This window comes from Mizuhopecten yessoensis, unplaced genomic scaffold (genome assembly GCF_002113885.1).
Source record: "Mizuhopecten yessoensis strain PY_sf001 unplaced genomic scaffold, ASM211388v2 scaffold716327, whole genome shotgun sequence".
NCBI lineage: Eukaryota > Metazoa > Mollusca > Bivalvia > Pectinida > Pectinidae > Mizuhopecten > Mizuhopecten yessoensis.
The window spans coordinates 742,562-814,650 of NW_018480061.1; the positions used below are offsets into that span (position 1 = coordinate 742,562).

At 35.6% G+C, this 72,089-nt stretch overlaps 4 protein-coding genes across 5 annotated transcripts in view; 2 read left to right on the forward strand and 2 right to left on the reverse strand.

Annotated features, from left to right (window-relative positions):
* The window catches only part of LOC110443128 (gamma-aminobutyric acid receptor subunit rho-3-like), a 21,237-nt gene extending 15,090 nt beyond the window's left edge, over positions 1 to 6,147 (forward strand). For both annotated transcript variants that reach the window (XM_021487131.1, XM_021487130.1), the window contains exons 7-11: positions 1,703 to 1,858; positions 2,473 to 2,652; positions 3,778 to 3,825; positions 5,292 to 5,360; positions 5,939 to 6,147. In XM_021487131.1, coding sequence (XP_021342806.1) covers positions 1,703 to 1,858; positions 2,473 to 2,652; positions 3,778 to 3,825; positions 5,292 to 5,360; positions 5,939 to 6,031 — 546 coding nt within the window. In that variant the 3' untranslated portion in view covers positions 6,032 to 6,147. The remainder of the gene's footprint in view (positions 1 to 1,702; positions 1,859 to 2,472; positions 2,653 to 3,777; positions 3,826 to 5,291; positions 5,361 to 5,938) is intronic.
* Positions 6,148 to 17,444: 11,297 nt separating this feature from the next.
* Positions 17,445 to 26,840, reverse strand: LOC110443125. The gene is made up of 4 exons (XM_021487128.1): positions 26,772 to 26,840; positions 21,176 to 21,384; positions 20,540 to 20,738; positions 17,445 to 18,993 (listed from the first exon to the last, which is right to left on the reverse strand). Exons 2-4 carry the CDS (start codon positions 21,324 to 21,326, stop codon positions 18,903 to 18,905), a joined length of 441 nt encoding a protein of 146 aa, XP_021342803.1. The 5' UTR covers positions 21,327 to 21,384; positions 26,772 to 26,840; the 3' UTR covers positions 17,445 to 18,902.
* A 9,270-nt stretch (positions 26,841 to 36,110) lies between these two features.
* Positions 36,111 to 39,398, forward strand: LOC110443130. The gene is made up of 3 exons (XM_021487137.1): positions 36,111 to 36,242; positions 36,898 to 37,313; positions 38,227 to 39,398. Exons 1-3 carry the CDS (start codon positions 36,121 to 36,123, stop codon positions 38,649 to 38,651), a joined length of 963 nt encoding a protein of 320 aa, XP_021342812.1. The 5' UTR covers positions 36,111 to 36,120; the 3' UTR covers positions 38,652 to 39,398.
* Positions 39,399 to 45,743: 6,345 nt separating this feature from the next.
* Positions 45,744 to 47,481, reverse strand: LOC110443121 (glycine-rich cell wall structural protein 1-like). The gene is made up of 2 exons (XM_021487123.1): positions 46,992 to 47,481; positions 45,744 to 46,813 (listed from the first exon to the last, which is right to left on the reverse strand). The coding sequence occupies exons 1-2, from the start codon at positions 47,479 to 47,481 to the stop codon at positions 45,744 to 45,746; spliced, it is 1,560 nt and encodes a 519-aa protein (XP_021342798.1).
* Positions 47,482 to 72,089: the final 24,608 nt, after the last annotated feature.

A 72,089-nucleotide genomic window follows, 5' to 3' on the forward strand; every position in this document is an offset into this window, starting at 1 on the left:
CCGGGCGGCCTCAAAAGCAAACGATTTATGTCCATACTTCACTGTGTTGACCCTGGGCACCTCTGCAGTATTTTCGTTCCTGAAGTCATAATTAGACATCTTAATATTTACAAGATTATGAATATATTCAGGAGAAATTTTGTTTATAATTTTAAAAACCTCACAAACCATTTCCTTCAGACGTCTTACATGAAGCCTGTCGCTGTTGGTAATACTGAGTAAGGATGAATTGTGATCATTATGTATAAACATTAAAGCTCTTCTTTGTATCTTTTCTAGCTTTCTGACACTCTTCGTGGAACAAGAGTGCCAGACTAAAGGACAGTAGTTAAAATCTGAAACAATAAAAGAATTATAAATTACAAGTGTACCTTGTTTGGTTAAAAAACTCCCAATTCGCATTAAAATGGACAATTGCCTTGAGGCTTTCCTACAAATTTCAGAGATATGAGCTTCAAATTTTAAAAATTAATCCAAGTGCACACCTAAAAGTTTGACCACACTGTCAGGAACAATATCGTTTTCGCCAATACTAAAAGACTGTATAGCATCTACCGAACGTTTCCCTATACAAATGGCCTGGAATTTATCAGGGTTTGTTTTCATCTGGTTTAACTAACACCAGTCTATTAAATTTTGACAGTCATTATTTAACATTTCGATGTAATGATAATGTTCTAGTCATCAGCTGCTGACATTATACATGTCGCCTTATCACGGTTCATAGACGGGTAACGCCAGTCAACTTTAGTCGGCTACATATGCAGCTTCTGGTATTTGACGTCGGATCATTAACTTATACATTTGACCATGAGTGTTGATCTCAACTTTCGTCCTTGTTAAAAAGTGTTTCAGATAAAATTTGGACTCGACTCATGTCGTTAAAACACAGACTGTAACATCTGCATACACGTACAAGTATATACATCTATCGCAACAGAGCAGCAACATCCTGGAAGTTCAAGGGGTTGCGCTAACCTACGTTTTCTGCACCTATGAAATATTACTTGACAAAATCGAAGGCAGGCAGCTAGCTATTTAATTGGTTGCAGGTTAAGACACTGACCAATTGCTAGGCTGATACATGTTATTTAAAGATATAAGGAAAGGACACACTGTTTCAAAGACAGTCAATTCTACCGTTACAACGCCGCACGATTCTTTTAATGTACATTATAATAAATAATACTATGATGTTCTTATATACCGCCTTATCAGAACATACGTCAAAGTTCGTCTCAAAGCGGTTCACAAATCATTATCCGTGGTTATAGGGCCTTTGCAACTAGCCATTATCTTCTCAACTCCATGGGGAGCATACAGCCGGTGCTGCCATTTCGGCGCACACAGCTAGCATTCAACAATTCTAGCACTGCACAACCACGTACTCATTTTCAGCCGAGTAGACTGGAACAAACGGAGTAAAGTATCTTGCTCAAATATACAACACAGTGCCGTGCCATGCCGTAACTCTAACTAGCAACCCTTCGGTCACGAGCCCGACGTCCTAAAACTAGACGACCGTGCCTCGTACATCAAACGATCAAACTAGTCTTCTTGTATCATCGAAAGGTGGCGCATACGGAGCATTAGTTTTGTCATATTTCATGGATGCAGAAAACGTAAGAAAACACACCTCTGTGGAATTGTGGAGATGGCGCAGCAGGTTTATAGACTATACACTTTCTTTCCTATCTTACAGACTTTGATCAGCTCGATTTCGCTGGCGACGTTCGCCGTGGACCGGTCACTGCCTCAGAATCGTCTCCAGCTGTCCATCACACTCATGTTGACCAGTGTGACTTTTAAGTCCGTAGCGAGTGCCAACATTCCCAAGATCTCTTACTACACACACCTGGTAGGTAATTCTCGTAAGCCCGTACGTACTATACACAAAGATATTACGTACTGCATATACAAAAACAAATGTGTACGTACAGATCACAAACCAGTTGCATACTGCGCAAATAAACGTTGTATATAACACAACCCACAAACTATTCGCATAGAAAGCGTATATCACGTATATACCTGTATATGAACTTTTCTACACACATTTACTTTTTTTAAAAACGAAATATACGTTTCTATAGTTCAGGTGATAGGTGATGTTTTGTAGTAGAAAAATTATATTTCTTGACTTCCTATAGCTAGAAGTCTTTACCACCATCAGTTGACCAAATTGACACACGAAATTGCTTTCTAAACTGCAAAGCCCTATTACTGTGTAATCAAATATTTTTGTGAGGCCTACATTTCCCGACAACGAGTTCCCACCTTAACAGAGAATTGCTTCATAACAAACTTGTAATTACTTCGTGGACCTATGAATTCTTTGATGAAGACTACCTATGAAATCAAGGAAACTAAAAACACAACAAAGTAGCTGTAATAAATTAGAGTTTAACATTTGACATAGCTTTCACACATGAGTAAATCTGTTTATAAGCAATGGTTGGATTTTACTTACAGGACAGATACGTTTTATTTGGATTGCTGTTTACATACGTAGTTTGTATATGGCACGCAGTCATCTCGAGATTTACCTATGACGTCACACTTGGTGCTTTATTGGACTTCTGGGCGTTCATGTCATTCGTCATCGTCTTCATCCTTTTCCACACCATGTACGGGGGATTCATAGCTGTACAGGTATGTATGTACATATATTTCCTCGCTGTACATGTATGTACGGGGGATTCCTCACTGTACAGGTATGTACAGGTATTTCCTCGCTGTATATGTATGTACGGGGGATTCCTCACTGTACATGTATGTACGGGGGATTCCTCACTGTACAGGTATGTACAGATATTTCCTCGCTGTACAGGTATGTGCGGGGGATTCCTCACTGTACAGGTATGTACAGATATTTCCTCGCTGTACAGGTATGTACGGGGGATTCCTCACTGTACATGTATGTACGGGGGATTCCTCACTGTACAGGTATGTACGGGGGATTCCTCACTGTACAGTTTTGTACAGATATTTCCTCGCTGTACATGTATGTACGGGGGATTCCTCACTGTACAGGTATGTACGGGAATTCCTCACTGTACAGGTATGTAGGGGAATTCCTCACTGTACAGGTATGTACAGCTATTTCCTCGCTGTATATGTATGTGCGGGGGATTCCTCACTGTACATGTATGTACGGGGGATTCCTCACTGTATAGGTATGTGCAGATATTTCCTCGCTGTAAATGTATGTACGGGGGATTCCTTACTGTACAGGTATGTACAGATATTTCCTCGCTGTACAGGTATGTACGGGGGATTCCTCACTGTACATGTATGTACGGGGGATTCCTCACTGTAAATGTATGTACGGGGGATTCATCACTGTACAGGTATGTGCGGGGATTCGTTGCTGTACATGTATGTACGGGAAAATCCTCACTGTACTGGTATGTACGGGGAATTCCTCACTGTCCATGTATGTTCGGGGATTCCTTGCTGTACAGGTATATACGGGGAATTCCACACTGTACAGGTATGTCCGGGGGTTCAAATAAAAAAAGATGCATACCACTATGAAAGGTATACGCTTTTGGTATCGCATTGATAAACTTTCAACTATAGTCTAAATGTTTACATTTGCTCTGCAGTAAAAGATAAGACAAGTTTGTTTTGGGAAGGATAAATAAACCGTTTGTCTGTATACTTAGAAAAAATAAAAGTAAGATTTTACTACTCTGACGTCGGTAATCGTGAAAACAGCGACATATGATGGATAGTATTTTACAAATTAATCAACAATTTTCTGCCTTTTTCCAGTATTTACTGAGACAAAAAGAAGTGAGAGCAAAGGAAGTGAAATACGAGGTACGTATCAAGGTAAACCATGATGATCGCCGGCTTAACGTCCTGTGCCGTTTTAATTACAGACGCCAGGTACTGGCCATAGGTCGGTGTTTTTCCTCCGGGAACACCTGCTTTCCTACACCACCAAAACCTGGCACGTCCTGAAATGACCATAGTTGCCAATAGGACGTAAAACACCAATACGACGAACAAGGAACGGATGCGGACATACCTAAATGTAAAAGTCCGATATGACTAGTCCACGTAAAGATCAACCCGACAGGCTATGTTGTTCTGAGTATACGTAATCTATATTTTAGAAAGAGCTGGTATTGTGTTGTTGGGATTTTTACGATCATACGGCAGTTATTTTTGTTTTTTAGGATTAAAAGTGATGTTTAGACAGGATGAATCTTTGCCAAAAAAACCCATATAAAACTGGTCTTAGATAATATAACCTAAAAAACAAGAGATGTTGGAAAACAGCATAGCTCGCCTATTGGTGATATATGTTGTAAGATATAGCAAAAATCAATAGAAACAAATGTACAGTAAAACCTTGATATAATGCCCGTCATTTCATTTACCACCTCGCTTACCGCCAACACATTTTCAGGTCCATTAATTATGTTTTTCTTAATAATGCCTTATACATTTGACTCAATTTATCGCCAAACCCATTTATAAGGCCAACATTTCTTTGAACAAATGATGGTAATATAACAAAGGTTTTGCTGTACCTCAACATGTAAGAAGAGATAACCCGCCAACGTGAAATAGTCAACAGCGTATTGATCATGGTGACCGATCCAACACTGCACAAAAAAAATTGCCCAAAAACTTTAACCAAGTCCAACTAACCAGTTTTGGCCGCTAGAATAATGAAATATAATTCAGTACATTGCTTACACTCCATATGAATTATCCAACCTTATTATAGACAACAGCCTATTGATAATGGTTATCCAACACTTCACAAAAATAAACTTGCCTCAAAACTTTAACAAAGTCCAATTAAGCTGCTTTTGTCCCCTCGAATATGAAAATATGGTCTGGCACATTGCTTACATTCGATAAGAATGCTTTAACCTCTTAATAGACAACTATGTATTGAATGTGATGATCCAACACTGTCTGAAAAAAAACTTTAACCTCGGAAGGTGGGAGCCGACGCCGGGCTGACTACACTAGGCTATCAAAAAACGTCACCTCTCTTCAAAACATCAAGGTTGGATACGTCAATATACGTCTCCTTTTCAGCTCGTTCAAATTAACACCGTGACCTCTATACAGAGTAATCGTTCCTTACAGTGAGTGAACTCTGTGTATACATTTGCGTAGATGGAGGCGGAGCCATGGTTGATATTTTTGTTTTCTTTAATTAATCTTTTTTAAACTTTGCATTCTGTTGGATTTTATTGTTATCAGTCTGAAACTGTCAGACGTCCCTTTGTTCTGTTGGTCACATCTGTATTGTTATTTTCTAGGAAAAGGCGCTGAAACTTCTTGGAAGCACGTGGAAGAGCAATCGGCAGCAAAACAAACGACACAAACGGGTAGGTCTGTTTTACAGTTTATACGATTTCAGACAAGTCATTCTAGTGTGCAATTAAACATATTTTACCTTTCGGCTTTAAACTTTATATATATTGTATAGTCAAGCACGTCGTTAAAATGCGAAATATATCTAACAAAATGGCAAGCATCTTTCGAAAGAGATGTACTCTCAATTTATGATGCTACAAACAGACATCATACAGAGGTAAACCCTCTAGTAGTTATTTACTGAATATATCTAATATCTCACAAAATCTTAATTTGAAATATATTTTCATGCCACAAACTATACATGCCATCATGTAAATATGTTATCATGTGTCTATACAAAACTGCATGCACAAAAGACAAAGCACTCTATGGGATATTTACAGTAAAAAATGTGTTTGTATAGCTATTTGAAACTGCCATGCAGCTTATATAATTAGTTCAATTCTGGTCATACAGAAACTGCAACATAGTGGGTTTTCAAACTATTTCGAAACTGATAAGCATAGTTCTTCGTTGCCTTATGTAGTATTAAAACTGCAGTGTATATATAAATATGTCGGTGACCTATAGCTACTGTCGTTCTCAGAGACCCATCCGGATGTCACGTGTTCGGGCAGTTATTGTACCAGAACCGGAACCCGACGTCACATTTCTCATGGTGGATAAAGACGACATGTAACGTGGAGGAAATCACTTCCGGTGACCGTGACCTTGACCTTCTTTTACCAGAGCAGTGAAAGACGGCTGCAGACAACGAACATATCAATTTTGTTTGTATCTATTCGTTTAATGGCAAACAAGAAAATCACTGTTATTATTGTGAACTGCTGATGGTGTAGGAGTGTGAAATACAGCACTAAATCGGCTAGAACTATGAAGAATCAAAACAAACGGTCTTTCTCACCTCATCAGTACCACAGGGACCTGAGATTTTAGCTATATCTGAACCTGAGCCGAGGTGTTCAGAGTAATATTACAGATTAAGATCAACTGTCGGCAAAAATGCCACCCCAATGATGTTAGGTAAAATACCAACATTGGAGTGGCATGTTTACCCAAAGTTGATATAAAATCTGTAATATTACTCTGAACACCTCGGGTTATATCCATATATATCCTCCGGTTCATGTGATCACAACCTCGAGCTGAAGGTTATCTGTAAACAACCCTGTGATATTCGATTCCACAGCTTGGTGTTAATCATAGCATGTCATGTATTATAAAGCTACATCTGTGATATTACCATTTACTATTTTTGTATACATTTGAATGTACAGAGTATCTGTTATTGAATTAAATAATGTCAATTAAAAATGTATCGTAGTGTTGGAGTTATTGCATTTATTAGAAAACAATAACATATTTGTATTATCTCGGTTTAGTCCCAGCCCTCTGTCTCCATGGGGTCTGGGATTAAGATTGTTCCTGGGATGATCTCGGTCAGCTGTAGTTAAAGTAACTAAACATAACATACAGAGAAAACTGTTCGTCAGTCTCTATACCATAGCGTTCAAATATCACACGTATACCTGTCACCAACAGCCCTTGTCCAATATGTAAGCGAAAAATTGGTTCTCAAAGAGAGGCATACCATTTTATTAGTTTAAATATCCCCACAATGTAAGCATGGTTTCTGCAAGGTTTACGTGCATACCACAGATTTGACGAGGGAGTGTTTGTTGGGGATATTGGAGAGCCGTTAAGGGCCGCATATCTCCCATAACAACACTGAGCAACAATCGTTGCGGATACCTCGATATTGTTGTATCAGATAGGGACTGTGTTTTTGAAATGTTTGTTATTGCATAAAGTTGGAAATTCTGGAAAATTATATCTCTAGATCTGCTGACAGTTAACTAAGTTCCTGACAAAGCATACTAAAATTAAACAAGAGGCTCAGAGGGCCTGTATCACTCACCTGGATAATAAAGCAACTATGAGAAAATATTCTGATCAGATATAATACTGCATTTATTTTCAAACATTGGCTCCGTCTCTCAGCAATACTCGCCCTCACCCTCACGTAGCTGTAAGCTAGTAAACAGGATTTTCATGCTCTCCTCTAGGTTAAATCGCATAGATTTGAATGTTTGCTTGTCCTGAAGTAAGGACCCAGGTAGGACAATAACCTACATGTAGACCTGTGAAATATGCATAATAGTAGAAACCTGTAACGTCTGTAAGACACGAATGATGTTTCCTCATACTTGACCTCTGACCTTAGCATAGACTTTTATGAATATAAGTTAAGTAATGAAGTCAGTCCAGCAGTCATGAGAATGGATTGGGACGAGGCGGGACATGACTATATAGCCCCCCCCCCCCCATCCCCGGAAATGTCCAGGTACACAACTAATAACAAACAAGAAAAGAACAGCTTTCTATCAAAATAGTTTATTCCTCAATGTGTTTGAGATTCACAGATGCATACAAATAAAGTTTGTAACTAAATTATACAGGTCTCGGTTTTTGGAATATTCCTCAACTGAAACTTGTTAAACGGGCCTGATAGTTTGGCAAGATTTTGAAGTGTACACAGAATATTACATATCATTAGAGACGTATATATTTCATACTGTATCATCAGAGACGTATATATTACATACTGTATCATCAGAGACGTATATATTACATACTGTATCATTAGAGACGTATATATTACATACTGTATCATTAGAGACGTATATATTACATACTGTATCACTAGAGACGTATATATTACATACTGTATCACTAGAGACGTATATATTACATACTGTATCACTAGAGACGTATATATTACATACTGTATCACTAGAGACGTATATATTACATACTGTATCACTAGAGACGTATATATTACATACTGTATCACTAGAGACGTATATATTACATACTGTATCACTAGAGACGTATATATTACATACTGTATCACTAGAGACGTATATATTACATACTGTATCACTAGAGACGTATATATTACATACTGTATCACTAGAGACGTATATATTACATACTGTATCACTAGAGACGTATATATTACATACTGTATCACTAGAGACGTATATATTACATACTGTATCACTAGAGACGTATATATTACATACTGTATCACTAGAGACGTATATATTACATACTGTATCACTAGAGACGTATATATTTCATACTGTATCATTAGAGACGTATATATTACATACTGTATCATTAGAGACGTATATATTACATACTGTATCATTAGAGACGTATATATTACATACTGTATCATTAGAGACGTATATATTACATACTGTATCATTAGAGACGTATATATTACATACTGTATCATTAGAGACGTATATATTACATACTGTATCATTAGAGACGTATATATTACATACTGTATCATTAGAGACGTATATATTACATACTGTATCATTAGAGACGTATATATTACATACTGTATCATTAGAGACGTATATATTACATACTGTATCATTAGAGACGTATATATTACATACTGTATCATTAGAGACGTATATATTACATACTGTATCATTAGAGACGTATATATTACATACTGTATCATTAGAGACGTATATATTACATACTGTATCATTAGAGACGTATATATTACATACTGTATCATTAGAGACGTATATATTACATACTGTATCATCAGAGACGTATATATTACATACTGTATCATTAGAGACGTATATATTACATACTGTATCATCAGAGACGTATATATTACATACTGTATCATTAGAGACGTATATATTTCATACTGTATCATTAGAGACGTATATATTACATACTGTATCATTAGAGACGTATATATTACATACTGTATCATTAGAGACGTATATATTACATACTGTATCATTAGAGACGTATATATTACATACTGTATCATTAGAGACGTATATATTACATACTGTATCATTAGAGACGTATATATTACATACTGTATCATTAGAGACGTATATATTACATACTGTATCATTAGAGACGTATATATTACATACTGTATCATTAGAGACGTATATATTACATACTGTATCATTAGAGACGTATATATTACATACTGTATCATTAGAGACGTATATATTACATACTGTATCATTAGAGACGTATATATTACATACTGTATCATTAGAGACGTATATATTACATACTGTATCATTAGAGACGTATATATTACATACTGTATCATTAGAGACGTATATATTACATACTGTATCATTAGAGACGTATATATTACATACTGTATCATCAGAGACGTATATATTACATACTGTATCATTAGAGACGTATATATTACATACTGTATCATTAGAGACGTATATATTACATACTGTATCATTAGAGACGTATATATTACATACTGTATCACTAGAGACGTATATATTACATACTGTATCACTAGAGACGTATATATTACATACTGTATCACTAGAGACGTATATATTACATACTGTATCACTAGAGACGTATATATTACATACTGTATCACTAGAGACGTATATATTACATACTGTATCACTAGAGACGTATATATTACATACTGTATCACTAGAGACGTATATATTACATACTGTATCACTAGAGACGTATATATTACATACTGTATCACTAGAGACGTATATATTACATACTGTATCACTAGAGACGTATATATTACATACTGTATCACTAGAGACGTATATATTACATACTGTATCACTAGAGACGTATATATTACATACTGTATCATCAGAGACGTATATATTACATACTGTATCATTAGAGACGTATATATTACATACTGTATCATCAGAGACGTATATATTACATACTGTATCATTAGAGACTTATATATTGCATACTGTATCATTAGAGACGTATATATTACCTCACTGATAACGACTTGCCTTATTTCAAGGACATTTGTCCATTACAAATTACAATCAGATATTAAGGATATATGCTACCTTACTATGATATGTACCTTCTATCCAGAAGAGTTTCACACTAAATAAAAGTGAATCACAGTAATTGATAATAGTCAGGTACATGTAATTCTTATAACTATTATATAATCAGAAACATTGCAGGGGAGGTAACTCTAACGTCAATGATAGGCATATATATAATGTCTGTTGGGTGTAGCATATACAACATGCAGCCTTAGACTGGGACATACAGTAGATCATATTATATACATAATATATAAGCAACTTTTCTTAGTGTAAATAGACTTAGATATACTCGTACAAAAATACATTTTCCAAATGTAAACTGGCAATGTTACATGTATGCACATAATACTTCTACATATAGTACACAGCACTAACTACTTTATGGTTTCCCTAACCCTTAAATAGACAACAAAGTAACCTTAAATAGTACACAGTACCCTTAAATAGTACAAAGTTCCCATTATTAGTACATGGTACCAATAAATAGTACAAAGTTCCCATTATTAGTACATGGTACCAATAAATAGAACACGGTACCTTTAATTAGTACATAGTGCCTTTAAATAGTATACAGTACCGTTAAATAGTACACAGTGCCTTTAAATAGTACACAGTACCCTTAAATAGTACACAGTGCCTTTAAATAGTACACAGTACCCTTAAATAGTACACAGTACCCTTAAATAGTACACAATACCTTTAAATAGTACACAGTTCCCTTAAATAGTACACAGTGCCTTTAAATAATACACAGTACCCTTAAATAGTAAAGTATGCCCTTAAATAGTACACTGTACCCTTAAATAGTACACGGTACCCTAAAATAGTACCAGATTCCCTTAAGTAGTACACATTACCTTTAATTGGTACACTGTACCCTTAATCAATACACAGAACCTTTAAATAGTACACAATACCCTTAAATAGTACCCAGTACCCTAAAATAGAACACAGTACCTTTAAATAGTACACAATAACCTTAAATAGTACCCAGTACCCTAAAATAGTACACAGTGCCCTTTAATAGTACCCAGTACCTTTAAATACTAAACAATACCCTTAAATAGTACCCAGTACCCTAAAATAATAAAATATGCCCTTAAATAGTACACTGTACCCTTAAATAGTACACTGTACCCTGAAATAGTACACAATACCCTTAAATAGTACCCAGTACCCTGAAATAGAACACAGTACCTTTAATTAGTAAACAATACCCTGAAATAGTACCCAGTACCCTAAAATAGTACAAAGTGCTCTAAAATAGTACACAGTACCCCAAAATAGTACAGTTCCCTTAAATAGTACACAGTAATCTTAAGTGATATCAGATACAACTGACAGTCATGTGAAAACTATTAATCTCTGTTATTATTTACAGTTCTTATCTTCTTTTTCCCCATATAATTTTGATTTTTTTTATCTTACACTTGCACATATTTAATATAAAATAAATTTATAAATGAACACACTCTCAAAGTATGTAAATTCACAATTTCTATCCAACAAATTTAAAAGGATATCTGTTGACCTTTTTAAGTACACTCTTCATAATAACGCATTTGAACTGTTAATGTTGACATAACATCATAGTGAAATCTCTTGATATTGTCAACAATAGTCTACACAGAGTGTGAGGATGGAAAATAAAGGGGTTCGACAATGTAGTTAGAGAGATGTATAACGGAATTGTAAAATAAAGGGGTTCGACAATGTAGTTAGAGAGATGTATGAGGGAATTGTAAAATAAGGGGGTTCCACACTATAGTTAGAGAGATGTATGAGGGAATTGTAAAATAAGGGGGTTCCACACTATAGTTAGAGAGGTGTATAAGGGAATTGTAAAATAAGGGGGTTCCACACTATAGTTAGAGAGGTGTATAAGGGAATTGTAAAACAAAGGGGTTCGACAATGTAGTTAGAGGGATGTATAAGGGAATTGTAAAATAAAGGGGTTCAACAATATAGTTAGAGAGATGTATAAGGGAATTGTTAAATAAAGGGGTTTGACGATTGTTAAATAAAGGGAAACTGAAATACCTTACAATTAACAAGTTGACAAACAAACTGATGACATGGAAGCGAGATTTACTGTACATCATTAACTCGACTATCCAAACACTTTGTTTACTTCGCGTCGCAAAATTTCTTTCGTTGTGTAGAAAATTATTCCCAGGATATACACATACACTCAAACCTCTATGTAATATCCCTCTTTTCATTTGGCACCTCATTTACCCCTAAAGTCACATTTGAACTTTACCAAATCAAAGACTGGGCAAGTCCAGTTTAAATATGTAGGGGTGAATGGGTTAACAATTCATTTATATGTCTCCCCAAGTGCATATTCACTAAACTGTTTATAATGCGAAAAATGTTGGTAGACAAATGATGACAATATAACAAGGTTTCAATTTACATATTACTGTTTATCATACATTTTGGCAACTACTGTTAATCTCTGTAACTGTGTCGTAGGACGAGGAAAAGTGATAAGTATAGAGCCGTCGCTGGGGCTCGAACCCACAACCCTTGGCTCTCCAGCCCGATGCTCTATTGCTGAGCTGAAGGGTAATTTCCCCACAGCTGACAGTTGTAAGTTCACCCTAATCAATGAACATCTTTTACAACTGTGCCTCAAACAACATAAACATCAGGATTTATAAAAGAAACAACACGACATATCCCTTTCACCCCTATGTAACTTTAGTAGACTACTTGATGCATTGATGTGGATGAGTCCATTATGGTCTACAGTGGTGAAAGGGTTTTAAATCCAGACTTCCGAAGTCTACTGGCCAATGGGATAGGAGTTGGACCCAGGATCAACGGTTTGGAATGAAGGAGTATTACTGTTTGTGGGTAAAACAAGAGTCTTCCAAATGATAACTTCCAGGTAAAAAATAATAAATTTTCAAAATATAAATTCATCAAATTTTGAATAATTTTAGAATTAAATGCCTCACTTCACATTTTCCTTCTGTTTTTAAACACAGACTCAGATTCCCTGCTTTACATCAAAATACTATTGTCAGAAAATACAAAAAAAACACTCAGATTCCCTGCTTTACATCAAAATACTACTGTCACAAAATACAAAAAAAACCGTTCCATCATATTGGAATGAGTTTGAAAATAATTCATATAATTAAGATTCTATGCATATGTTGTATTTATAAACTCTGGTACTGTGTTGGGTTCCATACAGAACGTTATAAAATGTTCCAAATGAATATCACTGTTACTGAGAAATATGTCAGAGTTGGTCTCTGACTCTTCTCAGCTGATCAACTGACTTCTAAACATGTTACTTTTTTGGTGCAACGATTATGACACAGGTTTGGTTATGTGTTTTAATTCCTATTAATAGCTATAGCCATTTAAGGACATATCAGGTTTTGGTGGTGGAGGAAAATTGCAGTGCTTGGGGTAAAAACCACTGATGTTAATGCCTAGTACCTGGCGACTGATCCATGTGTATGACCGGAACCCAGGACAGAGTGGCGAACAAGTGATCTTAGATGCTCATATACTTAACACTGATTTTTCCAACTTATATTAACTATTTTAAATTGTAAGCTTGGATTCAAGTTTACAGGGCTAATATGAAAGTACACCAGAGTACCTGAAGGAAACCCACATGGTCAGGCAGGTGATATAATAGCTGTTTATGTCTTATCATGTATCACATACTGACCGTCTCGGTGAAACGCGAGTGCACTATCAACTTGGCCACCCGACCAACCTATATAGCTACCATCCATTGATCTGTGGGACGCTGAAGACTTGAAAAATAATATCAGAAATATATACAGGTGATCAACAGTATAAACCCATAAACATGATATGTATTCTGAAATAGACATCACTGTACATAAACTTGTACAAAGTAAAACACTTTTGGATCATTTCAGTTTTTAAAAATTGAGTTATTTTTAGGAATGTACGTAGTCTTAAAGGGGTCAATATCAAAATTCCAAAATTCTGAAAACAATGTAACCGCATTGCTTATATCAAACTAATACTGTATACCCGGTACCTCAAATCCATGTACATACAACCTGCCAACTCTCCCTATTAAGAGGGAGACTCCTCAGTTTGGGCCCTTAAATTTAGCATTTCTAACCAGGAAATTTGCTTAACTATTCCTATATTCAAAGATCTGATGATTTCATCTGAAAGAACAACTTAAGATATGTCATACAAAAGGACTCTTTTGACCCTAGGGATTATCTATACACATTTTATTTAATGTTTTTGATTTTGAGCAGCAGAGTCTCTCCCATGAAAATTTGGCAAGTATATGTACGTAGCATCACAGCACGCTCTTTTTCAAAGAATTTGTGTTTTACTTTTGCCAATTTATAATCAGCAGAGTGACAAAATGCCAGCATACTATACTATATACTACTACTGTCAATCTCTGTGTCGTAGGACGAGGACAAGTGATAAGTATAGAGTCGTCGCTGGGGCTCGAACCCGCAACCCTTGGCTCTCCAGCCCGATGATCTACCGCTGAGCTAAATGGAAATTCACTACAGCTAATGCTTGTAAGGCAACCTAATCAATGCACATCATTTACACTATTTCCCCCTTTTTTCAATCACCAACCCAGGTTGTTTGACTCCCCGCCAAGGGTTCTCCTACATTGAGTGGGAGGTTCAACAGCACCAGTTTGTAGTTGGATGAGGAAAAGTGATAAAGATAATTTATAATCAGCAGAGTGACAAAATGCCATCACACTATACAATATACAATTACTAACATAACAGTTTCCATTTTTGTTGGTCTCCAACTTTTTGTCATTTTATAATCAGCAGAGCCAGGAAGGCAAAATGTTAAATTCTATAAATTAGACTTCACTTTAAATGAATCATTCTTAGAATAAAACATAGAATAAAACAAGGCAAGTGGACAGGAATGCTTAACGTATAGTCTCAGTGTAGCAGAGACAGCACACAACAAATGTAAATAAACAACAGGTAGGTTTTTAACATCAAAATACAGGTTATACTCCAGTATACTATTATAAATTATAATATTTCCTATCATGCATTGATTAACAGGTGAAATAGAAATTCTGTTTAATTTGACACATACATTGATTCTATAAAATAGCAGTAAACAAGCAAATTCTACAATTTCTATATTTACATTCACAAATAAATACAAAATTTCCGACCCAACCGTCACAAACAGAACTTAGGTCAAATTTCGCAACTAAATTTTATGTTCAATTAATTCCAAAATTATTAATTTTCTTCATCCAATGATTGTAAGGCTGATAATTTTTCTTTTTTCTTCTTCTTCTTCTTCTTCTTCTTCTTCTTCTTCTTCTTCCTCTTCTTCTTCTGTTTTGTTTAGCATGATTTTTTAAATATTGTTTTTGTCTTTAACAGGAATAAATTGTAATTTAATACTTGTATGCGCACACAAATAATATTACAATCAGCACATGAAATTTAGAGATATTGTTGTAAAGAAATTCAAGTTTATGATTAACCTTAAATTCAGTTTGTGACACCAGAGCCTGATGTATATGAACTTCACATACAAAAATTAAGGTAGCACCATTTACAAGGAGTGTCAAACACTAAATATAATTCAGGTATATAGTTAAGCTTTTACTGTAAATATGTTTAGGTCAACCTTGACCAAAGGCAAGAAAATAACTAACTAATAATATATCAAGCCATTTTAACACTTAATACTATTTCATCTTAAGGTAAATTAAACGTCAAATTTATTTCACTTAGGTGACATTCTTTTTATTTTAAGGTAGAAAAAGCATAATTTTTTGTGTAATCTGATATTTCACTAAGGGTAAAATGAATTTCACTAAAGTGAACAAATATTTACCACAAGATGAAATAGTATAAAATATTAAAATGACTTGCCATAAACTAATACATCAAGTAGTTATATATATAATACCTCTAGATAGTGATTTTTGTTTTGGTTTGTTGCTGGAGTTCCCGGAGAAAAACCACCAACCAACGATCAGTACCTGGCAACTGCCTCACGGAGGTCTCGAACCCGCGACCCAGTGGTGGAGGGCTAGTGGTAGCAGAATGTCAGACGCCTTAACCACTTCGCCACTGCATCCCCAGGTGATAGATAGTGATTGAGATTGTCACAAACCAACAGGACATTTATTAACTTTAGTGATTAAGTCAAACATCCTATTGATTTTTTTTTTTTTTATATCTTAATACTTTTACAAAATATCATATCACAACCTCAAAAAAAGTGAAAAATTCGTTTTTTTTTATGTAAAGCATTAATTTTTTACTGTCAGTGGAATGTTTCCATTCTGACAACCAATTCAGCTGACAAAGCTCATTATGTCATACCAAAACACAGCTGGAACAGCAACACTTTTCTACCAAGATTATCTCCCCTGATGCATTGTTGGTTTTGATATGTAGTATACATTCTATATGGAATTAGTCTTATTACAAGGGCTACAACGATACATATCACGATACAATATGTTTCATGATACTGTGGTCACAATACGATACGTATCACGATACGATACATATTACGATACTGTGGTCACGATACGATACACGATACTGTGGTCATGATACGATACGTATCACGATACTGTGGTCACGATACCATACGTATCACGATACTATGGTCACAATACGATACGTATCACGATACAGTGGTCACAATACGATACGTATCACGATACTGTGGTCACAATACGATACACGATAATATGGTCACAATACGATACATATCACGATACTGTGGTCACAATACGATACGTATCACGATACTGTGGTCACAATACGATACATATCACGATACGATACATATTACGATACTGTGGTCACGATACGATACACGATACTGTGGTCATGATACGATACGTATCATGATACTGTGGTCACGATACCATACGCATCACGATACTATGGTCACGATACCATACGTATCACGATACTATGGTCACAATACGATACATATCACGATACTATGGTCACAATACGATACGTATCACGATACTATGGTCACAATACGATACGTGTCACGATACAGTGGTCACAATACGATACGTATCACGATACTGTGGTCACAATACGATACATATCACGATACTGTGGTCACAATACGATACGTATTACGATACATAAAGTAACTGCAGAAGCAAAGAGAAAAGACATTTAAATTCTTAATTGCAATTTTACAAATGGAAATAGACTTCACTTAGAAACGACAAAATCCTGAAAACATCATAGGTGTATCGTGACTTAACAAACACAAATAGTGTATCGTACAGTATTAAAAATATCGCGACATTTTATGTGATGTTCTTTTTCAAAATGAAAAGGTTAAAGTAATGGTTTAGCAAGTGTCTGGTTCCCTGATGCAAAACTGGTTTCCTGAGGTAAATATATTTTCTCTGTACTGTTTTAGTTTACAGACTAACACACGGATGACAGAGGACTTACTCCCTGGATATATAGAGTAAATAAAGTAAAGGTCATACAATGTATATTACAGCAATGAACAAAATATGCACCAATTCTCAACATATATGATAAAGGGTTTCGGTAAAGGTATTCTCATATTTTCTAAGCATGGAATTTCAAAAGAATCCATTTTTCAATTCTGCAGTTCATGACTATACAGATGACTGTTTTTATTGACAGGTAAGCCATTTATGACATACACAGCGCTAACACTGAGATATATTTCGTTTTATGTCCGAACAACCATCTGACTTACTACAAACATTTCTATATTGACACTTTGATCACTTTATCAGACAATAATTAAGTTACCTTGATATACACAATACAAATATATATATAAACATTGGTGTTCCAAATATGTCTGAAGAAGGAACTTTGTTCCCATTTGAAGACGGCCAGGCTAAATATCTCATTCGAAAAAACAATCTACCCTGACAAATAAACATTGAATTATATTCTTTGTACATAAGAGTGGAATAGATGCTTTCACCATGAAGAGAGATTCCCAACCACATACTGGCCAACCTTCCCCCTTTGGACCCTAAAATTGAGCTATTTCAACCAGGGAATTTGCTAAACTATTCCTAGTCTCTAAGATCTGATGATTTCAATTTGACAGAACAGCTCAAAAGATGCCAATTACAAGTTTGAGTTTTCCCTAGGTTGTACATAGTGCCTAGTGACTCATCTCCTGTAGAATTCCTCTACCGTAACTACATGTATCCACAGTAGAAAAACTCGGAGTGGAGGAGAACCTAGGCTGGTTGTTGATGGTCGAAAGTTGGTGGTAATACGAATCAGAGATGGATACCTAACGGTATTTAGTAGAGTTCCATATCAGAAGATAAATTCAAAGGATATATAAGATGGAGTGTCAACATCTAGATTGTGTTTTATTTACGGTTTTCATATTTTGGCTAGCTATAGGCTAGCAGGCATCAGAAGATGAAGGTTGTGATGACAGCTAGCCTAGCTAGCCGAAATATGTAAACCTTAAATAAACATGGAATCTAGATGTTGGAGCTCCATCTTACATATGTTTTGAATATCCACAATAGATACACAATACGTTAGATGTCCATGCTTTGGTCAGAGGATGCCCGCCTCCAGCCGTGCCTGCATGTGATATGGCTTCCTTTGGTCAGAGGATGCCCGCCTCCAGCCGTGCCTGCAATTGATATGGTATTGTGTCCATGGGAACCTCCTGGGAGTTCTGTAACAACATCTGTTCCCTACAAAATCAAATCATATTGAGATAGTAAGGTTATGCTTGGGATCTTTAGCTTTTTCTTCCTTTTATAACTTGTTCTTAAGGCTGTCTCTCTCTCTAGACACCCGTCTCCATACCAGGATTGAACGACATAGCAGGCTTTATGGAACATATATATGTAACAGATGTTAATGATAAACAAGAGGCTCAGGGGCCTTAAGAGCTCACCTGGTATTTGTTTTTTCAATTTGAAACCTGCTTAACACCATACATGTACCAGTTTATCAAAAGGGTACAAGAAATACAAGTTGCAACAAGGACTACATGAAAATCTGTTTTGGTGGTAAGATACCAAGAACATGAGTGTTCTTCATGCCAAGCAATTTTGTAATTGGTTAAGGCATGGGAATTGCAACTGTTTCCATGTTATGACCTAGGGAGGTAGTCTCCTGGGGTTGGTCTGGACCTCTGGACCAATCCTGGTAGCATGAATGTTTTCTTCTCATCATGCCTAAGAATTATTACATTTTGTTATAGGGTGGGGATACAATCCCTCAATTTACCTCTATTTCACTATTGGGCCACACCCCTTTACCCCTTCCATTTATACACAAATTAACTGCCCCAGGCAACATGTTGTTTAAATCCTTTCATTTGTACAAAAAGAGATAGATTTCTTACTATTTCCTCTACTGGGCCCCACCCCTCTGCCCCCAGGGGGGCTATTCCCCCCCTCCATTTTATACAAAAGTGTCTCAGTATTTAATGCTGGAGGTATAGGAGGGTGTGGTGGTTTAGGTGTAGGCTGTAGGGTATTGAGAGATGGAGGGCAGAGGGATTCAGAAGTTAGTTGCTGATCGAGGAAGTAAAGAGATTTAAATCGGAGAATAGCGCGTAATATTTGTCCTATAGGTACGTGAAGATCATATTAGGGCGAGTAATTTGTACGATGTGGTATTGACCAATGAGGTTGGAGCATGTGTGTGGGGTAGGACAAGGGTGGTTGTTATTGTGTCATTCTAGCTTCGGATGTAGACGGAATGTACAAGTTTTAAATCTAAAATGAATTTAAATTTATTTCATATGGAATGTTATGTTCATGAATATATAGAGAATATATGGGAATCGTATTTATGTTTGATGTATAGAAACTCCAGCAAAAACAAAAAACAAAAACCTGAAGCATAGATGGGCTGGTACACCTAGGCCTCCTGCTTCCTTAAAGGAGTTCAGGTTGGGTGGCGCGCTTGTTTTTTTTAGATAAATATGATTCGCAATGAGAGGGAGAGATTGTGGGTTGTGGAGTGAATTTGTCAAAATTGTATGGAAACGTCTTTATCGCATCAAATGTAATTATGATAAATGCCTGTTCTGTTTGTTCAATCGGCCGAGTAGCTACCTGTATATATCATGGTTGTTGTTTGTTTAATACAAGATGGAGTATATAGAGGGAGATGGTTTAGGAGTGGGAGCGAGTGGAGGTGGCTAAGGTGGTAGGAATTAGGGGAGATAAGCCAGGACGGACAACAGACAATACAGGAAAAAAAAGAGAAAAAATAAAATCTAACCTTCTTTCTCGCTGCTGTTTGTAACGCCTCCAAAAAATCATGCAGAAGGAGAAAACGAAGATGGCCGGCACTACGACCCCCATGATGATGAGCGCCACAAACATTGTCGCGTCCTTAGGGCTCATGATCTTGGAGGAAGTCTCGTCGTCTGTCGGGTTAAAGTTCCACCATGTGGGGGTCGTGTTGTTGGCAATGATACCTGTGAAAACAAAAAATTAGAACAACATGATAAGTTCAAAGGTCTTTATTGAAATATGGTGAGAGGCCAACGGAACTGATTATATTGGAGTCTCCTGTATCCTGTCTATAAAACAAACATACTAGCATAAGATGTTTTCTTGAGTACTTATAAAATGTTAATGTATTTTAAATGTGTTTCATGATGAACATATAGGTGCGTGTCAATTAACCTCTGAAACCTCCAATGAAGGAGATCTCCCTCATTCCACATTTCCAATGAGGGAGAAAGCGTGTGAAATGCAACTGAAACTGTTTTGCTTGATTTATTTATTTGTCCCTTTTTATGTATCAAAATAACTCCATGTTGGACTTGAATGAAGGAGTCTCCCTCCTAATGAGGTGATAGCTATGGATGAAGAATGTATCTATTGTGTCCAACCTCCTATGTGGCCATACCTGTCTGGTTATTTGAGGTAAGTCCAGTTGGTTTGACAGAGTTGTCTGTTCCATTGTTGGTGACACTCCAGCGGGAGCTCTGTCCAATGGCTGTACTCGAGGTTACCCAGGAAACAACATCCGAAATGTTGCTGATTGCTGTAGTTGCCATAGTGACTCAACTATTTATAACACATCAAGGTTGGATCACATTTTGGTCAACCAGTTCTCTGAAAGATAATATTATAAGACATGTCATTATCTAGAACACTGACAGGTCTGCAAAGGCTGTGCCATTTATCTGACACAACCCCTACACCATGTCTATTTTGAGTTAGTGCCCTTGACCTTTGACCTTTTTAAACCAGCCTATTGCATAAGCAACATATCTAAATATCAATTTTAAAAATATTGGTGTTTTGGATTCCAAGATTTTAAAGGCCATAGCCCATTATATTACCCAACCTTGCCACAAGTCTTGTTTTAGTAAGAGTGACCATGTTCTTGACCTTTGACAGAAACCCCTACGTATCACAGTGTATCATAAAGTCAAATCTCAGAAAGATCAGTCTGTTGGATTACAAGGTTAGGATGGTATTCTTCCAATAGTCTATTTTTAGAATCAGTAACCTTGACCGTACATTTTTTTTTAATCACCTACTGCATATCTACATATCAAAGTTATTGTAATATTATGCCAAATTTCAGAAAGGTTAGTCATTCTGCGATAAGAACCGTAACTCACACAAGCTATTTTTAGTATCAATGACATTGACCTTAGAAATGTATTAAATGTAAAACTCCTATTGCATATCTACAATATTACAATGTATGATGTCAAATTTCAGAAAGATCAGTCTTTCAGATTCCAAGATAATCTCAGGAAATGAAAAAGTGTGGATGGACCCAGTGATTACTATAAAGGGCACCTGCATCTCCAATGCAGGACCTTTTTTCAAATTTTACATTAATATACAATACAGCTACAATATATACAAACATATATATATATAGACACACATAATCATTCATTATCATACAAATACCAATACAATTATCAGAAAGGAAAGGTAGGGTTGTTTAAAATTTGTATTATATTTTGAATTTCTCTGTAAGCTGTCAGTGTGAGCGTAATCAATATTTACATTTACCAAATATAACAATGCAGGACCTTTATAGTTACAAGTTATATAGAAACAAGCTGATGCTTCCCTTTCATTGTTTTGAATTTAAAAGGCAAAATAATGGAAATATCAAAGTCAATATAGATTTCATTCCAATTTCTATTTCTATTGAGGATAGTTTTATAATTTCGGAAGAACTAAATGAAAAAAAAAATATGTAAATACTAGACAGGAATCACAAACATTAATTGATATATAAATTTTTGAAAGGTCAAAGGTTAATCTATATTTAGTCTCCTGTCATGCTACTCAAACTTTACTTGACAAAGGAAGAAGGTTATCAGAAGGGGAAAAAAATAAGAACACATCTGTAAGAAAAAATTCAAATAAGCTACATTTATTTAGTTTAAACACCTATAGGACTGCTGCAAGTTTGGCACTAGTGCAAGTTTAGCTTGCTGTATGAGAGTTATTGCCCATTATGTATAAAAATTGAACAGTTCTGTACGTACTGTTAACAGTGATCTTGAATGCTAAAACCAGAGACGTATATTTGTAATATATACGTTTCTGCTACAACACACGTACTGACTTATAACAAACCCCATAGATTAAATCTGTACATCACTTTCAGAAATGGACTAGCAGAAATATTTGCATGTATACAACTGTCAAGCCATAGATGAGTTTAAGGTCACCATTCCACTTAAGACAAAAAACTTAAGACTTCTACTGTAGATTTTCATAAACACAGCGACCTCCCCTAAATTTCCTTTGTATATGACCGTTATAGGGTTCAGGGAAGGAACTACCACTGACCTCACACCTGTGTTGTTGATATACTTTTTATTTCGTCTTTCCTATTTATTTTTGGAAAATATCTGTGAGAAGTTTGTTTTCAGAGTTTTTTGTTTTATTATATATCACCAAGCTGGTAGAAGAGTCTGATTCATACAGTTAATATTTATTTTATAATTCTTTCATTACATTTGTTATGTTATTTGCTTCTTGTATTTTGAAATATTTACATAAACTTGACAGATTGAAGAATATTAATTATAAGACTGCAACTAATTTTTAACCTGTTACTACACTTACCCGCGGTAATTAAACTTAAAACAATACTAGGTGAAAACAATAACAATTCCATAGAAGAAAAGTTTTTTTGTAAAAAGAAAGTGTTATCAGTATCATCTGATGGCAAATAAATCCACCTCTCCTTATAGTACAAAGATAACGGATTAACACTCTTGTTTTACAATTCCCTGTGTTGTAAGGTGAGAACACATATTACGTTGCATGTCCCTTTGATTTTAAGGGAAATCATGTCCCTGTGTTGTCAGATGACAAACTTGATCAGTCAACTCACACTCACAGGCACTAGGTATATAGCAGGCACGGGGTAATGGTAATGTGTAATGGTAATTAATTACATTTTGTTAAGTAATTGGATATAATGTGTAATTGAGGATTTTTTCAATTACATGTAATGGTAATTTAATTAAAAACATTGAAAAATGTATGTAATGCCCAATTACTTTTAATTACTTTAATGTTGAAGTTTATGCACCTTTATACATTTTAATCAAATAGATAGTTTCCAAAGTAAATCTTTATTATGTATGAACACATGTTGTAAGTAAAATTTATTGCATGGTCTTCGAGTAACAAGGGATTTATTACACCCGAGCTAAGCGAGGGTGTAATAAGTCCCGAGTGACGAGAAATCATGCAATAATGGCTTACTGCATGCTTCCCAACTCGAACAACACAGAAAAGTTGAGTAAAAAATGTTCATCTTGACAATCTTTTTACCTACCCTACACTGCAGATAATTTACATGTACCTGTGTGAGTGAGTACTAATTATAACCAGGTAAGATTCTCAATACCCCAGTCTGATTGTATCCTTCATAATGGATACAAGTGTTTTTCGATTACTATCCAGGTCCAGTGTCAGGGAAGGTAAGGAGTGTCTGTTCAAAATACGGGAAACAATGTTGAATTTCTGACTACATTTTCAGTTTAATTTTCAAGATGTGGCAAAGGTACAGGATATTGAAAACATTTTCACATATACAATGTAAGGGTTTATCAATCCCTAAGGAATTCCAGTTCTTTCAATGAATGGTATATTTGAATGTGCAATTTTGTATAAAGGAACAGCTCCTTAAGATTATAAAATTTTCCGGGAAATACTTATCCTCTCGCGTGATAAGGAAATCTTTTTATGTTTTTCAATCATGAAATTACCATTTTTAACTTTCATTTTTTCCCCTTATTTTAAATGTGTCAACTGAGTTTATCCTTTCCACTGTATTGACTTCATCGTTACTCACTGATTGATTATCTCCCCTTTCTTACAGAATTTGTGGCCACAGTCCACTGGGCACACCCCCTTTCATGGTCATGTAATCATGATTGGTAGCAAGTGATTTATTGCCCACACTTTTCCACTGTGAGAGGTGGGAAGTATGCAGCAAGAGGTTATACCAGTATTGATCCTAACCCCTTATTCCTAGCTTATAGCTATTGTCCTCCTTCCCAGAGACCAGGTAACTTAATTGTGATTTTAATTACAAAAGATTGCTACACAGTGAGTACATGTATCACAACAGGGTAGTAGACTATTCAGAAATTACTGCATACTTCCCACCTCTCACAATGGAAAAGTGTGGGCAATAAATCACTTGCTACCAATCATGATTACATGACCATGAAAGGGGGTGTGCCCAGTGGACTGTGGCCACAAATGCTGTAAGAAAGGGGACAGATTTCCTTATCACGTTAGAGGATAAGCATTTCCCGGAAAAGTTTATAATCTTAAGGAGCTGTTCCACTATACAAAATTGCACATTCAAATATACCATTCATTGAAAGAACTGGAATTCCTTAGGGATTGATAAACCCTTACATTGTATATATGAAAATGGTTTCAATATCCTGTACCTTTGCCACATCTTGAAAATTAAACTGAAAATGTAGTCAGAAATTCAACATTGTTTCCCGTATTTTGAACAGACACTCCCTACCTCCCTGACACTGAACCTGGATAGTAATCCAAAAACACTTGTATCCATTATGAAGGATACACTCAGACTGGGGTATTGAGAATCTTACCTGGTTATAATTAGTACTCACTCACATAGGTACATGTAAATTATCTGCAGTGTAGGGTAGGTAAAAAGATTGTCCAGGTGAACATTTTTTAAACAACTTTTCTGTTTTGTTCGAGTTGGGAAGCATGCAGTAAGCCAGTTATTGCATGATTTCTCGTCACTCGGGACTTATTACACCCTCGCTTTGCTCGGGTGTAATAAATCCCTTGTTACTCGAAAACCATGCAATAACCTTTACATTCTATCTTTGTAAGGGTGAACTTATAGTGAACAGTCCTAACACTGAATTACACCTACACTTAAAAACTTGAACAACCATATTTGAGCCATTTTTAAATTCCCAAACACACAACAGGGTATTTCAAGGCAAGATGGATTTCTTCAGTTTTCTGCCAGTAACCCCAAGGAAAAGACACCAATCTGGGTTGGCACCAAAGGAAGTAGAGACATATCTCGAAAACCTTTGTATTGACATGGAGGATGACCCTTTGCCATTTTGGCAAACAAACTCTGTCCGATACCCTGTTCTGTTAAAACTCGCTATCAAGTATCTGAGACTATTATGTACCTCACATAGGACATCTTCAGTCGAGAGACTATTCAGTTTAGCCGGGAAGATATTCTGCCCAGACAGATGCCGTCTAAGTGACGAAACTTTTGAACATCTGATGATGATAAAATGCAATATGCATGTTTACATATGAAGTGTAAGCTGTCTAAGCAGAACATCTTCCTAGAGTTGAGTACATGTACATGTACATACCATGCGAGTGTATGCATACATTTTGTATATCTATAGTGATGTAAATTCCCTGTATGAAACACAAACAACAGGTTGATAACAAATAAAGGTAAACATGTCATTTAAACTTGAAATTTTATTGGCCTGGATTAAAAATAATATACCCAGTATATTAAATAAAAGTAATGTGTAATGGTAATTAATTACATTGGCAATGCAATTGTAATGGTATTTAATTACATTAAGAAAACCATGTAATGGTAAGGGTAATGCAACTGTTCCAATGTAATGTACATGTGTAATTTAATTAATTACATTACCATTGTAATTGCCCCATGCCTGGTATATAGACTATGTATATATAAGCTTTGCGTGTTTTTACAGACGGAGCTATCATGATAATATCACACGAACGAATCTTGCTCGAAAAAATATAACGTTATCTAAAATTGTGCTCTATCTTAAAATTCAAAAGTTATTTAGTTCGCTCAAACTATTCTACTAGTTCCTGGTTAAGCCTCAGATTGGTCTCTGATCTTGTGACGTAACATTGACACCGCTGTATAGTCTTGCATCGTATGTAGATAATACATTATATACAATTGCAATAAAGCAAGTAACGCATTGTTTTACCTTTCGCTTTCACACCGAGATGATATACCTGTGTTTACCTTTGTAATGAACACCTGTCTGAAAACTTCCAAAGTAAGGGAGGTAATCAATACCTATACGCACACATATATAGAGATTGCTTTGTGAGTTCACGGAATTAGATTAGATCAAAGTCCGAGGTCAGTTGTATGATCATCGCAAACTATTTCAAACAGAATAAATTGGAAATCATACCGTTAAATCTCTGGGGCATAATTTTTATTGATAGGTAATTAGTTATTCGATCAAACAGCAATCAACAGTAATAAAGCAATGACGTTTCTGGAGAGAATAATACTTATTATTGTATTATATATCTGAATTGTTCTCAATATTTCATAAAATATGGAAATAAATCTATGGTACTCAGCTTTAAAAAATGTATCCAAATACCTTTGTAACCAATTGTGATACATCTAATCTACTTATCAATTATCATACATTATTTTAGTATACATTTATAGATAGCTCATTGAAATCATCGTTATACAGCTGTGCAAGATAGCGCGTATATTTAGTATTATATATTTAATTGCTCTCAACATCCCATAATATACGAAAATAAGTCTATGATACTCACCTTTAACAAATGTATCCAAATATTTTGTAGTCAGCTGTGATATCTCTGATCTACTATGATCATATATGATTTTAGAAATAGTATCGATATATCGATCTCATTAACTTTATTCCGTCTTTGCGTATTGCAGAGTTATCTTCTCTTGTGAGCAGGTATTGATTGTTACGTCATTTGTTTGTGAGAGTAACGTCATCAATTTTTGAGAAAACGACGCAATTTTCTTGCACGAACCAATGACGTAACAATCAATACCTGCTCACAAGAGAAGATAACTCTGCAATACGCAAAGACGGAATTAACGGATATACAACATATTATGGAGTATCTAATTAAATTTTATTTAAGAATGCATCTATTGAGAAGACAACAAGCGGTCAAAGTGGCGAAGATGTTGAGTCCATGTGTGTCCATCTATTGATTTTTAACATGTAACTGCAGAACAAGTATACGGAAAAAAACACTGCTATAATTGTCTCCTAACTCATAACGGTATAAGGTCTACTTAAACACGAAAGCGATGCAAAAAAGGTAAATAAAAAGGAATATATGTCCCTTTACTATTTTCCGCAGATTATCAAATCGGGAAAAGCATGGTCGAACTAAGTTTGTGTGGGTTGAAAGGTATAACTTATCCTAATAAATATTATAAAATACATTATTATTTTCAAGAAAATCTTGAAACAGTATACATAGGGGTAAACTAAATCATGTCTATAAATTCACTGCTACATTAAACGTTCATTATTCACACATCTGGTGTCAACTGTCATGTCCGTCTTGACATACGTAGGTTATTTATACATATCAGACTAGTACACACTAACCTGAAATCAGGGTTAATTAGACATACAAACACCGTAAACTAGACACGATATATTGGTTGACAGCACAAGCTTAAATGATAAAGATTGCAGAATGGACAACACAAGGTCAGATGTTCACCTCCTGGCACTCAGAATGTCACAGAGTGATTTAGGTAGTAGCGTATAGTACAGTGTTACTATTTATTGGCACGTGCAATCATGTCATACGGGCAGAACTTCCTGATCTATCATATCCAGTGCGGCTTAAAAGAGTAAATTTACCTTCTTTGAGCTTCGGATGTGCAAGAGACAACGGAATTAAAACGTTTAAGAAAACGAGAGGCACCTATGATCGAAAATGGTGGGATTTCCTTACACTGTGGTAGAATATTTCCAAAAGACATGGTACAAGGGGGCATTCCAAAGAATAGTATCCACAATATTCAAACATTGAAATCAGGAAGCACTTTATTCCTACGAGTAGTAAAATTAAAAAACTTTTTTTTTCAGAGGAAAATATATCGGCACCATCAATAAATATATTCAAAAACAAACTCGATAAACATTGTTTTGATCAGACACTTAAATATAATTGCAGAGCTAGCATACTTTGTTAAAAATGTGATGTGCATAACCGAACTTTCATATAGGGGTACAGGTATGTATTTCTTTAAACATGTTAGAGTCCTATGTAGCGGATTAAACAGATCCTGTGTCGAAAAATCTTAACTAAGCGTTAAGGAAAATGCCAATTTTTAACATAACTTATGAAAATCGAAGGCCATATTTATAAAGAACATGAGTGTTCTGTTTTGGGTATGTGTATGTCTCTATAGGTGAAGAAGCTGGACGGAAATTTGTTATGATTAAACTGACCATTTAGCATAAATATTGATAACAAGGATCAAACGAACTGATACAACGACTTTGCGAGTATCAACAGCTTCAATGTCATCCAATGTCATTCGATTGTAAATAATTAAGCAATTTCACGGACTAACTATCCAGATTGTTGTAAATTTACGCTAGAAAGGGACATAACTTTGGCAGCCTTATTTGGAAACCAATCTCTACCCAGAAAGTGAGTGTTAGGAACGACAACTCTGGGTAGATATTGAGACAAGACGTGATCATATAAGTCATATAAATAAAACAGCGAATCAAAGTTCTTAGATTGAGCTAGATGGAGAATTGGCGATAATGCAAAAGACAATACTGCACACCTGGAATTAATGCTTCAGTTTTATTTTCACCAATTTGGGCGATGTTTTCATTAAGTAAACATTAGAAATAGAAAGCGACATAATTAACACAGTTACTAAAAGTGAATGGCAAAAATTAACAATACGAATATGGATGTCAGCGGTGCTAAACTTTCCCGGTATAGAGTATTTTGAAAACATATACACACAATAAACTGCTGACTGCCCTATGTGTGTATGCCCGCGTGTATGCTGGAGCTGTATTGTGACCAAAACTGTCTTTTTAAAAATGTACGTATTTATCGGTGCGAAGGAATAACACACGTCGCTTGCAGGGGCGTTTCTAGGATATTTGAAAGAGGGGGCGTAGAATCAAATCTGTCGGCGAGCGGAGCGAGGCTAAAATATTTTTGGACCTTTTTTTTGGTTAAAAAATTGTGAAATGCACTAATGTAACGGTTCCTGACTTGGAGTATGTATATATTATAGTTAAAGTGTCAGGGTGTTTATGTGTTTAATTAATGAATATGATAAATTGCCATATTCAATACAATATAAGCAGATAACGATATTTTTTTTATTTATTTTTTTGAAAAGGGGGTGGGGGGGGGGGGGCGCACGCCCATTACGCCCTCACCTGGACCCGCCCCTGGCTTGTTTGTTCTCAATAGATGCAACAGCTGTATGGTGCAGTGTCATTCATGTGTGGCGTTTTATATTAAATATCTACCATTTTAGATTATTTCAATGCTAGTTCTTTATAATTTAATCTTGCTTGTAACAAGCATTTTCATTGGCTTAAAAAAATATGTTATCAGCCCATAACGTAAAAAATGTCGTCGCCGTTTGTAACGTCGCTTTTGATTTGCTGATACAGCAGCGCAATAATTTCTAAATGAAAAGAGTCCATCAATAAAAGTGGATTTCCACAGGGATTGTGTATAGTAGATTAAATTATAAGGATTAACTTGAATATATTTTTCATGTTATGGAGGTATAACACAAACAAACGTAGTGTACTCTCATAAACCGCTTCGCGGTTTATTTAGAGTACACTCCGTTCTTTTGTGTTATACCTCCATAACATGAATAATATATTCAAGTTAATCCTTAAATAATGTGCTATATAAACATATAACTTAGTAAATTTTTACACTCTATTTACATGACTTTATGCATTTTGGGATAATTTGAATATGTATATGTGATAAAGGTATTTAAAAACCCCTGATGATTTTGTTAACTTACTTTTAACTCCTACCATGATTTACTAGGACGTTGCCGATTGTATGCGGAATAGATGTATTTAGTGTTAACAAAGCGTGTTATCATTAATCATAAAAAACTATGTTTATGACATGTTAATGACAGTAATGATATAAGGACAAAATACCATTGTTAAATAATATGACGATAATGACTAATAAATTAAATCCTCCTTAACGTCGTCCTCCTGACAAATACACTGACAATAGTGCTTGTCCTCGTACAGGTTACGACTTTTATGATGGAAGATTTTACATGATAATGCTACAGAAACACACTGCAATAACTAGCGTGTTATAATTGGTCATTCATCCGAAGCTATCCCAGCTTGTTACCTGTGCTATAAAATGTCACACAGACATTCATTATCATTTGTACCTAAAGCGATCCTTTGATAAAATGATTATACGTAGGTCACGGTTTATACCACAAATTGAACACAACAATACTCCGATATATATATAATATTTTTTAATATTTACATTTGTCCTGCATTGTCACTAAAAACTTAACAAAGCTCGCTGTCAGTTAAGAACCGTAGCTGATAACTTAGTACTTACAACATGGCCTCATGACCATAACTTCGGTTGTTGTATTTACCTCAAATTGAAACCAAAAGAGACGAAATAAGATTATTTATGAATTTATTTAAAATATGAAAAATATAAATGTAAAATTGTGTTCTGGTCAGTGCTATATATAGTACATCTATTCTGAACAAGATTGACAAATAATTATAGAGCGCCAATGCTGCAATCCCGTTTAACATAGAACGATAGTGCAGTTAGATGCCTTATATAATAAAGATAATTATATTTTCGCAAAAACTTACTTTTTTGAAATATCATTGAACAATTTTTTTTTGTCGACAAAACGAACAGTAACAATCCACCAAAAAAACATTTCTGCAGATGTGTTTTGCATAGACTAGCTTCTATCCTGATCATTATCCTGTATGTAGTAATTCAAAAACAATTCCGCATGGTTTCGGTTTATATACTGAGCAGTCTTGAACCCGCCATTGATATTCCTTAGTAGGGATGCGTTCGGTAAAGATCACCTACAAATACTACAGAATTTAATATATAGTCATATGATAACGTCTCCGTATCTTATATCCTTTCTTTAGATGTAGATTTAGCTAAATAATAAGGACAGCTATAATGACCTGACGTTGTTTTCTGGTGAGCCTCGGCAAAGACTTCCGAACCCTGCATTAACTTACGCAGATGCCTCCAGGTGTATCCCTAACATATTATATTGATGAATCATAGAAGAAACGATTTTTTAAAACTGTGTATTTACATGGTTTTGCTTAAAACCATTTTGCAATGTTTGTGAAAGATTTTTTTGAATAAAATGACATATGGTTAGTGTCACGAATATTTTATTTGATATTAAATATGCATAACGTTAATCGTTAACGTTAAATAACGTTTAAAGATGAATTTTCCTGACTTACTTTATTTAAAAACACATTGTTACGGCGGGAACAAAATTAGAAACAAAGTTGATATATGTTATCATGAAGCAGAGTATTGCGTTTTAAACATTTGAAAATCCCTTCCAGACCTGCCTACAGCAACCAAAGGCACGTGATTTCGTTGAGTGGAATGGAATTACCTGACTTTTAATTCCTAGTGCTGTAAGTTTTCACACGACAGGTAAAATTATAGGATACATCCTGACTTTTACTTCATACACTGATGGAATGATCCAGATTCATACATTAGGCCAGAATTCAGTCTTAAACGTTTGATATCATTATAGCATTTATTTTTCTCAAAAAAACTTTGGCAAGAAAAGAAGAAGCAGAGGTCTTTATATATTTTAAATCGTATTTACCAGCGGAAGCTAATTTCGTTGAAAAAAAAGCAAACATATTGCAAATAGCTAAATGACGAATGGTGATAAAGTGTAAAACAGTCCAAGAGTATGTGACAAATATAATTGTAGAAAGAAAGAGAAAACTAGGAAGTTTTCGTATTGGGGTCTAAAGCTGGCAGACCATAGTAAATGTCTGAGGAAATACATGTATATTATCAAAATGAAAAGTTTAAAATATCTTGTTTTGGCATAGAACCTTATCAGATCCGATAGTTCTCGATCCAGCTTAACCTAAAATGACCTTTAAGATAAACATTACAAAACATTATTACTTCAAGAGATACTCCTGACATTAAAAACAATCTAGATAACGTAATAACGACACATCTTAACTCGTCATAACGAGATAAATAAGTCGTAATAACGAGATAAATTAACTAAACGACATAACCTAACTCGGCATAACAGGATATCGTAACTCGTAGAAACGACAAAGCTCAACTCGCAATAACGAGATATAGTAACTCGTAGAAACGACAAAACTCAACTCGCAATAACGAGATATAGTAACTCGTAATGACTACAAAGGTCAACTCGTAATAACGAGATATAGTAACTCGTAATGACGACAAAGGTCAACTCGCAATAACGAGATATAGTAACTCGTAATGACGACAAAAGTCAACTTGTGATAACGAAATATAGTAACTCGTAATGAATACAAAAGTCAACTCGTAATAACGAGATATAGTACTTAGTAATGACGACAAAAGTCAACTCGTAATAACGAGATATAGTACTTAGTAATGACGACAAAAGTCAAATCGTAATAACGAGATATAGTAACTCGTAATGACTACAAAAGTCAACTCGTAATAACGAGATATAGTACTTAGTAATGACGACAAAAGTCAAATCGTAATAACGAGATATAGTAACTCGTAATGACGGCAAAGGTCAACTCGCAATAACGAGATATAGTAACTCGTAATGACTACAAAGGTCAGCTCGTAATAACGAGATATAGTAACTCGTAATGACTACAAAAGTCAACTCGTAATAACGAGATATAGTAACTCGTAATGAATACAATAGTCAACTCGTAATAACGAGATATAGTACTTAGTAATGACGACAAAAGTCAACTCGTAATAACGAGATATAGTAACGCGTAATGACGACAAAAGTCAACTCGTAATAACGAGATATAGTAACTCGTAATGAATACAAAAGTCAACTCGTAATAACGAGATATAGTAACTCGTTGAAACGACAAAGCTCAACTCGCAAAAACGAGATATAGTAACTCGTAATGACGACAAAAGTCAACTCGTAATAACGAGATATAGTACCTAGTAATGACGACAAAAGTCAACTCGTAATAACGAGATATAGTAAATCGTAATGAATACAAAAGTCAACTCGTAATAACGAGATATAGTAAATCGTAATGAATACAAAAGTCAACTCGTAATAACGAGATATAGTAACTCGTAATGAATACAAAAGTCAACTTGTGATAACGAGATATAGTAACTCGTAATGAATACAAAAGTCAACTCGTAATAACGAGATATAGTAACTCGTAATGACGACAAAAGTCAACTCGTAATAACGAGATATAATAACTCGTAATGACGACAAAAGTCAACTCGTAATAACGAGATAAAGTAACTCGTAATGACGAAAAAAGTCAACTTGTGATAACGGGATATAGTAACTCGTAATGACGACAAAAGTCAACTCGTAATAACGAGATATAATAACTCGTAATGACGACAAAAGTCAAATCGTAATAACGAGATAAAGTAACTCGTAATGACGAAAAAAGTCAACTTGTGATAACGGGATATAGTAACTCGTAATGACGACAAAAGTCAACCCGTAATAACGAGATATAGTACCTAGTAATGACGACAAAAGTCAACTCGTAATAACGAGATATAATAACTCGTAATGACGACAAAAGTCAACTCCTGATAACGAGATATAGTAAATCGTAATGAATACAGAAGTCAACTCGTAATAACGAGATATAGTACCTAGTAATGACGACAAAAGTCAACTCGTAATAACGAGATATAATAACTCGTAATGACGACAAAAGTCAACTCGTAATAACGAGATATAGTAACTCGTAATGACGACAAAAGTCAACTCCTGATAACGAGATATAGTAACTCGTAATGAATACAGAAGTCAACTCGTAATAACGAGATATAGTAACTCGTAATGACGACAAAAGTCAACTTGTAATAACGAGAAATAGTAACTCGCAATGACTACAAAGGTCAACTCGTAATAACGAGATATAGTAACTCGCTATGACGACAAAAGTCAACTTGTAATAACGAGAATAGTAACTCGCAATGACTACAAAGGTCAACTCGTAATAACGAGAAATAGTAACTCGCAATGACTACAAAGGTCAACTCGTAATAACGAGATATGTAATAACGAGATATAGTAACTCGTAGAAACGACAAAGCTCAACTCGCAATAACGAGATATAGTAACTCGTAACGACGACAAAAGTCAACTCGTAATAACGAGATAAAGTAACTCGTAATGACGAAAAAAGTCAACTTGTGATAACGGGATATAGTAACTCGTAATGACGACAAAGGTCAACTCGTAATAACGAGATATACTAACTCGTAATGATGACAAAGGTCAACTCGTAATAACGAGATATAGTACCTAGTAATGACGACAAAAGTCAACTCGTAATAAAAAGATATAGTAACTCGTAATGACGACAAAGGTCAACTCGTAATAAAGAGATATAGTAACTCGTAGCAACTAGAGTAATGGCTTCCCTTGATGTGCGAGGTCAGAAATGTGAATTGAGCAACTCATATAAAGAGGGTCACATGACCTGTCATTACAACTAAAGATCCCCAGCAAATACAAGTGAAAGTCATCGGTCCCTGTAAGAGTAGGTTCACTGGTAATAAAAGTGTAAGTCCCAACTCAATAATAAGTTCTGGTCTTCTGTCAGTACAAATGTTGGTCTCCTGTAAGTACGAGTGGAGACCTCTAGTAAACAGAAGTTTAGGTCCCAGTTAATAGAACAGTGAGCCTCAGCCAGTTGATGAGGACTGGCTTACATTAATTTGATTGCTGTTCCACAGGTAAAAGAGAAACATTTTACTGCTGTTATAGTAATTTAAATTCCAGCTGTGTAGATGCCATCCGACCACAAAATTTAAAGAAGATCCTGACAGTCCTCAAAATGTTTTGAAGGATATCATTGTATGAGGATGGTATACATTTAAATATAGATCCAGTCCGATTATGTCTTAACTCGTAATAACGAGATAACGTAACTGGAGTAATAACGAGATAAATTAAGTGGTAATAACGCAACTCGTAACAAAGAGATAAAACTATTTTCGTGTGGTACTAATCGGCTTTCATTGAACACGTCTGAAAAAACCCTGAGCTAAAAATACTGGTGTTGGTATAGACACTTATCAGAAAAGATAGCCGCCCTAACAAGACAACCTTACCTGGTAATTCAGATAAACACCAGACATTAACAAACATTGCAAAATACCTGCGTTGGTATAGAACTGTATCAGATCCTATCCTTGTATATAAAACACTGTAAGTCTCTTATATTGTCGCATTAGGCGTCAGATACAAAGAACATGGCGTGGTTATCTCTCCATCTGTTTGTCACCCTGTACCTGTGTCATTACTCCTGTTTATACTGTACGAACGCTGCCAAACATGAGACAGTTATGTCGCCGTTACTTCGAACAACAAAAAGGTAAATCAATATTCTCGGGGAAGTTTTCGTCAATTGTAATAAATGCTATTAACGAGAAAATTCCATAGTAGTAAAGAATCATTTATGTTGTGTTCGTATTTCGCAGTGAGGACATACTATGTTTTTAAGGGGGCTTACGTGTACTGCGTCAAACATGTTTATGCCACCTGAAACCCCTGGGCTTTTAACAAAAATAATCACATCTTTATTTGTATTACAATGTCGTTTTAAATTTCCTCATGAATTGTATTATTCGAAAAAAACAAATACAGCATGTCTAAATGTTGATACGAAGATCTCTTCACCGATGGACAACTTTAAATGAGACAGCTATTTGTTTTCAAAAAGGCGTTGTGTTCCTGGTAGTTTTTTCATGAATTATACTTTTTCGATTTGTAATATTATTAATGAGGTTAAGCAGGTTTTGATCACCTTTTCGGTAACAGGTAGATGTGTTGTTGGAGATGCGACTGTAGGCGCTTTAGACAAAGCCAACAAAACGTACCCAAATATTTCCTTTAATTTACCCGATTTATCTTGGTTACAATGGTTTTGATTTGTCGAATAGTAAAATAATGAAGAAAATAAGCAGTAAGCAAACCGGTAGGAATTTCACGTTTTGTTTTGTTTTGTTAATAATTGATATTCGTTTCAGTCTGTCAGTAACCGATGAGCTGTTGGAAAGTCTCATGAGGAGAGTTGACGAACAGGAAGGCAGACTGCAACATCTTGAAACAACGGTGTCAGAAAATGTCGAGGCATTGAGAACCAAGGATAGGCTGATTGAAGCTCTAATGAGGCGTGTCGGAAATATGGAATTCAAAACGAGGCTGGATAAATCTCGATCAATCCGGTCAGTACCAGATCCAACAGCAGACCAACGCAGACCAGCTAAAACTGCTGTCAACCAGCTGGGGGTAAATGGAACTGAGATCGATGAGATACAAAACGCAGGTGACCATTACCATAGGGCTAGAAATGGATCTTGGCTGAGTGAACGTGCGGTTAGACCACATACAGCTCAGCACCAACCGCCACAAGATGGAGCTGCCGAACCAAGGAAATGGTCAAGTATGTTGTATATTTATCTTCCGTAGGTTTTATCATGATGGTATTGTTATACTATTGGCGCACGTTTGTAACGTTATTTTACTCACAGAACACACGATTTTCACATCTTTAAAGTTTTGAAATCTGAATCTGTTATAGTTTATATATTTATGAAACCGAACCTACATGCACTGCGCTTATCTATCGACCAATTCGGTTTGGAAACCTTTACATATACACCGATTTCATTTTTTACATTCATTAATGTGACTTAAACAGAAAGAGTTTATGTTATTTTACTGGGTCATTGAGTCTGGAATCCCGTGCATGTATGGGATGATCTGTCATATTTCAATACCCGAAAGAGGTGTCAAGTATTGGTTTCTGGCGGAAGTGGTTTGTCTGTTCCTATTGCATTGTGGACACTGAAAAAACACCCTTATTCTGTCTCCCTCATCCGTACATAACAATATTTAATGTCCTTTATGCTCTTTGTGAATAATCGCCTTCATAATAACACACATAATCCTCAACTACATTCGGTATGCCTATGTGCGGCAGAATGTTGATAAATTGCTAACATTTAATACGATGTAGTTTGTTATATGAATTGAAACGTGAAAAGGTAGCTGTGTCATAGAAAAGGTGACGGACACGACAGAATGCAAATAATATACAGGGAACAATGATACGTATCAGACAAAGACAATTCATCACAAGAAATGTTAACACTGCAATTTATGGGAAAGGATACACTATAGGCTTGTAATATTCCACTACATGTTTTTTCATTTTTTTAGACAGGCCTGAATTTAATTTCGACTTATTTGAAGCCTACACATGTTCAACATTCTCTCTAGGTTTTAATTGGTTTTTGCTCTTTATGCCATAAAGTATTTTATACAGTTTAACGTTCTTTCATTATAATTTGCAGATCGTGTCGGACCTGCAGTGTCACATACCAATGTGGCTTTCAGTGTAACATTAAGTAGTGATATGACTCTAAACGCACACGAAACGATCGTTTACAACCACGTCATCCTTGACAACACTAACATGTTTAATTCAAGGACCGGGGTCTTCTCTGTCCCTGTCAGCGGTGTGTACGTGTTCACATGGTCTTGTACTAGCGGGCGTAATGGAGGTGGAACCGTGAGAACATCTTTAAGGATCGATGGTGTATCGAGATGTGTTACCTATGCAGATTCGCCTAACGACGGTGACTTCGAGAGCAGCACAGGTCTCATAGTGACCTCCGTTAACGAAGGTGTCACGGTTTACATCAGGGCAGAAGAGTCCGGAAAAATTATGAACAATCACTACGCGGTCGCAACTTTTTCTGGCTGGCGATTGTTCTAAATGTTTTGACAAATTCCAACATTCCATATTAAATCAATTAATTATCACAGTTTTGAAGCTTTGTGATATTAGGTCAGTTATTGGAATAATTTATAGTTTAAGTCAATACTAGGTGTTTTGCTAAAATTACTCATATATATATGTCATTATAAACGCCATCTCAGTATCCATGTCACTTATTTCTATAACTTATGATACGGAATCAAAATTTCATTCAAAGTAAAAACGTATTTTGCTAACTTATATATGCCATGCTTTGTTAGACGGCAATCCATGGTTTGTTATACGACAAGCCATGCTTTGTTAGACGGCAAGCCACGCTTTGTTATACGACAAGCCATGCTTTGTTAGACGGCAAGCCACGCTTTGTTAGACGGCAAGCCATGCTTTGTTAGACGGCAAGCCATGGTTTGTTATACGGCAAGCCATGCTTTGTTATACGGCAAGCCATGCTTCGTTATACGGCAAGCCATGGTTTGTTATACGGCAAGCCATGGTTTGTTATACGGCAAGCCATGGTTTGTTATACGGCAAGCCATGGTTTGTTATACGGCAAGCCATGCTTTGTTATACGGCAAGCCATGGTTTGTAAGACGGCAAGCCATGGTCTGTTAGACGGCAAGCCACGCTTTATAAGACGGCAAGCCATGCTTTGTAAGACGGCAAGCCATGCTTTTCAGTAACTGTTTTCACTACAACATATGCAACATTTTCCGACTAATGTTCATCCTAAATAAAAAATAAAATACCAAATACCACATGTTAGTTTTTTTCTATTAATTCTCTTATTTCAAGAGAATTTTTTTCCGGGAAAAACTAATATCGTGTAAATGCATGTACAGTATAACTTGTCTTATCAGGATCCCAGTCTAAACCGGCTGTGGTTTGTGGTCCCGGCATATTCCATATATAATCATAGTAGTTAAACCCTGTATAAACCGGACACTGTCAATTCTGTAAACCGGCGTTGTTTCACAAAAGTTGGCATAGTAATCTATGTAAAAACAACCTGTTCATTCCGGTCCTGAAATTTCTCGCGGCTGGCTACAATCTACTGCAAACTCATTCTAAACAAATTTGCGCTATCCAATGTCGGGTCGAAGACCCGGCTGTGGACCACGAGGACGACCCGTATGATGACATCCCATATATAATCATAGTAGTTTAACCCTGTATAAACCGGACACTGTCAATTCCGTAAACCGGCGTTGTTTCACAAAAGTTGGCATAGTAATCTATGTAAAAACAACCTGTTCATTCCGGTCCTGAAATTTCTCGCGGCCGGCTACAATCTACAGCAAACACATCTAAACAAATTTGCGCTATCCAATGTCGGGTCGAGGACCCGGGTGTGGACCACGAGGACGACCCGTATGATGACATCCCACTCGCTCACCTGCTACTATTCACTACCGTTGATATAGATCACGCGAGTGAAATTGAAGAGAGCATAGAAACCGAGGAGGCTTATTCAGGAGACTGGGAATCTACACTTGTTCATGATTTCTTAAATGAAAAGGAGGACGAGGAGATATTCGATGACGACGACACGGACGGGGATGACACGGTAACCCAGCCCCTGGATCAGATATGACACACCGGAAAGTATACTCGCGTTTGACTGAGATGTTCGCTTTTGCGGTAAAAAAAGATGACCGCTATTTATAACCTATTGCGTATTTTAAAACAATGACGGAAGACATAATTGTCAAAGAAAAAGCGGGTCACAAACACAAATCAATGACAGACAAAAAAAAAATTGATTGAACGTGAACTACTTAATTTGTATTATATACTGTATATTTTGTAAATAATTTAACGTTGCAATTTATTAATTTCTCTGTTGTTTATGTTGACACACTTGTATAAAGATCCTTTGCAAAACACTACACTTTTGCATTTTCAAAAAATGACATGCCGACCCTGTATAAACCGGACACCTGTGTAAACCGGCCAAATAGTTTAGTCCCGATGACATCCGGTTTAGACACATTATACTATATATGGTTTCGGTAATGTTTGAGCATAACATGTGAAAAGTACGACAAAGGCCTAAATTCAATATACAACAGTTTTGTAAATTTCGGTAACCAGAGTTTTCAGTAGACTCTAGGCATTCACATGAGGCTGATTAATACAGTGTTTATTTTTACACTACCAAGTCATCCCTGGAAGTCGGAATTGAGAAAAGAATGCACCTGCTGTTACCCACTGCATGATCGTAAAATGCGTCTAAAGTGGGGATTTGCGCTTATGCCCTCTACATCTGGACACAAAAACGAACAAAAGAAATCTGCTGCACCCATTGCGATATTTTGAATCTTCATATTTCTCTTTACTTCTTACTAAGTTTCCTAGTGCCTCGCTAGACAAAACCGCACTTTTGGCTTTAATCATGAATGTTCGCCTGGGGAGAGAACCCATTGCCTTCCTCACTCAGGCGAATGTCCTGTAATATATCGAAAATTTAGATGGTGCCAACGATTAAGTGTTTAATTGTTTTATTATTTCATTATGCATTTTATCGTCTGAACTATTCCAAACAGTCGGACATAAAACAATCACGGTAACTCGAAAATGCCTATCCCGTCACAATATTAGAAGGCACGATAGTCTAGTGGTAGAACGCCGGGCTCGTGACCGAAGGGTTACGGGTTCGAGTCCTGGCACGGCAGTGTGTTGCATCTTTGAGCAAGATTCTTTACACCGCTTGTTCCAGTCTACTCAGCTGTAAATGAGTACGTGGTTGGGCAGTGCTAGAATTGTTGAATGCTAGCTGTAAGCGCCAAAATGGCAACTCTGGCCTTATGGTGCCCAGGGAGTTAAGAAAGGTATCGGCTGGTTGCAAAGGCTCTATAACCACGGATAATAATGTGTGAAGCGCTTTGAGACGACCTACGAACTAGGTTGTGATAAAGCGGTATATACGAACCTCGAATTATTATTAACTATATTATTATTATCCCTTTTTCAGGCATTCAGGATAACGGTGAAATACGAAGTATTTTACATTGGACAATAATCGCAATTATTTATTTGCCAGGGATGGCATGACGATTAACCGATATACTACTTTAATGGGTCAGCAACCCTTTTAGAGGCGAGTCCTTAGACGCCACAATAAAATGACAGTAACCTCATGCAGTTTTAGCTGTGGTGCATGTTCTGGCTTAAGGTTGATAGTTTAGATTATTACATACTTACTAATAAATACGTTTGTTTGTATATGGGATACGACACAATTGCTCTAACCCGTATCAGCCCCCGCCGTATCACACCCCAAAACCCGTATCAGCCCGCAAAACCCGTATCACACTTCCTTTGGAAATATTTCGTTTTTCAATATTTCAAAAGAAATATAGATCATAAGATAGTAGCTTTTATTAGTAAGTATGTACTAAACAGAATAAAACACGCCTTTTTCCATATCACACCTAGTATCAACCCTCGACCAATATCAGCCCTCGGGCTGATATTGCAGTCTCGGGTTGATACTGTTATGGAAAAAGGCATGTATTATTCTCTATATATTTTAACGGATTTAATATACATATCAAGGATCCTCCATATAATGCACGTGTTATGCAGTCGGGTACTAACCAGCTTATTAACATAGGGTTGTTGCAGACTCGATATATATTAAATACAAGCCAGCGATTCCAGCATTTTGCAGAACCCCTATATATACGTCTCAGACGTCTACGGTGTGTCAGTAACTCCAACCTCGCCCTTTAATTTCCTACTGACCGCTATATTTCTATAGATGGCCTGTGATTCCGCCCTCGCAATTTTTACTAACCCATATATATCAATAGTATGCCAGTGACTCCTGATTGGGCCCTGTGTTTCTATATTTCAGTGACTATGTAACCATTACTTTTGTAAACTTTGAATGTTTTAAATTAAATAATTGATTCCTCTAAACCAGTCATTAACCTTACGACGGTGGATGTCATGCAATTATGGTGAGAGTTCGGTAGGTCTTGTCCGAATAAGCTTAACGAATGGTGAAATATCAGCAATATGCTACAGTGTAAGTACATGGACCAGACACACGCTCTTATTTGCAAGTTAGGGATGTAGACCTTTGTCAGTAGGAGGTTTGTAACGCATACATTAATAATAACAACATAAGAGTCATTTATCTTATATAAAAGCATGTGAATTTATTCAGTTGCATTACAGTAAATACTGTACAGCCATATACTCCCATAATAAAGTACGTTCACATTTTCGCACTCCCCAAAGTATACAAAACATATATGAGAAGCGGGCGTGTCCATCGTTTTGTTTGGACATGTAATTCTGCTCTATGTAAATGCAATACAAATATGCTGACGTTTAAAAAGTTAAATATTGCTGAGACATCAGCTTTATACAGTTTATACAATTTAAATACGCATTCTGTCCACAACAAACTGTTTCCGATTCATATGTACACTTACAGAAACAAACTTATCCTCGGTTTTTCATCATTACTGATTTCTTGGGATAACTTTATTTCACGTTTTTTTTTCGGAAACTACTTAAAAAGGATGGTAACCGTTTTTGGCAGTGGTACGTGGATCCTTAAATCATACAGATTATGAATAAAAAGCGATTTTGATATAAGGTCTATCTAACGAGGTATAACAACATTGTTCATTACCATGTTAAATATAAATGTATATAACACCTAAAACACGTGAAAGTGATATTATCTTAATAAATATGCAGACCATGTGATACATAGTATTTACGAACAAATAACATGTTAACGGTTTAACGAAATACAATATGTATATAAGTATATTTATATCGTGTCCTATATTATTTCATTTGAATTAAAACCTTTCTATATACCATAAAGTCTCTTCATGTATGGTACCTCTTCCAATTTCTTATTAATACGACTTATTTTATAGTAAATAAATGTTTAATAAATTCAAGTCAAATTGTTTTGAAAATACGACTGAATATAGTGATTGGTTTACGTGTTATCAATAATGGCATAAAACAATTTACACAGGTTAACACACACATATATACGTTTTGTTGTTCATTATTTTACAAATATATACCTAATATGTTATGTTCTATCTTCGATCATTTAGGACAACTTACATTGCCTGTAGTCATATACGGCTTTTCGAAGCATTGTATTGCTCTTGTATATTAATGATAGGTAATAAACTATCTCTGATAACAAAGGTATGTATTACTGAAAACCACCCGCCAACGCTGGGATTCCATGTCCTCTGATGTCATAACAGTTCATTGACAAGACGAGTCTGATATTGGTGAACAAGGTATTTTATGTACGAATATTGAAATGAAACGGGAGATGATATGACAACTGAACCTTTACCCAAAGAGTTTGGAAGCAAAGATTAACTTTGGCATTTATTATGAAACGTAAGATGTATTCCATTATCATGCGTTGTATTGTTGATTTGTCAGATTTTGTTTAATGTTTCGTGGCGAATAATAAACTGGACAAGTTGACATTCTCACACAGTTGCTTCCTTAAATTGTGTTTCTAAAGACTTTTTTAAGACTTGAAACTATTTGATGAAGTTGAGTGCATTGTTTAATTGTCCATTTATTATTGCATTTCCTTTCAAACTTTTGAGAGAGAAAAATATGCAGAAACCATTAATCTTTCTTAATAAAACATTTACAGCAGATTTTGTTACTAAAAGACAATACATTTGTTGTTTGATATTTCATTCATGACACAATTTCTTTTACTATTACACTTTTATTGAAAACCAAATTGCTGAAAGCTTAAATCAAAATGAAGACATGAACAATGAATTAATTTTGACAACAAACGATAGCACGTTGTTTTTAATGTAGGTAGGTGTTATATTTTTTATTATTGTTTACAGTAAACCAATTACATGAGCATTGTGACATAATATATACAATTGAACTGTTGAACCTAACTGTACTGGAAGTTTCGGGTTCGACTCCCGGCAATGGTCAGATCTCTTGACAGCATGTTAGATTTTAGATTAATTTTAAGAGTAACGTATTGGGGTGGAGCTCTTGAAGGCATCAATTTTCTTTTTTTACAAATCAGTGTTGTATGCGTGTATGTGAAACAAAATAGATTTAAAAGCAGGTGAACTGATGAATGTCTACTTTTTATGAGAAATATATCTATATATGATCTATATGGGGCAAAGAAGTAATTCCAACAGTGTGGACAAGTTTAGGTTGTCAAATTTTCGGAGCGATCCGCTCCTTTTTCAAGACCTACATATATACTGCCTTACAATATTATCATATACCTATCTACACATACAAAGTAGTACACAAAACCGGTGTTGCAACGAACAATAATACAGATGTGATATATAATTTATGTACATGTTATTCACAGGAATAATCAGCATCACATGTATCATGGTATTTTTAACACAATATTCAACACTTACAATCCTACAACTATGATAATCTACACGTGAATATCTTGTTTCGGAAATTGTGAACGAAAAATCCTCAATTTTTCCGAATCCAACATTATCTCACTACATGTTTGTGACTATTCAGAATCGAGTTTGTAGAGATTCCTCGAAATACCCATTGAGTTGAATTATATGACATAGGAATTGTAACACCTCCGGTGAAGAGTTCGTTCATAACCGCAAACATTCAGAACCAAAGACATTTTCTACATGACACGTTTGTACATTGAAAGACACGGGACAATACATTTATTTATACTGCAAGAAGTTAAATTATAAACCTGTTTTGTTAATCGAACAAAAATAGTTTCATCTTACTGAGAACTAAAGGTTGAATTTCCATATCTCCTTAAAAAGTTGCATTCATAAAAAAGTAACAGTCATCTTCTGAAATATATGTTTACCAGAAGGTAAGGGCTGCAAAACAGCGGTTTAAAACAAGTTCAAACCGAGCAGTAAACAATTAGGGGCTGTTTCCCTTTTGCAAGGGAGTTAACTCAATATTCTGTATACAATGAGTGCCCACCGGACATATTTGTTCCCTGCCGTCATTTTTCTCACCATTTGAAGGGAGAATAAAAATGCATCCTTTTGGGAAAAGGACAAAATATAATAGCCAACTGTTAATTTTCTATTATGTTCAAGGTAATTCCTCGCCCAATTCCATGGCCATAGCGGGTAACATCATGTCTGTTGCTGAGGCGAGAAACGTGGCTGGAGTTGTTGTCGTTGGTACAGACTTGATCACAATACTTGGGGAACCATTACCATGCCGAAACCCGACCTGTATGTTACTGCCCGCCTCGATGATGATTGGTCCATGATTGACGCCTGTGCTTATAGTATTGCTTCCGTGTGCTGCACTACCCGTATGTGGCCCACTTCCACTACCCCCGTGTCCACTACTCTTGCCTACGGAAGGCCTGGCTACAACAGAGGGCGCTGTGACACCCATTCCACCACTACTAGTTCCCATAACATTCTGCACTAGACTGTTGAGTAGCCTAGCGCCATCTGGTCCTCTAAATAAACCAGTCAAATCTGGGGGTCCTGCTCCTGCAGAGGCAGGTGCACTGTTCATTCCACCCCCTCCACGATTAAGTGCTCCAGATGACATCAAGGCTAGAAGGTTAGGGGAACTCGATGCCACTCCGAGACCCGATAAGAGCATATCAGCAATATTAAAGTTCGGATTACCACCATTGTTTTGCGTATGTCTGAAGTTACTGTTTGGTCCACTGTGAATCCCTATCCCATTACTTGATCCCACACCTTGGCCTCCTGTATTCCTGCCGTGGCTTCCAAAAGAGCTGCCATGGGCGCTACTAGGACCTACATGTCCACCCGTTGAACCTCCGTTGCCACTCATCGATCCTCCATGTCCACCCATTGAACCTCCATTGCCACCGAATGAACCTCCATGTCCACCCATGGAACCTCCGTGACCACCTGTTGAACCTCCGTTGCCACCCATCGATCCTCCATTGCCACCCAATGAGCCTCCGAGACCACCCATCGAACCTACATTGCCACCCAATGAACCTCCATGTCCACCCATGGAACCTCCGTGACCACCCATTGGACCTCCATTGCCTCCAGATGAACCTCCGTGACCACCAATTTGACCTCCATGTCCACCCATCGATCCTCCATGTCCACCCATTTGACCTACTTGTCCTCCCATAGTATTCCTTTGTCTACCCAGGTTTCCTGTAATTAATAATAAAAATACGGAGTACTATATATGTATAATACTATTAAATGTTCCATTAATGTTGTTTTTAGTTAACTGTTGCAAATAAGATGGAGTTTGAATCACTTGGCGGTTGATAAATTATTATTTCTACTACATTATTTATTTACCTAGTATTATAGGGAAAAGGTTTACCTGAAAGTCCACTTCTTCCTGAATGTCTGTTTCCTAAACCAAAATTAGTAGATGGTCTGTGACCTGAACTTGCTAATCCAGATATACCATTTCTGTTGTTTCCACGACCATTTCCAGATGTAGAGGGCAACCCCTGACCATTGTTTGGACGATTTGGTCTGCGGTTTCTTGCAAGGTGTGCACGTTGCCTGGTAGACGAAATTTCAAGATTTCTCGCGGGAGACGAATTTTGTACGCCACCACTCCCGCGACTCGATATGGCAGTTTTGTCATTATTCTGAGTTCCAATAGGTGACATGATATTTGCTGTTTTTGCAATGATGATCGTCTGTTTGATGTGCCGTGTATCTATGTTGCTGGTGTTCTTGATAGAAGTAGCGGTGTTAACCCCTCCACGTCGTTTCGATGTGACCCTGACCTGAGATCTTCTTCGACTTCCGCTTGTTGGACGTCTAGCCCTCAAAGCAGAACGTGCAAGAGACGTCCTCATCGCCTGGAGCCTACTCCGGCGTGGGTCATACCTCGTAGTTCTCTGAATTTAAGATAATTAGAATTTGATTAATATACAGCATTTGATATGTGATATAGCGCCCTATCTAGGTAACATAAGACACTCTAAAGCGCTTTACAGTACATATATGTACGATTAATACTATTAGCATAACATAAATCGATATTTATACATTAATCGATATGATTTTTTTCAGGAAGTCGCAGGAGCTGCCTTATCAGACGTTAACTTATTAGTCCTATGCCACTTGGCTAATATATATCTGTTTGTGTATGACTGCGTGTGTGCTGGATATGTAATGTGTTCTGTTTGTAGAGGGAATGTGCTTCCAACTCCATCATTTATAGCGCCACCTCACTTAAATGCTACAACACAGATACCGTAACATCTACCCAAGAACTTTTTTGTGCAACACCTGGGTTGTTTGAGTTGTGTGGGCAGGAGAAAAACACTTTCTCTGAATATCCATGCTTACGACGACATCGGGGATCGAAACCCGGCCGCCTTCGTGGAAGGCCGGAGTGTTAACCACTCGACCAATCCGCCCATATTTTTTATTAACATTTTTTATTATTCAGTTAATCCAACCACATTCATTACATTGCATCGATGATGATGTAAATGATCAAATGAAAATATTAATAAGTAATAAGTTTCCTTTAGTACATGATTAAAGAACTATTAATTGAATAATTACGTGGTAATCAAATAGGCAAGACATGTCGCCAAATTAAATGAGCATTTCAGATATTATGACGTCACAATGCACATATGGAATTAACAGAATAAGATTGCAAACATTTAGATTTGAATAATAGACACGTCGTTAAAATTGATTATGTGTGTTCTCACTTTAGATAATTATTACACGGCGAATTATTTTAATTGTATTATTTATGAATATGTTTAAATATATATGCATGATATACACACGTAACGTCGTAAACTAATAATAAAAGAGAGGCTCAGACGCGTGCTTTTCTATAACATATGTCTGACGTATGTACAACCTACGAAATAAATTTATGTAAACTATCATTTCTCGTTAAAATTCAGAGAATTGTCGAGAAATATTTTTTAAAAATTATCACAATATCATTTATTTACTTTATTAATATTACCAAACAAACTACGGCCAGTTATACAAGAATATAGATCCATGTAGAAGTATCAACATCTGTTCTGTAAATCATTTTTGTTTTATCAAAATCACATGTATCCAGTTTTTACTAGTATACATTTTGTACAAAATTTTGCTAATTTGTAACTTCATCAAGGGTTTGATACACACCTACCATGTTGCTGTATGCTTCTGCACACTCGTATTTTTATATTTTGTATATTATGTTATTTATATTATTATTTAATATATCATATTTTATATTTTGTATTTTATATTTTGAAATTTATATCATTATTTTGTATTATATATCTCTAGTATCACTGATGCGTCCTAGTTGGACATCGCTGTATGTTTTAAGTAAACATTTATTTTTCAACGTAAGCTCCTTTAAGTTTTAAATGACTGTTTTATTACGCGTTTATAGAACAGTTTAGGTAACCAAAAAGATATCAAAACAAAACAAAATCCAACGTGCACCATACAAGTACTCACTCGTCCATTGCTATTCTATATAAGGTAGAATATATAATTATATATATAATTTCATGCTAAAAGTAAAATGCATGCACAAAGTTTTTCAAGGTAGATTAGAATATTGTTTCAAAACATGACCTGAAATAATGACAACTCAAAAAATATTACAATATGTGCAGGATTTAAGTGGTGAAGTGTATTCTGACTAGCTTTGTTGACAGGCTAACATTTTTTTTTAAATGAGTGTTAAAAAGTACCATCATATTTTGTTCAAGAACTGCTGAATTTTTCGCTTGATTCTTTTTAATAATGATTGAACCGTTACCAAATAAAATATAATAACTATAAAAGAAATATGTAATATATTCACAGCAAATACAGATCATCTGTAGCAACCAATACGGTCCCTGTTTCTAAAGGTTAATACAATAAAATAATAATGATACGTATCATCAGAAATCGATAAAATGTGTACTCCTACTATAACACCAATGCTCATTATATGTCCAGACCCCCCACGCATAGTACAACGCAGTTAATTTGGCATTTGCATTTTATAGCGCGTATAGGTGACCCACAAATCATTTGGTACCTAGGTGCAATTTATAAGACGAGAACCGTTACCAGGTACTGAATGGCTACGACCTCAAGGTCCACCAGGACTCACCTACATTAATCGCGAAACGTGTTATCTGATCATTATTTCTAATGATTAGTTAGTTTGAGGAAAATCGTACATTGTATTTATAACTGGCAAAAACGCTGATGTCTTGTGCTTCTTTAATCATTTTATCAAACTGGCTATGTAATATTTTTATTTTTTAATTATCTGTATCTGTATAATACTAAAATAAGCAAAAATTATACCAAAGTTCTGATGAAATATTGCTTTGATAAGTTGACTATGCTTCAGTGAGGGATGTCGTTGATGTGTTTCGTCTAGAATTGATGAGTGACACCTACTCACAGCCAGCCGTCACACATCAGTCAGACGAGTCAGATTTATAGTAAACGGACTGGACACAGCACAAGGTTAATGCAACCATGTAATGCCTACAATATGTCAAATTGTCAGTTTGGTCAATCCCATTGATAGGCTAGAAGTACTTAATATTCTATATTCCCTTATTCTATATACATGAAGAGTGACCACAAATGTGCTGAGATCTGCGCTTTGGATTTCTATCAATGAGTCATCGGTCATATATAACTACCATTATTATTCCAATTAACAAAAACAGTTGTGAGTTATGTCCATATGTTTTGAATTTGTGTAGTAACGTTAACTCACACATAGAGAAGGCTTGCCTTTTAAGGTAGGAAAGTGAGATTACTTAAAACTGGAAAAACTGTTTTTCCTCTTTCCGATGAAAAGACTGAAGTATTATTTGACCAAATGGATATCAATTGTGGTTTGTTAAAATGAAAAAAATAGATTACATTATCTTCAACACGTTTGTTGTAATAAAAAGATGATTTAGGAAACTGGAGACGATTGATTATATCTAGCAAATCGTATACATTATGTCTCGAGTAATACATATTTTAAGAAAAGAATCCAAATATAAATATCAATTATTAAAGGGAACCACGAGATTAATAATTCATACCGTTACTAAAGATATTGTCATGACAATCCATAGTTCTTCAAACTTTTAGATAATCTGATTATAAGTTACATGTCAGTAGTACTCAAAATACAAATTGACTATATATTCTGTACTTATGTTCTACCACTTATGTTTCAATTTCAGTTACCTCTTTATACCTCAGCTTACTTAATATCTTTTCCAATTTGTAACATTTGTTGACGGACCATTAAGATTTTTTCATGCAAATTATCATCTCATTTATAATACCAACGATTCTGCTTGTGTTAGCTTCAATTTGTGTTATGTTTTATATTCACAATGAAAATGAATGAATAAGTGTTGACTGAATTTTTTGTTTAAAACATGATATTATTGTTTTAACTGAATCTGCGAAATTGCCGTGCGAGAAAAGATGTTCTAACATTTATTTTAACTATGGTAATCATATTATAAAATGTTAATACATGAACTAACTTGCTGACTATCTGTGTGTCCATGTGTGGTGTCCATTTCAACGAATACCAAAGAGCCGAGCTTAAAAACAGTTTGTTATTCTAAACACTTTGCTTCTTTGTCCTACATTGGTTTTATACTTGAACATTGACTTAAGGAGGCATATTTAAGTACCATTTGGATTCATCGTCTCTCTGCATACAATAATCTCGTTAAATAAATAAATAAATGTATTCGTTTCAATAGGGACTGTTATATTATTCATTTTGACTGATTGACAATTAGCTGATTATTTTTTAGTTGATTTGTAAGATGGTGAGACTTCTACTAAAGTCGCGCAATCAGTAAAAAGAGTTTGAGGTACTTTTTTGAAAAACATTATCCAAATTTATTTTACATTCTAACATTCACCAACATGTTACCTAAAATACAACTATAGAGGGTCGGGGATAGAAAACACCGGATGCATTACTGCATTATGGGAAGAGACGACTAATGTGAGGCAAAACAGATTCAGAGGTGTCCTCGTATGGCCTCCGGAAAGGATATTAAAACTAGTTATATTTCTATATTTTCTCTAACTTGTTTACTTCTATGTCTATCTTAGCTAAGAAACATTTACATATTATATACTTTAATTGTAAAACCCAAAAATTATAACGAGAGTTTGAATCGAGGGAATTGTAATCAGAGCTGTAAGTCGAACTCAAGATAAATGAAAATGTTATGAAATATAGATGCTGGAAATACTGCCTTTTTGAAAACGCAAAGAATGATAAGACCGGATTTTCCGTAGGGTTAAGCGTTATCAATTCTTTAATACCATAAAATAACACCGAGCAGAAAGGGATAGAGAGGCGTATATCTGTTTGATAAGTATGGTTGTGATTATGAGTACAAATGGACGTGCCAGGTTTTATAGGCAGAACAAATAGTGGGCTGGCGGTGTCAGCACCTACAGAATTACCTCGAACAGTGACCGACCAATCGTGAAAAACGCTTTGGCCATAACTCACGCACTCTTCTGCCTTTGTGGTCTGGTGCAGGAAGTGACTAACCCTACATATCCTTGATCGTGTTCTACTAACTGGGACAGTTTTATTATAACGCCTTCTTCACACTAGATGTATGTTGCCTTACTGCGATATTACCGTAATATATTTACATTTGCATGCGGCATTGTCACTATATAGCCTCTTTGAAAGCTGTGTCGTTGATGGGACTTAAATTACCAAGCATCACGAGACACAATTCTTAGCGTATTAATACAACACTGACCGGAACTACAATATCCAGTATACATAAACATGCTGGCTGCTGAAATATCGCTGGGCATTGTGAGATTTGACAATGTCATTATAAATTTATGTGCAAAATAAAAAAATAAAATAAAAAACACTTTTATTACAACGAAAACAAGACCAAGGTCTGCAATATCGTACAAACTGCACATCGGTTGAAATCACCAATGCCGGCAATGGAAACAATTTTAACGCTCATGCAATTTATCAGAAATATCGTCTGTTACACTGCACTGATCAACAGGGGTTCGTTAAAAATGTCTGAAATACACATATTCTATAGACCTACTGACACATATGTTAAAGACCTACTGATATGAGTCGCAGCATACATACACATTTCAGACATTTGTAACGAACCTGTGCTCTGTCGCAAGATAACTCACTTCAAACGCTATCAGTTTCACGCGTCTCACATCCACGGTTCCTCAGTTTCTGAAGACATGTCAAATAACGAGACTGTTATAGAATTTACCGACTGTTGTCAGGTTCCAATACAATCAACACATACATTCACGCCTGGATTCTTCACAAATGAGCAAAGAGAAAAGTTCGAATTAACTTCCAAAAATTTCAGAGTTCTATTGATAAACTTAAATCACCATATAGACATATAATACGCAATTGTATTGATACTGAATTGTGGAATAAAATTGAAGTGTTTGTTAAAATTTCAAAATACTACTTTGTTTGCCAATCAGCACGCGACAATAGTCAATACGCTGTTCAAACTATTGAACGAAATTGTGTGGACCGTCGATAAGGCGGGGATTTTAAATTTTAGATATAAATTATAAGTTAAAAAAGAACATAAGAAGCAGAGAAAACGTAAATATAAGTATTGAACTGTTTTTGCTAGCGCATTGTGATTTGTTTGCTTGCATAGCTGTGTCATTCAAATAGATCATAAATATCATACAAAAACAGTTCAATGCTTAAATAAACCACGTGTCTTTATACAGTATGGAAATTAATAATACAATAGGCAGTAATTTCTTTGGTCTACAACGCATACAGTATAGAAGAGTAGTGTTGATTCTGCCAAAATTAGAACACAATCCTTTTAAGCAGATTACGTCTAATACTTTACAATTGTGGCATGTTGATGAGGTCGACACATAGCTAAATCAACATAAGAAAACAATATCTACCGAGTACGAAATTATACCAAGATATTTTATAGAAACATCAGGTTTACAATAATTTTTGTAGCATGCTTAAAGACGTTTTGTAGTTTGTCACGCGTGCTGTTTATACCATAGACGAGAGTAAATTAAAATGAAAAATAATAAAACAAGTATCGGGGAAATAGGAAATAGGAATACAGAATGCATTTTAATACAAATACATATTTTAAACGTCGGTAAAGAAAAACTTGACAGGATGCTAACGTAACAGTACAATTATTAAATATATTAAAAACTAGCTCAATTATCACAATTATGATAAAGACATAACAAACCCTGAAACTGAGGTGCAATATTTCGAAACCTAAATCATATACATGTATTGAAAGGCTATTTGGTTTTGTTTGTGCGAAACGTTGAGGGCTTGACATGAGATATTTTAATAATTACAGCTCAATAAAACAATACTTGTATCGTTGGGTCAGTGACCAAACCATGACGACCATGATATTTTTTTTACGAAAACTACAATAAAAGATATGAAAATGAGTTGACATGTTTTGTTAGATGTCTCCTCAGTTCTTTAAAGTACATACCTGGCTCTAAGAAAGAACGAATCAATTGACTTAATGTATTAGAGCGACTAATAATGTATCATTGCTATTTGACCTAAGGTTATTAATGTTATCGAAAGTCACTGACCGAAGGGTTGTTAGATCGGGTTAACGTGACCATACCAATGTGACATCAACAATACCCCTATTCATTAAATTAATCATGTCAAATGGACATTAACCTACACTGGCTTTTATTTAGTGGCGTTTCTCATTAAAGTGATAAACATCTACGTCACATTGAAGATACATGAAACAAAGCCATTCATTAACCTTTTTAAATGACGAATTCAGATGGACAACCTCATTAAACCACCTATTTGACTGATGATGATTGTCTAGGAAGAGTACAGACTGTATTGACTCATCTTTTGTCTACCTCATAACCATAAAACCAATTAGCAGTTTCTATTGTTTTCGTTAATGATGACAAGTTGTTTTACATTTTGTTTACTGTCCCTGATGAATGATAGATTAAAGGTCCAGCATATATGCTGTTGTTGACTTGTTGACAGACTGTTCACAGATAACAACTGGCAATAGTGTAGTCAATGACCGGCTGTATTTCTCACACATCTCAGATTGATAATGCTGATGGCTACGATAGTCAAATGTGTGTTGTTTTGCTTCACAATACGAAAAATACATGTTCGTAGCGCATTTTACAGACTTGCTCAGGTCAAATTTGATTTTTTTTGCTTCACAATACGAACAAACGGGATTGAGTGGAAACCCTCATTTTCATTTTTCCTCCCTTAACGAAACACATTTGTGGTCAGGTCATTTAATAGACTTGCTAAAGTCAAATATATTTTGTATTGCTTCACAATACGAACAAACTTGATTTAGTGGAAACTCTACTTTTCATATTTTCTCTCTTGGCGATTATTCAATACAGATGCGATATAAATTTCAGCATTTTAGAAAAAAATAAACCACATGGAAAATACGACTCTCAGTCTTTGAGCAATCAAGGCTACTGATGATCGAGTGAGATATTTTCTGACTAACGGGAGCAAAATATTTCAATTTCTTCAAAACATCGCCACTGCACATTTACAAAAAATAATTAATGAAAAGTCCATATACCAATTGAAATTATTTGAATTGGCATATACCTTCCCTATATAACTATTGATAGTTTATTATTTATTATAAATTATGTTATTCAATAACCGAGCGTTTCTGAATGTAAGATAATTCAATTAACGATGAAAGGATTTACTATTTAACTTATAAAACATCGTCAAGCAAATGGCTGTTGGAATTACAGAGTTCGACGTTGGGACAGTTTAACTTATGGAACAGCGCATAACATGCACATATGTTGGGATAAAATAGACGGACGTCTTCACTGTTTAACAAATGAAACAGCGTAAACAACGTCTGGACTGCTTTACTGATGGAACAGCAAACCGCACGAGATTATTGATTATAAGAGATTCTGACATGTTTACTGTTAAACTGGGACAGCGCAAAGCACAACGGAAACGAAATATGATTGTCGGGTGTCTTGCCTGTTAATAACTTTTACTTATTTTCTTTTCATGCTGCTATGGTCTGTGAAAAATATATTTAGATGACCAACACAATCTACAACCAAGCTATGAGATAAGTGAACATTGACGAAAGACCACGCCAAATGTATTATACGGTATAAGCTAGCCATAGGATGCATACACTTCGACAGAAACCCACGCTTGAATTTTAACCATCTACAGGCTAGCCATGAGAGGGATAAACATCGACGGAAGGCCACGCCAGATGTGTTATACGGCACTAGATATATATGAGACAGATAAACATTGACATAAAGCTACGCAAGATATATGCTAGGGTACAATCTCGCTATAAGACGGGTACACATCGACGGAATGCCACGCCAGATTTATGATACGGTAGAAGCTCGATATGAGACGGTACACATCGGCAGAATGCCACGCCAGAATTATGATACAGTAGAAGCTCGATATGAGACGGGTACACATTGACAGAATGCCACGCCAGAATATGACACGCTACTAGCTCGCTATAAGACGGGAACACATCGACGGAATGCCATGCCAGAATTATGATACGGTAGAAGCTCGATATGAGACGGTACACATCGGCAGAATGCCACGCCAGAATTATGATACGGGAGAAGCTCGATATGAGACGGGTACACATCGACAGAATGCCACGCCAGAATTATGATACGGTACAAGCTCGCTGTGAGACGGTTACACATGGACGGAAGGCAATGCTAGATGTATATCACGGTTCATTAGGTGCCTAAAAGTGCATGTGTTGTTAATAGGAAAAACGTGATACACATGACATTGGGCGGCTCGTAGTACGATAAAATCAGTCAGGAACTAGGTATCAAACCTTTTTTTATCATTATCTTTTTATATTTGTTAGAATATGGAAACAAACTAGCAATGTGTTACCAAAACGTATGCATTATTTTTTTTTATATCGCATTGGTTTCGTATAATTATGTTTATATGACAACTTCTAATTGATTATAATAGGAAAACCGTTAACCATAGCGTATACATGCAAGGAAAAAAGAGACCCCCTGCTAAATAAAAAACCCAATTAACCGTCAAAAACGAGAAAAATCATATCGCATTATCAATAGAAAGGGCAAAATATATCATAGCATAGACACATCAAGACAAAAAACAGTAGAGCGTCATATCACAAGGAAAAAATACCACAGAATCGTCTTAAAGGGCAAAACATATCATAGCGTCAACACATAATAACAAAACACATCATACCACCAATACGCAAGGACAAAATACAGCACAGCCACAGGGAATAATACAAAGTGTAAGTCAACGTTATCATACAAGGACAAAATACAGCACCGCCAAAGGGAATATTACAATGTGTAGGATAGCGTTAACACACAAGGACAAAATACAGCACAGGCAAAGGGAATAATACAATGTGTAGGATAGCGTAAACACACAAGGACAAAATACAGCACAGCCAAAGGGAATAACACAATGTGTAGGATAGCGATAACATACAAGGACAAAATACAGCACAGCCAAAGGGAATAATACCAGGTGTAGGTCAGCGTTAACATACAAGGACAGAATACAGCACAGCCAAAGGGAATATTACAAGGTGTAGGATAGCATTAACACACAAGGACAAAATACAGCACAGCCAAAGGGAATATTACAAGGTGTAGGATAGCGTTAACACACAAGGACAGAAGACAGCACAGCCAAAGGGAATAATACAATGTGTAGGATAGCGTTAACACACAAGGACAAAATACAGCACAGCCAAAGGGAATAATACAATGTGTAGGATAGCATTAACACACAAGGACAAAATACAGCACAGCCAAAGGGAATATTACAATGTGTAGGATAGCGTTTACATACAAGGACAGAATACAGCACAGCCAAAGGGAATAATACAAGGTGTAGATCAGCGTTAACATACAAGGACAATATGCACAGTCGCGTTACACCATAACAAAAAAATTCCAAAGCGTTACCACAAAAGCAAAAAACATACTACAGCGTGACCGCGTGGGGACCACAATTCACCACAATACACCTTAATGTCAACACATTAGGAGGCAATATACCACAAAACTAACACATGAGCGGGCATTGGGAACCTACCAGCAATAGAGTCAGAAAGTATCTACATCAGTTTTCGAACATTCTTTGTGGTGATGATTTTTTAAAAAAATGTCCATAAACATAGGAACCCGGTAAATATGGAATGAATTTCCATGTACGTAGTGTGTTGTGCTTTTTTTTTTTAATAAAGAAAACACCACACATGCTGTTTTAAATATAAAACATTGAAATACTATAATCAGTTTTGAACTATTGACATGGAATCGGAATACATATTTATATAACGGTTTGCGGGACATCCTTGACATTTATCAGTACCACACCAAGATACCTATAAATTGTAGTCATTCGGAATACTGGCAAACAATCAATTGCTGACAAGTTTAAAAGAAACCTCTTCCATTGACTGAGATAATATAATATACCGGCTGAAGGCCATTAAGAACGAGAACTTTTAATTACTCAAAATTAAAATAGTTTACGTAACGTTCATCTAACCATGAAGATAATATCATTGACTATTCCCAAGTTACTCTGTTAAATGGCAATATTTAATTTTAATTTATACGTACCGGATTCTAATAACTTACTTGTGTTAATTATATTAATAATACCGATTATTTCTGTGTTTAACGTATTTCATTTCTCTTTGTTTTTATGATTTTTTGTCAAATTATTTTAGAAATTAAACAAACATTTGATGGTCATATGAAGGTAAGGAAATTTGAGCAAATACCTCTTGTACGTACGTGTATAGCTGACGGCCACCGGAGGCAAAGCATTGTATCACTATTCTGTACACTATGATGTTTGATTCAACCAATAGAACTACACTCAATATTAAACATTCATCGAAATGTAATATTACTTTGCGGCTCTTATATCAGTATATTAACATACTTATACTTCGTTAACAAAACTGGTCAGGTTTTTTTTTATATAAAAAGCATACTTTGCTCTGTTATATACTTAACAGACGGATGACAATTTTAAAAAAAGTTTCAAGAAATATTCAGGAATGAGTCGGTAACCGAGTAAAGTATTTCTCATTAAGAATTCGCATGAAGACCGTTTACAAAATAGAATAAGTCTGTTTAAACAATTTCATGACATTAGAGGCAAATGCTAATGTGTAAAATTTCTACTGTGTTTGCCCATACTATTTTGAAGGATTGCTATCAAAATATGCAATTAGAAAATGACGTATTCCCCGTATATATTACAACTTTGATGCAAGGAAATTGATAAAAAGCAGCCATATGATACAACTACGATTTTGAACTTAATATCTCCTTTTTTAAAGTTTTAAATTATATTTAATTGAAATTAATTTGAAATATAAGGTACTTACCGTGTTACCCAATGCATCCGAATAATCACAAAATGCACAGAAAACACCGAAAAATATAAAGATGGGGAGAATAAGATTCATCCTGACGTGTAATGAGGATATGGAGGAGGAAAGCTATGTCCGGAACCTGAAGCCTATATGCTTAAAGAATGATCTTGTTACAATCTTTTATTCATTGATAAGGATGACCTACTGACTCCACCAATACAATCGTATATCGAAATCACGTGCAAAATCAAGCTACTTACCGGAAGTATGGAATCGATCAACCGTGAACTGCGCATGCTCCGCTGTGCGTTGTCTGACGATAATAAATCCGAAATGATTACTTTACGCCCCAGTAGCTGTGACAATGTGTATTGTCCATCATACTAGGCCTATGTGTCAGATTTGTTGTTAACTAATGATAAATGGCTACTGGCCAGCAGAATCATGTCCTTTGTATAATACACATCGTCCATCATAGGGAGTGATGTACATCTCGATGACCTGATTAAATATAACCTCTAACAATAATCTTGTTTATATAATTAGTTTTGTGCTTAAAGTATAATTAATGCAAGATCTTATTAAATAGATCCGGTATAAAGAAAAGAAAATGAAGGATGCATCTATATTTTAATAAATGAAATATCACCTGTTGCAGGTTCATACACAATGTAAGGTCATCCGATGTCAGAAAGTTTGTATCAAAACGTGAAATTATAGATTTGAAACTCGATTGGCTTGAAATAATAAAATAAATTAAATAAAACAAATCAAAGGACAAAATGCGTGAATCTCGCGTTATGCTTATCCGACTTCAAACAATCGGATTCACATTTCATAGCAAGGGTTGATGCTAAATGTTCAGCATGATATACGCTCTTACAGCAAAGAGTTTTCATTTCATTTCAACAATTTTATTGACGATGGCGTATGAACTGGATCGAATAACAGGCTATGCCTATATCAGTTCTCTCCTGCACGCATTTGTATAAATATAAATAAATTATAATTTACAGTGAAATGAAAAATTGAAAACAGACTTAACTTATATAGAAAACATATATAAAAGAGTTTTCAGAATTAACGCAATTTATCAAACACTTCCAGGAGCATGCTGTTAATGTTGTGTCGACTCTCATTGAACTAAATTACCTATCAACCCGTACTTGAGAGTTGTTTTAGCATAAACGTAGATATATAATTAACGTCTACGTAGCTAGTACTTACGTCGTTACATGTTTATCGGTGTTATAATGTTGCACAGTTATACTGGATCACATCAATATTTTTTTTGTTATTTGTTTCCTATTTATATCATATAAATCTATCTATCTGTATATTGGCAAGATCTGTGCTGTATTTCATCAAGTTTATTTAGCGTTTAATTGCGTTCAGCGGTATAACTCTCAAGGACTTTTCCGCCCAGTCAAACGTTCCTCATTCGGCTGTCAAATCCAAATTACAATGTAAATTATGTTGTTGACTAATATTTGCTGTACTGGAACATTCGTCCTCATTTTAAATAATATTATTAAATTATTATCCGTGGTTATAGGGCCTTTGCAACCAGCCAATACCTTTCTCAACTCCCTTGGGAGCAAACAGCCGGAGCTGCCATTTCGGCTGTAACAGCTAGCATTCAACAATTCTAGCACTTCCCAACGACGCACTCATTTACAGCTGAGTAGACTGGAACAAGCGGAGTAAAGTATCTTGATCAAAGATACAACACAGTGCCGTGCCGTGACTCGAACCCGGAACCCTTCTGTCACAAGCACGGAGTCCTACCACTAGACTACCGTGCCTCTCTACTTTAATGGCGTAAAGGCGAAATTTAAACTGCATCGAATAAGCCCGGTATACAGTAATATTTTTACGAAGCGTTCATGTTTTATTTCATCAAATTGTTTTTTTTAATACTGTTATGTGGAATCAAATCAAGATATATTCTTCATATTGTAGAGTGTTTTGTTTTAGAGTTAATTAGTGTTATATTTAGCGGTGTTATATTGTTATAAATCAATAGATTTATTTTTGTGGTGATATATTGTATTACATCAATACCTGATTTATATATATATATAGAAGACATATTAATAGATTATATCTGCAAGTGAGAAATAGTGTGTCAATAAATTGTCACCTTGTAGAAGTACAACAGCCAAGTACTGCTCAAAATAGGGTCGTATGGACTGTACACGACCTCATGTGCCACGGCATGTTCAATTTTGATGCATTCTGTGGTTTGGTTTGCTGAAAGAAGTCTATTGTTTTTGTGTAGGAGTTGTGATTGTGTTAGTGCATTAACGTGCATCATGGCGAGACAATTATATAAATGTATAGGGCATCTGCCATGCGTAAGTAATCAATAACACTGATATGAGCTGTTATACCGTGACTGTTGCAACACGTGCAGAAATGTATATAGTACGAGCACTTTAGATATCGCAGATAGTTCATAATGGTTAATTAACAAGGAATATATAAGAACACGGTCGGGACCAAGCGAACTATTCGAGGAATAGGGGGTATTCGAATAATGCGAGTTCGAGTAAGTGGGGTTTCACTGTAGTTTCGTATCGTTTTACTTTGCAATACCTCGGTTGGGTCTTGGTGGTGAGCGTTTGCCTAAGTTAGAAAGATTATCTGATCAAGGGAAAGCAGCGTTGTTATGATTAGTACTTACTGTGCTTTCCTTGACATTCATCATTGCCTTGGTAGTGGTAATGACTGAAGAGCTCGTTGTCGGTATAATGTGGATGAACAGAAAAATCTTGTTTCCGCATCCAGATTATCTCATTGCTTGTTTGTTTGTTTGTGTTTCCGTCCTATTAACAGCTTTAGTCATTTAGGGATGTGCCAGGTGTTGGTGGTGGAGGAAAGCACCGCGTGGATTCTTTTGATAAAGTCTACGTTTTGGCAGAATAACATTAAGGCAATTGCCTTCGTTTACCTTTGTCTATTGTGTAGACGATAAACCCCGAAAACAAACAACCAATCAAACTTATTCTAAACTGCTATACAATCATAGATCGATGTTGGTAAGCCAAGACAATATGGCGTTTGGCACACCTCTCAGCGATATTAAATTTTTGTTACATTCAAAGGTTGATTATCCAAGGAACTGGACAAGATAACAATGAAATGATCAATATGACAGATGAAAACTTTGTTATCAAGTTGGTGTTAGCTGACCATGAGCTGTAGGTTGCTGAGGATAAAAATATGTTTTTTTGTAATGAATTTTCTTACTTTGCATGTGCTGTTATAATAATTGTTGTACATAATCAAACTACATATCGTTATTCAAGGCCTACTGCAGTGTTCACACGACAAATTTAAAACAGCGATAATCACAGGGTTAATTTTAAAATCCGATGCATTCATTGAGTAATTAAATAGTTCAGATTCGTTCTGGTACAAACCACTAAAAACATAAAGACGCTGGAAGTAAACACTGTTAAAATGAAGAAACCGCAGCCTTCTTAAGCCGCACTTACACCATCCTTTCTGTTACGTAAACAACAATCAGGTTTCGTTGCATACTGGTGTAGAGCCTAGAGCCATCATGCGAAAAAAAAGTAAATAGTCATTGCTGAAAATTTCATTTGATCAGCGTGTTGTTAAATTCAAAACAAAATGAACATTTGATAAATGTCAGTGTCATATGCACATCAACATATTTGCTTTCTTCACCTTAAATAATCACTTACGTCGATCACTCAGCTTAGTATGCATACTGACACGACGATTTTGTTCTACTCATTTCAACCCGTTTTGTTCGGATATTAATTAAAGTCCCATGTGTATAACCTGGTTATCTTTGTTTCGTGGTAACATTAATTATGTCCTCAGCTTTATAATTTGAATCATCTCGTGTTCGATTTGTTTTAACAGCACTTTATCGTTGAATTGTTTCACCCACGAAAAGACAATCTGTTGAAACTCCAATGTGATTGACGGGAATAAGGTCGATTAACTTCTGCTGAATGTTTGATGCTTTTTTCGTCAGGTACAGGACTAGATGTGGGAACATTAGAAATTATGTTACCTAGATGCGATACCACGAAAAAACTACAAATGTTAATTTCTCTCAACCCGCCGTCCTCAAATGACCATATCTGTTGATAGGACGTTAAACAATACTAAACCAAGCCAAACTCTCACGTCAACCTAATATTGATGGGCATGGACTCCACTGTCAGAACAGTTCAATGACCATTCAAATCGATGAATAATCAATAAAAGGGATGATACTTGTTCACCTACCAGTACTTAACAATAATCTTTTTACCTAGTTCTACACTACTTAATTTGTAATAGAAACGTTTTTCCTTATTTAGAACACTTGCAAACAATCCTAATTTATAACGCTAGAATATCAAAGCATTTACGTTTGATAATTCATAGCACAACAAAATAACGTTAATGATTATGATTTTATCTTACAGATATTGTCATGTGGTAAATGTCATGAAATATATCAATTTTAATTTGGGAACTTTGGTATTCATAATTGATTTGTTGTGGTGAATTGCATAAAGAGTCGGATTAAAGCTAAGGACATTTAAGGACATGTTTCCACGTGTGTAATGTGTGTGTGCGCACATCTGCAGAAGGCGATATGTTCGTGTATTTGCCTTCTTACAATAGCGCAGATCTGATGCAAACTTTAGAGTGCTATTTTACTGAAATTTCATGCCGAAGGAACCCAACACAGTATTGCATTATGTCACATTATACTAGCACCAGTCATAATCGCTACCTATCTAAAAGTTAGGTTTTAACAGAGAGAAACGTGTATGCTTTTTCGGACATTGATTTGTCTCGGTCTAGAGACAGAACCCATTTCCCAATAATGCGGTAGAAAACACAAAGTACTTAAAACGGAAAAGAAAGAAATAGATCCTAAATTTTACAATGGATGCAGCATATTTATTGTTATTTTTATTGTTGTCCTCATTTAAAATTCTGCTGGGGTTTCCAAGTAAGTTGCTCTTAGAATAATAGTATAGTGCGTAACAGCAGATCTTTGGCTTTTCTATATCCCCGACCTGCTGGAATGGAGTGTAATGCACTTTGTACTCTTACTTTATATTTAGTTAGAAACTCTAAATAAAACATCTGATTTTGAAACTACACCGAATTATTGCCGAATTTACACTATTGCTTGACTCCTTCTATGCTCGCTACGCAGAGGAAACAGTAGAAAGTCTCAAGGAGATCCTCAGCTGATGCCTCTTAGGATCATTTCGTGGGATACTGCAATTGTATCTTCTCTCCAAGTGAGTACAGTTGAAAGAAGGACTAAACATACCCTCAGACAAAGAAATGACAACAACAGGAACTGAGAAAAACCAACCAACAAGAAAAATGAATCATGAACCCCACAACATCAAGAACGGTTTGTTCAGTCACGAAACATCATGTATTTACCTACTGTGGACACACTTGTACGAATGTGTAATTTTTTTATGAATATTATTCCATCATTTTGACCAATAACTTCCGCTGTACGTGACTCGAGATAACCACTTGACTACAATCATCAGCGAATGGACAAAAAACTACAAAATTTACTTAGTCTTCAATTAATCGATTGGATCCGGCAAGAAACGTGAACTTAGTTGTCTAAACTAAAAGGTTACAACATACCAAGTAATATCGCTCTGCAAATTCAAATTCGTTACCAATATACCAAAGTCCTTAAACTTCCTACTTTTTCTTCTTCTTATACTTGTTTAAGAGTTCAAAAGCATTTCGATTTTTCATAACCTGGTGTTTAATTGATTTTGATTTCGAATTACGATATTCTGTTGTTTATTTTCCAAGAAGATTCATGCCTGTTTCATGATTACTTTAACAATGGCAAATTATAAAACCGTTCTGGTAAACGTATTACCGAACGGAATATTAGGACACACATTGAACACGTCTTCATAAATCATTCCAATGAATTACCCTTTGTTGGCAAACATAAACTTGTGTCTATTAAATATCGCACCAATGATATCGTTTTCTTGACGGTTCAACAACATTGTAAGACTCATTTTTGTTTTATAAAATGTATTCTATATTTAATTACTCGGGCAAATATACAACATTCGTGGGTTTGACTGAGGATGAGCTGCCACAGCTCCAACTCACAATGCATATTCCTTTTTTTCTTAAAATAATTCATTTTTCATTTCCTGTATATTTAAGTCTTTAATAATGATAGTTGTATTCACTGCTAAACGTTAGACGATTAGGGAAATGACAATGTGCACTCGTGCTAGCACGGTCTTGTAGTGAAAAATGTTTTCCAGAAAGGACTATGTATGGTGTGGGCCTTTTTTGGCCCCCAAATCCATCAAAATAAAAAATCTTCAAAAGAACTTTCAAATGACTGTTTCTTTAATTTTGAATAATTTCCTGGTACTATTATGTGAACAGTTGTTTAGGTTTTCAATTATGGCCGCCAGTTACCAGTTTATATGTGCATAAATTAATGAAATTTTGATATTCAGTAAGTTTTGACAGGTTTTTGCCTAGTTTTTCTCTTAGCTACCATATAGTGCACTCTTGAACAAATTTTGTATTTCTCCTAAAGATGTATTACAGGTGCCTACACATTATCCTTTGATTTTGAGTTTGTTCAAGCATGCGCTCTACAGTTTCCATGAGAAAACTATGCAAAATATGACAAAATTCACTGAATATTCAGTCTTTTCTAATTTATGCAAATTAGAACTTGTTACAATGGCAACAATAATTAAAAATACAAATACATACTTTCATGATAGTGTTTGGGAAGTATTCAAAATAAAAGAAAGAGTCATTTCAAAGTTCATTTGAAGGTTTTGAATTTTGATGCATTTGGGGGCCTAAAAACGCCCAACCCATACATAGTCCTTTGATCTGTTTACATATATTTATATATAATCCTTGTTCCATAAATCTGTTTAATAACAATAATTATTAATAATAAATCGTGGTTCTTATATACCGCTTGATCAGAGCCTTGTTCGTAGCTCATCTGAAAGCTGTTCACAAATTAATATTCGTGGTTATAGGGCCTTTGCAACCAGCCTACATCTTTCTCAACTCTCCCGGGAGCATACAACCGGTGCTGCCATTTCGGCGCTCACAGCTAGCATTCAACAATTCTAGCACTGCCCAACCACGTACTCATTTACAGCTGAGTAGAATCGAACAAGCGACGTAAAGTATCTTGCTCGTAGATACAACACAGTGCCGTGCCGTGACTCGAACCCATAACCCTTCGGTCACGAGCCCAGCTTCCTACGACTAGTCTACCGTTCCTCTCTACCTAAATGGCGAAAAGGCGAAATTTAAACTGTAACGAAAATACCCCGGTATACAGTAATATCTTTACGAAGCGTGTTTTGCCTTATTTCATCAAATTGTTCCTTTAAATAGTGTTATGAGGTATCAAATCAATATATATTCTTCATATATCTTCTTATAATTAATAAATGTTATATTGTGTTAAATTAGTAGATTTTTTTAGTGGTGCTATATTGTATTACATCAATACCAGTTTTATATATATATAGAAGACATATTGACAGATTATATCTGCAAGTAAGAAATAGTGCGTCAATACATTGTCATCTTGTAGTAGTACAACCGCCAAGTACTGCTCACATTAGGGTTGTATAAACGGTAAACGACCTCGTGTGCCACTGCATGATCAAGTATGATGCATTCTGTGGTTTTGTTTGCTGAAAGAGGTCTATTGTTTTTGTGTAGGAGTTGTGGTTGTGTTTGTCCATTAACGTGCATCATGGCGAGACAATTATATAAATATATAGGGCACCTGCCATGCGTAAGTAATCAATAACACCGAGATGATCTGTTATACCGTGACTGTTGCAACACGTGCAGAAATATATGTGGTATATTTATTTTCTTTTTACAGTAAAACCCCGCTAACTCGACCTTGTGTGGTACAGATCAAAAGTTCGAGGAATGCATGGTATTCGACGAATCCGAGGTTAGCCCGACATCGTCATTTTTTAATCAGGTGGTACGACACACTGTACGAGCTCTTTAAATATCGCAGATAGTTCATAATGGGTAATTTACAAAGAGTATATAAGAGCATGGCCGGGACCAAGCGAACTATTCAAGGAATAGAGGGTATTCGAGTAATGCGAGTTCGAGTAAACGGGGTTTTGCTGTAGTTTCGTATCGTCTTACTTCGCAAATCGTCTTACACATCGTGTAGTGCGTAACAGCAGATATTTGACTTTTCTAAATCCCCGACCTGCTGGAGTAGAGCGTGATGCACTTTGGACTCTTGCTTTATATTTAGTTAGAAACTCTAAATAAAACATCTGATTTTGAACTTACACCGGAATTATTGCCGAATTTACATTATTGCTTGGCTCCTTCTATATTCGTTACGCAGAGGAAACAGTAGAAAGTCTCAAGGAGATCCTCAGCTGTTGCCTCTTAGGATCATTTCGTGGGAAACTGCAATTGTATCTTCTCTCCAAGTGAGTACAGTTGAAAGAAGGACTTTAAAATCCTTCAGACAAAGAAATGACAACAACAGGAACTGAGAAAAAAACAACCAACAAGAAAAATGAATCATGAACCCCACAACATCAAGAACGGTTTGTTCAGTCACGAAACATCATGTCTTTACCTACTGTGGCCACACTTGTACGAATGTGTAATTTTTCTTATGAACATTATTGTATCATTTTGACCAATAACTTCCGCTGTACGTGACTCGAGATAACCACTTGACTATAATCATCAGCGAACGGACAAAAAACTGCAAGATTTACTTAGTCTTCAATTAATCGATTGGATCCGACAAGAAGCGTGAATTTAGTTCTCTAAGCTAAAGGGTTACATCATAAGTAATCTCGATACTGCAAATTTAAATTCGTTACCAATAATTTTCTTTTCATGTGACGATTGCTAATTGAATTAAAAAACAAGACGGGAGGTTTTGGTTTTCTCGAAGTTGTATAAGTGTTACCTTCCCTATCTCGGGGGGTTTCTTTAGATACGTTTTGATTCCTCCCATACCTTAACCTTAACTTTTACCTGAGTCAACAACTGCGACAAACATGCTGTAAAATAAATAGAATTTACTTCAAAGTATTATTCCTCTATGTCTTGACGATTTAGTATACTCTTTCCTGTTTCACGTTCACCTACTGCTTCACTTGAAATAACTTCAAGTTTTGATAATATTCTCAATGGAGACAGTTTTGGTGAATCAGCCAAACTATACATTATCAAATATGTCCTTGTCCGGGCATTGATAACAGAAAATGATAATGATGGATAGCAGTTTTTTTTTATTTACAATATAGGTGAAGGACTTGGCAGAGTGGGGGAGGTGTAGGCCAATTTATTTTCCAGTATGTTATACCACTAATAAGACACATTGACCGGATAAACATGAGAAATATGCCGGAAAAAAATGATGTATACATCATTTCCATACTAATGTTTACAAGGTAATTCCCTTGTTGGCGTTATCTACTAGTTGTTTGTAATCGTTAGGTTAAAGAATACGCTTGTGAAATCCCACTGCATGTTATGTTAAGGGGCGACTGATAAGTCTCCCAATTCTGAATATAGAGTTTCTCTCAGCATTTTCTTGTGAGAGCATATTAAAAGAAATATCAATAACAATATCTGCTGATTATTGCAATGCTTGGAATCTCTTTTCTCTCTCCTGCAGGCCTGGGAAAAGAATAGGCCCGCTGTCTCCCACTACATGCCGTGAAAGACGACTAAAATGGGGACCCCTACAGAATCAGGGGCTTCCTTCGTTGTCTTCTGCCATGTAGACATTGGAAACCACAATTGATCTGCTGCTCCTATTGCAATATTTGGGACTAAACATGTTTTCTCTACTTCCAGAAAACCCTTTTTTCTTTGTTTCCTGGTGACTTGCTTGGCAATACCTCACGTTTAGTGTTTAGCGTTTGCCCGGGTGAGATAGGCAACAGATTCTGTCCTCAGGCTGGGACATACCAAAGTCCTTAAACTTCCTATTTTTTCTTCTTCTTATACTTGTGTAAGAGTTTCAAAATCATTTCGCTTTTTCATAACCTGGTCATTAATTGATTTTGATTTCGAATTACGATATTCTGTTGTTGATTTTCCAAGAAGATTCGTGCCTGTTTTATGCTTACTTTAACCTTAACAAATTATACAAACTGTTCTGGTAAACGTATTACCGAAAGAAATATTAGGATACATGTACATATTTAACAAGTCTTCATAAATCATTCCAATGAATTACCCTTTGTTTGCAACCTGTGTCTATTAAATATCGCACCAATGAAATCGTTTCCTTTACGTTTCAACAACGACGTTCTATGCCTCATTTTTGTTTTTGTAAAATATATTTTATATTAAATTACTCAGGCAAATATACATCTTTCGTGGGTTGTCTGGGGCTACAACTCACAATTCATTTTTTTCTCATATTCCCTTTTTCTTAAAATAATTAATTTTTCATTTGTTGTACAATTTTTTCGCACGGTCTTGTAGTGAAAAAATTGTTTCCGAAAATTTGATCCGGTTTCCTGTTTAATTACAAAAGTGTAGTATTATAACATATTATTGTAACGACAAATTTGAACCTGATACACCCACCCACACCCACACCAACACACCCACACACATACCCTCACATACACCCACCCACCCACCCACCCACATAGTCACCATCTCTCTTGCACTCACACAAATGTGTATATTTATACTAAACACTTATACACGTACGTACACATTTCGTATATTAGGCTTCCGTATATCTAGTGTATTGTTTTAGCTTATTTCGATTTCAGCATATTGTATTGCATTTAAGTAAATAAATAGGATATGTCCTTAGTTTCCACAATCTGATTGTAGTACGAAGTTAACGAAGCCATGTAACAGATGATTTTAATCAGATTGTAGTTTCCATCAACTCTCGTTCCTTCTAAATTCAGAAAGAGCTATGTCGGAAAACTGCCCGTATTTCCTTTAGTCGGCATTTTTGAAAACGAAAAAAAAGGTTGATGAGTAAATAATTTTTAGTAGCGAAAATGTATGGAATATATTTATAACCAATTGAATATGATTTTTAAACTATTGAGATATTAATAAAATACTGCAAGTATAGCCATATTCACTATATCTATGAAAGTGATGGGGTTTCCCAGACTTAAAAAAATACTTTCAATACTTTCCTATCCAAGGACCAACTTTTGAATATTTTTTTGGATTCCGTGATGTAATATGCAAAAACCAATCGTATGACGGAAAAGTGGTCCTCCTTTGGGAACGTGCTCAAAATAATGAAAAAAGGGTTGATCAAGTTTCTCAAAACTGCGACAGATGTTTCTTGGGTTAAAACAGTTTGTATTTCCGTATTTGTCTACGTCCAATTTAGCCTAATGTGTAACGCAGTTAGCTTGTGACCAGAAGAAGTAAACGGTATAGGTTCTAACCTACATTCCGATATTTTTTTAATATTTAGGCATGTGATAATTTTCCTTAATTAAGTGATAAATATTTTGCAAACCAATGGAACATTTTATTGATATTTTAATAACATTCCTATTGATTTATCTTCTATGGAATCATGTCAACAAATATATGTACGCGTGTACAGTACAGCTACACTTTGTAGTTAAGACATAATTTTAAAATGATATTTATGAATTGTTTTACCTTCCAATTGGCATTAGTATTTTTGATGCCGAAAAACAAAATATATGGGATTGTAGCTTCAGAATAAAAAAAAGTCAAAGCAAAAAAAAAATGAACTGTTATTATCGCAAAGATATTTCCGAATAATATATTCTTAGACACGGGATTCCGATAGAGCTACATGTAGAAAAATACCTGAGGACGCGCCATGACAGGACACGGCTGTACGCGCGCACTGACTTTGGGGAAATAGGCATAGCAACCCGACATAGCTCTTTTATGAAAGGGACAAAACCGATGCATACTACAACTTTAACTAAAAGGGTTTGGAAAAGACAAAATGCATATCTACATTCTACTCATTATGTACTTATGTGTGATGATTGATTAGTTAACGTCGTGCAAAGTGTTAAACAATGGAGGTTAGTAGTATACACATGTATCCTCTTAACTCAGCTAACTTCTGTTCCAAAATGGTAATCTTCAACAAAGTTCCTTATGATGTACAACAAATATACACATATAATTTCAGGTAACGTTGTTTTTTACATCTGAACCAGATTATCAGCAACCTATTTCTATTTACTCCTTGTTCCATAAATCTGTTTAATAATCATAATTATTAATAATAATAGGTTCGTATATACCGCTTTATCACAACCAAGTTCTTAGGTCGTCTCAAAGTGGTTCACAAATTATCATCCGTGGTTATAGGGCCTTTGCAACCAGCCAACATCTTTCTCAACTGTCTGGGGTGCATACAGCCGGAGATGCCATTTCGACGCTCACAACTAGCATTCAACAGTTCTAGCACTGCTCAACCACGAACTCATTTACAGCTGAGTAGACTGGAACAAGCGGAGTAAAGTATCTTGCTCATAGGTACAACACAGTGCCGTGCTGTGACTCGAACCCGCCACCCTTAGGTCACGAACCGGGCGTCCTACCACTAGACCCCCGTGCCTCCTTGATAACGTTATAGTGATTGACAAAGAAAGAAGTAGACAAGTTGTTGGACATATGGAGGTGGTTAGGACACGACCACATGATGGATGTCTTGTTTGGCCTCATAGATATTCGGTCACTTGTCTAACATGATATTAAACAGTATGCTAATCGCACCCTATATGAATATGTATAACGTTTTATGTGCATGTGTTGAATGTCGTTTATTATATCTAATCACCTACGATATTACTATTTTGTGGTTAGGAAAGTGACCATCATGTTATTGAGCTAGAGAAACTGTGAGCGAGCTCAAACATATATACCTCACTTCATTTCATCTACGT

Excerpts from the sequence above, each read along its gene's own strand:
- LOC110443125 (XM_021487128.1), bottom strand. The coding sequence starts at position 21,326 with ATGGCAACTACAGCAATCAGCAACATTTCGGATGTTGTTTCCTGGGTA. Across the intron at positions 20,739-21,175 it reads TACCTCAAATAACCAGACAG|GTATCATTGCCAACAACACG; the intron begins GTATGGCCACAT and ends TTGTTTTCACAG. Across the intron at positions 18,994-20,539 it reads AAACAGCAGCGAGAAAGAAG|GGAACAGATGTTGTTACAGA; the intron begins GTTAGATTTTAT and ends TTGATTTTGTAG.
- LOC110443130 (XM_021487137.1), top strand. The coding sequence starts at position 36,121 with ATGGCGTGGTTATCTCTCCATCTGTTTGTCACCCTGTACCTGTGTCAT. Across the intron at positions 36,243-36,897 it reads TTACTTCGAACAACAAAAAG|TCTGTCAGTAACCGATGAGC; the intron begins GTAAATCAATAT and ends TATTCGTTTCAG. Across the intron at positions 37,314-38,226 it reads CGAACCAAGGAAATGGTCAA|ATCGTGTCGGACCTGCAGTG; the intron begins GTATGTTGTATA and ends TATAATTTGCAG.
- LOC110443121 (XM_021487123.1), bottom strand. The coding sequence starts at position 47,481 with ATGAGGACGTCTCTTGCACGTTCTGCTTTGAGGGCTAGACGTCCAACA. Across the intron at positions 46,814-46,991 it reads AGGAAGAAGTGGACTTTCAG|GAAACCTGGGTAGACAAAGG; the intron begins GTAAACCTTTTC and ends TATTAATTACAG.